We start from the raw sequence: 63,354 nt of genomic DNA on the forward strand, positions 1-63,354 counted from the left end.
AATAGCCTTTTCCTATTCGGTAATCTGTTGTACTCTCTGAAATATAGTGTTACAATTTTTTTTTATATTTTTTATCAGCAAAGTATATGTGATCTACACGAAAAATTTGCCAGCGAATTTAATATCTTAGATTTTAGATTATAGATTTAGTAATAAGAATAATGAATCCTAAATCTAAGAGTAAAACCCTAACCCTTCCTCCTTATGAATCGATGGGCTATACTGTATATATATTTTTTTCTTCATTTTTTTTTTCATATTCAAAAAAAAATAAAGAAAAAAAAGTTACTTTACATAATACGCAATATTTACTTACGCAAATTACGCAATTTACTTACGCAAAAAAAAAATAAAAAAAAAGTTTTATGTATTACTCAAAATAATCAATATTACTTTATTTACACTCAACTTATTCAAATCAACAAATCAAAAAAATTTTCTTCATTTTCTTCATATATAAAAAAATTTTAAATATATTATGCAATATTTACAACGTATTACTCAATATATACTGTAATATAATATAAAAATTTATAAATTACCGCAATATATATAAAAATTTTACACGTTACTCAAAATCAGTATATTTTACAATTTAAAATTTATTTCTTTATATAAAAAAAAAAATTTAAATCAATTTTTTTTTTTACTCATTTACTCAATCAAATTTCATGTAAAAAACCGGAAAAAAATTTTTTTTTTTCGCAACTTTTATTTGATTGTTCCAATTTCCATAAAGGTATAAATATATCATCAGATGATGTAAGTTGTTTACGATATAATATAAATTTTTTATATGTATTATCTATATAAAAAAGGACAAATTCGGGATGATGTGGCTTAAATAATTACATAAATTACTCGTGCTTCTAAAAAAAATTCCCAAAATAGGTATTTTTTCAAACTCCTTTATGAAAAAATAAATCTTTGGGAGTGCAAAAGCTTTAATTTAATAAAAAAACTTTTTACATTAATTAAAATATTTTTTTTTTATAATTTTCTCATGTCAAATTCATGTAACTTACAAATCAAAATCAATTTGTTGAATTCCTATTACACGTCTATTTTTACAGGAAACTCGGCTGATCAGACCAGTCAATTATGGTTTGTATGCCGAATGATAATCTTTTTTTTTTTACTACTTTCTTTAGACGGATATTTTCTCTTTGTTCTTTCAACTTTGATTCAACATTGCTGGTTCTTTTCACCTTTGGCTTCGGAACGTGAGGTTTTTTAGAATATTAACTTTATAGAAACATTTTACTGATGTTTCTTTTTTATTTGTAGGAATTGTCAGCTAGAACGAACCAGACTTTAAGGTAAAGCTGACCTACTTTTTTTATTTAATTTAAGAAACGAACTAACTTTACCAACACCCTACAAAAAAAAAAAATGAAAGAAACGTAAGAAATGGTGAAGGAGAAAAATTTTTTAATGTAATTTAAGAGATGAAATGACATTTCTTTTTCATTGTCTTTTTTGTAGGATGCCGCCTTGGACATAAAACTGGATTCCAAGCTAAAAAATGAAAAATGGGGAAAGGGAAGGAGGATTTTTTTTTATTTTTAATTTAAGAAATACATTAACGTTTCTTTCTCATTATTTTCGTAAGGTGCCAGCTTGAACATAAAACTGGGCTTTATAAGGTATGAAATGGGGAGGGAAGAATTTTGTTTATTTTTAATCTAAGAAACGAATTAACATTTTTTTCGTTATTTTTTTATTTAGGGTGCTGGCCTGGTCACCTGGGGATTTCTCAACGTTGGGCATTCCTTGGACTCTCTTCTTTTGTAGGTTGGTGTTTTCGAATGGATTGGTAAGTTTTGAAGCAAATTTGAAACTTTTTAAAATTTATTTTATTTTTATTACTAAAGTTTTTTAATTTTTTAGCAAGTATTGACCCTGGATGATATGATCGGTAACTTTCAAAAGTTTCATTTTTCAAAACTTTTTAAATTTTGTTTTGAAGAAACCAACCATTTCTTTATTTGTCTATTTTGTAGGTATCATTTTTCGAATTATTATTTTTAGGTCGGACTTATGTGTTTCTTTAGATATAGCGAATTGAACTTGGAATATAGGTTTCGACTAGACTTATCTTTTCTTTAAAAAACATTTCATGGATGTCTCCCTGACTTTACTTCTACGTCTCAGCATCTTTTGGAATGGATGATTATATTTTTATACTTTAAAATGAGAGACGATTTTTAACGTTAGGATACAGATCACGTGATTAAAATTGTGAATTAATATAGACCGATTTTAGCTTTTTTATTTATTTATTTATAACTAGAAAACCAGTCAATCATTAGGATCCATATTATGAGAATATCATAAAATAAAATAATTTTTTGTTTCGTTTTGAATTTTTATAATTAAATATATATGTATGAATTTTATTGGTGCTTTTTTTTTAAAACGTCGAAACATAAAATTTAAGTTATTTAGGGGTGATGTCTTCAATTTTTCTTTTTTTTTTTACAAAAATATGTTGTATTTACATGACTTTTTTTTTAATTAATAAAAATTGCCTTTTTTATTATTCTTTAAAGTAATAAAGCAGATTTAAAATCGGGAATTTTTCATACAAAATAAAAAAAAACATGAAATAATCATCTATTGTTCAAATAAAAAAAGTTAAAAAGTGTTAATCTTAATTAGAATTAAGAACCTATTTTGATTTTGTTTTTATGAAGACAAAGTCTAAAACTTCATAGACTAGCTACCACTGAATCATCATATACTGTATACAGAGTGTGAATACGAAACCAGAAATCCTGATTCTGATCTATTTCCAAATAATAAAACAATCCATAACCAGCATACTGGCGGCCTTCTCTAAACTACAAAGATTATATTATAAATTTACAAAATAATATTGGCCTTGAATAGCTTGTGTACTGTGGAAAACTTCTACTTCTTTGCCTTAATAGGATCATCTAACCGTGGATATTGGATGGAAATTTATTCGCTAGTTAACTTAAAATTTTACATTCGTAAATTAATTTTTGACACAAAAAATTTTGCTATGCCGTCTTTAAATTAAATAACTTATTGTATAATTAACTTACTGTTCAATAACGTTTTACAGTCGTTTACGACAATTAATCAAATAATATCCCTTAAACGTAAATAATTCGTGGTACCATACCGTCTAAACAGATATAACAAAACTTACAAAAAATATTTTTAGGCATTCTCTTGTTTGTATCATAATATTGTATAATTATTCATCCTACGTATTCTATGTGAAGAGAAGGACTTTTCTTTGAGCAGTTTTTGAAGCTCTGAAAGGGTAAAATTAATTTTTATATCTTTTTAAATTTTAGGTCGATCGAATATGATGATTTAATACTACTGACGCTAGTAGTAGTGTAGTACAAAAAGTTTGTGTGTCAAAATTGTTTGTTTTAAATTTTCATGATACACGACATTGACAGGAGTATTACAGGCCACAAAGATATAATTAACTTGTTCTTTTGAATTTTCCTATTTCACAAACTTCAGTTGCAGTATAACAGAAATTTAATTCGTAACACAAATGCACCACCACCCTGTAAAAAAAGTCGATCCGTTTTTTATATTACATATTTTTTCCGTAAAAGGCCTCATATTTCCGGAATTAATAACCTTATATTATCGAATTATTTAAATTTTCCGTGAATGGACCCGTGAATGGCTCATTTTTACGGAGTTTTTACAGAAATAACGGATAAAATTTTTTATAGGGCCACGTGGAAGAAAAAATTGACTACTATTTTCCATTTAATTATAAATTAACGCCGATACCTTCTCTGATAAAAAATAAAGATTATCAAAGAAGTCATCTAATCTTTATATTATTTCGAATTCCAGAATTTATTGTACTTTTATTTATCGCACAGGTGATTGTCGATCAAAATAAAATTGAACGACTGAAACGATTAGTTTATCGAGAATATCTTTACTGCTAAGATACTAAAAAAACCAATTTTGTAAAAAAAAATGAAACCAATCCCTTTTATTTTATCTAAAAATAAGGACATAAGGTTGGGTTAAATGCTTTATTCTCATATTCCGGTTTTTTTTTCGCTATTAGCAGCTATTTCTTTTTTTTTTAAGGGACGCTGGAACTTTAAAAAGAACGTGTCTACTTAAACGTTGGGTAGGTGAAATCAATTATAGCCTTTATATATTGTTTAAATCCGCTTAAAGAAGCGCTACCCTTTCCAAGCCTTCCGCCTTATTTAGAGACAAAAAATGAATCTATAGAATTAGTTGAATCTCATAAGATTTAGGCGATCGACATATTTATTTTATTTTGTGCGAGTTCAACTAAATATGTCACCAATTCGTAAAACGGCAATACTCGTACTGAATTATTATTTGGTTTTATATTAAATTTTTAAATTGAGATTCAGAATTTAACCGTTGTTCTAATGAAATTTTTTTTTATTTTTTTTATTCAATTTTATATTTTCAATAAAATAAAAAACATTTGGGGATAAATAATATATTGGAAAAAGCAAAATAATGTAGATATATTTCTAATTACATTTTTTTATGTGTAGTATACTGTAAGTAAATTTACGCACTTAATAGTTAGTTTACTATAAAGTCTCTAGGCCGCGCTGATTAAAATTTTCTTGGTTTAATCCTAACCTTTAATTCTGTACAGACATTAATAAAATCAGAATTATATTTTAATGGAGCATTCATGTCAACTAATTCAATATCATATTTTCTATAAATTAATATTAATAAACATTTTAATTCTATAATTGCCAATTTTCTTCCAGGGCAAATTCTAATTCCTCCTCCAAATATTGGAAAAGTGTTTTTCATTTTTTTCTTTTCAAGTAAATATTTATCACTTTCTTCAACTCTATAAAATCTATCGGGATCAAATTTTTCAGGTTCAGTCCAATAATCTTTATGTTTCATTAATGCGGAAACAAGCATTTGAAATGTAGTTCCTTCTGGCCATTCATATCCTCCAACTTTGTCTTTTTGAGCATTTAAACGTCCAACAAAAAAAGCTATAGGAGAATGACGATATACTTCTTTGGTAACTGCATCACAATATTCTAATTCATCAAGATCTTTATTTGTTATTGGTCTTGTTAAGTCATTTCCAAGAACTCTATCAAATTCTTGTCTCAATCGTTGTTTCACTTCTGGATAATGTCCAAGATAGTATGCAGTAAAGCAAATAAAATTCGCTGTCTATGATTTTAAAAAAAAACGAGATTTTAAAAATAAGCGATGAGAATTTTGAAGCACATATTTTTAAATAAATAAAATAATTTATTAACTTACTGTATCAGTACCTCCGAGCATTGCTTCGAGTATATTACCAAAAATTTCTTTATCAGTCATTGGTCTTAATAAATCAACGTCGGCATGCTTCACAGCGTTAATATCACGTGATGTATTCGCGGTTATATATGACGTCAACATATCATGACGAAGTGGTTGATCTAATGGTGTATTTTCAATCTCAGTCCTTCTTTCTTTAATAATGGTGTATAATTTATCAAATAAGTAATCCTTATTTTTCAATAATTTCTTAGCTTTTCCACGAATGAAAGGAACATAATTACGGGTGAAATTATTAAAAGCGAAAAAGTAAAACATTCCTGCTAAATAAGTTTCAATGGATTCAATAAAATTTTTAGATTCGTTAAGTTTTTCATTTTCTTTATCATTTAAAGAATTTTTATTATCGTTAATTAACATATTATAATAAGAAGCGATAGCATCATTTTTTGTTCCGGTAGCAATTTTAAAAATCATTTCATTTGTAAATCTACGCATCCATTTTATAAAGTCTAATTCATAATGTTCTCCAAGATTATTTAAATAAGATTCCATTTCAACCCATAACTCATTGGTCCATTCAACAGCTTGACGATTGAAACTTGGAGTCATTATTGCTTGACTAAAAAATTGACGATTATATTTCCAAGATTTAGTATCATTATTAAATGCTACTCCTACGCCATCAAATCCATATTCGATAAAACCTTCCGAATTAGGTAACCTAGTAGGATATTTAGTCTTTGTTGAAGGTACATTCATATTTTCAATTAAATCGGGTTTACATAGTACTATAAAACGTTGGCCTGATAAAATTATTTCATACATATCACCATATATTTTATGTAATGATAATAACCAATCATCAAATCCATATCCAATTTGTTGATAAGCATTACCAATAATTGGAAGTGGAAATGGACCTGGTAAAGGGTTAGGACGAGTAAAATAATTATAATAAAAACGAGTTACGTAGATAATTGAAAAAACTATTAAGAGAGAAGGGATGTCGGAAATTCCGAGAGATGAGATAATTGCGGTAATCATTGTTTTTTTAAAAAATATTTAAAAGGTGAAGGGAATGATAAAAAAAAAGTTTTGAGAAAGTACGGTCCTATATATATATGATTCAAATCAAAGAAAAATCGAATTTTAAATTTATTAAATAATTTATTTACATAAAAATCAATTCGTCCCAAAAAATTTAGTTTTGAAGCAGTAAAATTAAATGCCAATCGTACCAATCGTATATTATCCTGAGTGCATGCAATAATAAATAAGCAAAACACTTTCGATCGAATTCCGGATTGGGAAATGATGAATAAATTTATTTGTCATATCTTTATAATCTTTATGTTTTCGTAAATTAAACTAACAGAAAATTCGTTTCGAAATTCCCGAAAATGTTGTGTACATAGGACAGTATACACAATATGCATTAACCAATGCATAGTTATTATTTATCTAATTGTAGACATTTAGTTCGATTAATAGAATTATAAAAATTCACAAGATAATAGAAAACTTTGCTATCATTAAATTTCAAATTTCATGTGTATTTGTTTAATTAGATAAAATACGCCGAAAGTTAAAAAAGCTAACTAAAGTTGTATTTTCATTTGAATACAGAATCCGTCGATCACTTTATCAATTTAATTAGAATTAAGTTTTTTGATTTTTGGAAATTTTTAATGAAAGATTTTCAAAAAAAAGGTTAAATTAGTAAATTAGAAGTCGGACACATTTTTCGAAAAAAAACAAGCTTTATTTTAGCAATCTATAGATAGAAAAAGTATGATAGCCATTAATTGATATTTATTTAAAGAAATTATCCATGTGAACTTTAATTCTACGAGGTTGTTTTGACGATCTTTTTAATACTTACCTTAATTGGAAACGCAAATTTTTGAGTTACAATTAATTGCATGCAATTAATTTTTAAATTAATTATTCGTTAATATTACGTTATCACACTGCTTCGTCCAATTGAAGTTAACTAAACTTTTTAAGCTTAGCATAAATTACGTCTTTGATAGAATCAGATATTTTGAAACAATTAGTTTTACCTCCGTGGATAAACAAAAAAAAAGTGCATAAAAGTAAATGAAATCTTGAGATTTTTGCTTTTAAGCTTAAAAAAAGGGGGGGGGGAATATCTGATAAAGTTTAGATACCAATTTCAAATTTCACCACTGACTGCTAATATATAGCAGTAAAAACGTAGTAAAAACGTTGTTATGTTTATCATGTGATCAAATTTGACAGGTCGGGTTTCGGCATTTCTTGAGCCGAATGTAACCGAGATTACCAATATTATTATGATATCTACAGTATTACACATTCCCTTTCATTAATGTACAATAAAAAGTTCATCCGTTATTTATGTAAAAATGAGCCATTCACAGAAAATGTAAATAATTCGATAAACTCCGTGATATAAGGTTATTAATTTGAGCCTTTTACGGAAAAAAAGGACGGAATATAAAAAACGGATCGACTTTTTTTTAGAGATAAAATTGCCAAAATATACTAATGCTATTACAATTGAAGTTGTTAATGACCCTTGCGTAAAATTTTTCGACTAATATGGTCATTTTAAATTATCGTTCTCCTTATTTGCGAAGAATTTTATTAAAAATAATGGAATTTTGGCACACAAAAAATTACCAAATATTTTACCTGAATTTTTCAAATAATCTTAAAGTGAGAGAATTGAAGTAAAAAATTTGTGATTTTTTTTTTCTTTTTTTTTTAAAAAAAAAGAGAATCTTTTTATTTTACGGAATATTCATTTTAGATAATATCTATGAAGGAAGACTTCCTTTAGAGGAGCATGATACTTTAGATATTATTGAACTTTGGTGAACTTAATCTTCAAGAATTAATCATTGATTCACAATCATTTTTAATTGAGAACAAAATTTTATCGTGATATATTAAAATTTCCAAAATACCAGAAAAATTTTTAATTCAACGATTTTAATTCAATTCTAACAGAAAAATGTCTGATCTCACTTATTCAACAATTCAACATGACAACGAATGATATTCAAGTTTGGGAACATGCACTTTAATGGGATATTGTCCAAAATTCCGATCTTCCTTCCTTCAGACCTTCAAAATTATTCAAAAGATGATTTTAGTACTTTAAAAAAATACTTTGTAACAATTTATTCCTTTCATTAAATTTTATAATTTATGCTTAAATTATGTATGGTTGAAGTTTAATTAATAAATGTATTCTTTTATGCTTTATTACATATTGTGAATGTTTTGAATGTCTCAAGCGCTTGTCTCATTATATTAATTTTACGACCTTCTCCATATAAAAAAATCATACCTAGTAAGAAATTACGTGAAAATTTAATTAAATATTTTTTAAATCCTAGTAAAAATCTAACAAGAATTTTGTGATGATCTCATAATATAACAATTATTAAAGTGAAAGATAGCAATGAAATTCTTGGGGATATAATCCGATCGTATGGAAGTCTGGTGGCTGATATGGCATCACTGAAGATAGTTTATCATATTCACATTTAAGAACGAAAATTATATTTAGTCGAATATCAGTTGTAATAATCAAATCGGTTACGGTCCATCATACTGGTTGCGACCTTAAATTTGTGGAATAGTTTATATTATTATACCGGACGTTATAACAAATCAATTAGAGAAACTATCCTGTAAAAAAAGTCATTCAGTTTTTATATTCCATCTTTTTTTATCTTTTTTTCCGTAAAAAGCTCATGTTTCCGGAATTAATAACCTTATATCACGGAATTTATCGAATTATTTATATTTTCCGTGAATGGACCCGTGAAAAGCTCATTTTTACGGGAGAAATAACGGATAAAATTTTTTATAGGGCTAATGGACACTTTTTTGTAGAAGAATATGAAGTATTTCTAATTATGAAAAATTGATTCATATTTTTGATGCCAGTATAATATATGTATAAGTATTATTTATTAATTGTTGCGACAATAACTAAAATGATATTTTATCATTTTCAGTAATTACGAATAAGTAATTTAACATATAGTATTTATATATGTTATATATGGTATTTTATATGAGATTAGCAAGTAATAAAAATTGATAATTATTATTTATATCTTTTCTAAGACAAATCTATATTTTGTATTTTAGTAGTAAAATTATTTATAATAATATATTTTGAAGCTTGATACTAAGGTGATAATTTAAATAATAAATTTCTTTAATTATATGGTTGGTAATATTGATTTATTAGTTTTAACATGTTTAGTAAATAATTCAAATATACATTTCTAAATCCTATTATGATGATAGTGAAATCTGTTATAAAGAAAGTATATCCGGAACATTCAGATTGTTATTATCTTCAATAGATTCACCATTTCACCTCCCCGTCAGTGGTATATCAGATACCACTCAGAAACCTCAAATGATATATATATTATATAATTATATTGAGATCCTTTAGTCGTTCTGGAGGTTCTGATAACGTTTGTTCTGACGACTTACATCGCTCCGCTCAAATCTTTATAGCAACCGTCAATTCAAAATAGTAAATTTCGTATTAGTCTTAATTTGAAAATTAACAAAATTTTTTATACTCTGTATGATTATAATAAAATTAACTTTGGTAGTTACTTTCTCCAATTTTCTTACGAAAGGGCAAACCTTTGTGAGTGTAAGTAAGAAAGTTTAAGTTTATGATATTTCAATTATTTCTCCAAAATAAATAAGATATGTGCTATATAACACGTGATCATCCTGTGCTTCGGTGTTTCTCGGACCGAAATACCACCCGAACCGAACAATAAAATATAAGGTTAGGAACTTCACATTTTTTTTTTTTCATTTCTTAAAGGTACGAAATTCGATTATAATGTGCGATAATAAATTTTTGCCAAAATTATCACAAAATTTACTAGAAATTTTAGAAGATAATGAATTTTATGATATAACTATTGAAGTTGGTAATGACCCTTACGTAAAAATTTTTCGAGCTCATATGGTCATTTTAAATTATCGTTCTCCTTATTTGCGAAGAATTTTATCAACAAGCGTTAATAAAAATAAAAATGATGGAAGTTTGACACATATTAAATTACCAAATATTTCACCGGAAATTTTTCAAATGATCTTAAGGTGAGTAAAAACTTAGCGTTTTTTTTAAAAAAAAAAGAGTAATTTAAACTTTACGGAAATATTCAAATTTTTTTTTTCCGTTTTAGATATATTTATGGAGGAAGTCTTTCTTTAGAGGAATATACTAATACTTCGGACATAATTAAAATTTTGGTCGCTTCCAGTGAACTTAGTCTTCAAGAATTAATCACTCATCTAGAATTATTTTTGATAGAAAAAAAAAAAAATTGGATGGAACAAAATTTTAACTTGATATATAAAATAAGTTTTGAGAATGGCTCTTTCTTGGAATTGCAAAATTTTTGTAGAGAATTAATATCTAAAGAACCAGAAAAAATTTTTAATTCAAAAGATTTCAATTCAATTTCAGAAAAATGTCTGATTTCACTTATTCAACACGATAATATTCAAATGAATTATATCAAAGTTTGGGAACATGTACTTAAATGGGGTATTGCTCAAAATCCTGAACTTCCTTTAGATCCTTCTAGTTATTCAAAAGATAATTTTATTACCTTAAAAAATACTTCACAACGTCTTATTTCTTCTGTCAATTTTTATAATTTAAATTCTGAAGAATTTTTGAATAATGTATATCCATATAAAAAAATTATACCTAAAGAATTACGTGAAAATTTAGTTAAATATTTTTTGAATCCTAATAACCAATCAATTAATTCAAAAAGTATAGACTCAAGAATAATTACGATACAGCATACCGAATTAATATCGAAATGGATTGATAGATTAGAAATCACTGACAAGATGAAAAGTTCATATGAATTCAATTTGATTCTTCGTGGATCTCGTGATGGGTTTTCGCCTAATAAATTCCATGAGATTTGTGATAATCAATCTCATACTATAACAATTATTAAAGTGAAAGATAGCAACGAAATCCTTGGAGGATATAATCCAATCATATGGAAATCTGATGGTGGTTTTGATACCACTAAAGATAGTTTTATATTCTCTTTTAAGAATAAGGAAAATATTAAAAATTGTATTTTAAGTCGAATATCAGCATATCTTGAAGATTGTGCTATATTCAATAACATGGATTACGGTCCATCATTCGGTGCTGGTTGCGACCTTAAATTGTATGGAGACAATTGTTATGATCAGAGTGAATATCGTCATACTAGATGTTATAACAAACCAATTAGAGAAACTAATGGTCATTTTTCTGTTGAAGAATATGAAGTATTTCAAATTACGAAAAATTGATTGATATTTAATGATTAAAGATCATGTCAGTATGTATAAGTATTATTTATTTAATTGTTATGAAAATAAATAAAATGTTTTAGTAATTACAATTTAGTGATTTAGGCATATTAATTTCTCTGATTGTTTTATATATGCTATATACGGTGATTAGCGAGTTAAAAACTGATTTTTATTTTATATATTGTATCTTAGTAGTTAAAATTTTTATAAAATAAAATTAATAGTGTAAATAATAAATTTCTTTAACTAAATATTGATTTATTAAATTTAACATACTTACCGTCAATTTCATAAAATTTTTTTATGCTTTGCATGATTATAATAAAATTGACTTTGGTATAAAACCTTTGTGAGTGTCCGAATACATAAGTAAAAAGTTTAAGCATTTTATTTATTTTATTTTATTCAAGAAAGATGACATTCGTGCTAACTTTGTGTAGAAAACTGACTAGTGGTATAAGATAATAGTAAAAGTAGACTAACTAAAGCAAGTTACAAAAGTGTACCTCATACAGGTTCACCCTTCGTAAGAAAAAGAAAGCTAACACTAGTAAAACTACGCTGCTAGGTTAACCATGTCGAACAAAAGAGAATAAAATTAAAGACGAACTATCTACAAAATCTATAAATTGATACCAAGTTCCGCTATGTAAAAATTCGAAGTAAAACGTATCCATAAAGATGACATGTCAGGCGGATTTCTAAAATCATTGAAAGGGTCTGAATATAACCAATTATTTGTCGGAATGTCTTCGTTACGACTTGAGTGATCGCGGTTGCGTTTGAAAGTTTTAAACGAAGTTATCGTTATATTATTTGTCAACTTCCATAGTGTGAAATATTGGTTGCGAGTTTCCATACTCCGTTGTAAATATCTAGGTGCAAGTTATAAACAAACGGTAAAAGTAATTTTTTAATTGTTTTTTGAGAGCTGATATGGGTTTCAAAGATTCCCACGAGATCTATAGGGATAAAATTGGTTAAAAAGGGAAAAGGTGGTATTCACTAGTAATTTTGTCTATTATATATACTTCTTTAGTCCATTTGAAGAGTTGTGCTCCGTTGTGTGTTAACGAAGTATGATGCGCCAAAAGCCAGCCGTAGCCCATTTTGGTCAATTATGAGCGTCTTTCTTTAGAAAACCATCCGAATAAAAGGTAAAAAGAATCGAATTGTTGTAACTGTTTAGAAAATTAAAAAAATATCATGTAATTAAAGTAATGGGTAAAAGTAATGATTTGATAAATAGTTTATTTAACGTTGAACTTGGGGGTTATATAGGTAGTTGAAATGGTGGAGGGTGAATTATAATAAGATGCGGTAAAAGAATTTTTTCGAAAAGAAATAAAGATCGTTGAAGATAATAGTTTTGTGTGTAATATGATGTCTGTGGAGTATTTTGTGACGTGAATTGTGTTGAGGGGAATTTTTTGGACGTTGGATTTTAATGTGTCCACTAATGATACAAAGTGGTCGAAGTGTCACCTATAATATGAGTTGTGTGGGATAAAACCTTGACATGGTTGTATAATTGCTGGACGAGATTTTGGAGTGAAAAAAGAAATATATGAAGTAGTAGTAGAATTAGTATTAAAATTTAAAATCGTAATAATATTGTATCATAGGGGTACTATATGGTAAATGGAGAATTTTAATACACGACCATAAATTTAATATCTAGGTTTTGTATAATATTGGTATTGAAGTCTATAAGTAACAGAATAACGATATGATCTAATCCAAAATTGTGCCTGTGCCATATAAACACGTGATCATTTTTAGTCAGGTGCTTCGGTGTTTCTCGGACCGAGACCTCCCGAACCGAATAACAGAATATATAAGGTTAGCCATTTAGCAGAATTACCATTTTTTTTTTCATTCTTTGAACGAAATTCGATTATAATGTATGATAAAAAATTTTTACCAAAATTATCTAAAAATTTACTAGAAACTTTAGAAGATAATGAATTTTATGATACAACTATTGAAGTTGGTAATGACCCTTACGTAAAAATTTTTCGAGCTCATATGGTTATTTTAAATTATCGTTCTTCTTATTTGCGAAGAATTTTATCAACTAGAGCTAATAAAAATAAAAATGATGGAAGTTTGACGCATATTAAATTACCAAATATTTCACCGGAAATTTTTCAAATGATCTTAAGGTGAAAAATTTCAGTTAACGATTTTTCTTGTTTTCTTTTTTTTTTTAAAAAAAAATATTTAATTATTTTCATTTAGATATATATATGGAGGAAGACTTTCTTTAGAGGAATATGATACTACGGATATAATTAAAATTTTGGTCGCTTCAAGCGAACTCGATTTTCAAGAATTAATCATTCATTTACAATCATTTTTAATTGAAAACAAAGAAAGTTGGATGGAACAAAATTGTAGTTTGATATATAAGACAAGTTTTGAGAATGATTCTTTCTCAAAATTACAACATTTTTGTAGAGAATTAATATCTAAAGAACCAGAAAAAATTTTTAATTCAAACGATTTCAATTCAATTTCAGAAGAATGTCTGATTTCACTTATTCAACACGATAATATTCAAATGGATGTTATTCAAATTTGGGAACATATACTTAAATGGGGCATTGCTCAAAATCCGGAACTTCCTTCAGATCCTTCTAATTATTCAAAAGATGATTTTATTACCTTAAAAAATACTTTACAACGTCTTATTTCTTCTATCAAATTTAATAATTTAAATTCTGAAGAGTTTTTGGATAATGTATATCCATATAAAAAATTAATACCCAAGGAGTTACGTGAAGATTTGATTAAACATTTTTTGAATCCTAAAAACCAATCAATTGAAAATTTGAATAATTCAAAAAGTATTGACTCAAGAATAATTACGATACAGCATACCGAATTAATATCGAAATGGATTGATAGATTAGAAATTACTGACGAGATGAAAAGTTCATATGAATTCAATTTGATTCTTCGTGGATCTCATGATGGGTTTTCGCCTAATAAATTTCATGAGATTTGTGATAATCAATCTCATACCATAACAATTATTAAAGTGAAAGATAGCAACGAAATCCTTGGAGGATATAATCCAATCATATGGAAATCTGATAGTGGATTTGGTTCCACTAAAGATAGTTTTATATTCTCTTTTAAGAATAAGGAAAATATTAAAAATTGTATTTTAAGTCGAATATCAGAAGATCTTGAAGATTGTGCTATATTTAATTGCATGAATTACGGTCCATCATTCGGTGCTGGTTGCGATCTTAAATTGTGTGGAGACAATTGTTATGATAAGAGTGCATATTATCATACTAGATGTTATAACAAACCAATTAGAGAATCTAATTGTCAATTTTTTGTTGAAGAATATGAAGTATTTCAAATTATGAAAATTGATTGATATTTTAATATTTAAAGATGCCATTATATTATATATTTATATTTATTTATTTATAATAAATCGATCACTTTTGGTTAAAATTACACAAAGGTTGGAACTGGCTAATTAACCGATTAACGGTTAACCGGTTGAGGAATCTTCAAGATCGGTCAATTGTACCACATGTTCCCAAACTCGAAGTTTTAAGACTGAATTTTTCCTATTTATTAACAGTTACTGTAATAACAATATTAATGAAATATAGTCTTCACAACTAAATTTGCAAGTAAAATAAAAAATCGGCACAATTTGCAGCCAAAAAAAATTCTAAAGTATCTTTAATATTAACCAGTTAAGGTTCATTTCAAACTCTAACACAAAGTATAATATTGATGATTGAAATTTATATGGGAAATTATATTATTTAATAAACCATTGCAATTTCATATAAATAAAGTCTCATTCAGGAATTTTTTTATGATAAAAAAGAGAATAATTGTTCGTGCTGCAGCATTGCTAAATCTCACTGCAGGTGATTTTCATTAGCAAATATTAACGGGCAAGGTTTCATGACATTTTTAATTCCGCCAAAAATTATACCTAATTCTGCTAATTCTGGTAAGGTGACGATCATCAGCAGCAATACGTAAATTTAAATAAGAATAAAATTAAAAAAAAACAAATTCGAATAAGATTCTAAGTAATGCAAGAAGATTTAAAATTTATTTGCAATTCGGTTAAACAAAATAGAAGGAATAAAAAATCAAATCATTTTCCTTTGAAATATATTCTGTAGACATAAATTAAGAAAATTAGGTTAGAATTTTAATATTAAAAATTATTATAGTATATAATTAATTACTTACCGTTATTATATCCAATTTGATTTCTTTTGTGAAATAATCTAAAGAAAAAACATACGAAAATTTTATTATTCAATTATGAAATTGATATATTGTCAAAAAATTATTATTTTCATTTCAAATATTTTTTTTCTTTTAATACTTTGACCTAAAGAAATTTAGCTAATAAATATTGACGTCCTAAAATCTTATCATAGGTTGCAAATAAAATCATACCATTATCATTATCTTCTAACTTTCGTTTGACCTTTTCTAAGTTAATAGATTGGCTTCTTAAACTCATTAAAGACATTGCAGAATTAATCATGTCGCTTAAAGGTTTATTTCTCTATAATTGGCACCTGGATGATTTGTTGTATTTTAGTTGGACTCTTTTTATTGGAATTTACTAATCATTTATCCACATTTCTCTAATTCTATCATATAAATTAGTAGCAGCTGTTGGCCTTTTATCTGGACTAGAATGCCAGAATTCTTTCAATATATCCTCCAGGTACAATTGGAGGTCGTGACTCGTGAGCCATCGATTATATCGATATCGTGTTTTCGATCCCAAAAAGGTCTTCTACATGTCGTAAAATACCACATAATCAAAATTATATATATCTAAAGCTTTGATTCTCAATATAACAAGCTACCTTTAAGTAACATTAGTTATACGGCTTGAAGTGTCGAATAAGTGATTTATCCGGTATCACGTGATTTGAAATATTTCCTGATACACGAACCATTATCTGTAGATTCAGTTGCAGATTTATTTATTTTATGTAAGATTTTTATATATACTAAAAAAGGTGTTTCCGCTAGTGCTTCGATCCGAATTGATCCGTTGATTAGTATCACAACATTTTCTATTATTTTTGTCAAACTATAATTTTTGTTAGATTTTAAAAAATTATTCTTCTACAAGTTTTATTAATTTTGGCCAAATTTATAGCTCCAACTCAAATAAAACCGTAGTAAACCGCGGATTGATCCAGTACTAGTTTCCGCTATGTAATAAATCCCTATGAATAATATCTAAATTATGGATATTAATAAGTCCATTTGTGATATGCTTTAAATTGTTAAGCTTATTACCCTTATAATATGGCATAATAATCATAAAATCTCGTGTATTTAAGTCTTGAGTAATACCAAATATTTACCATCTTTGCGAGGTATATCATTAATTATCACGCTGCGTTTAGCATTTTATTAAAACATATTATTATTGAGAATATTGTATGTTTCCTCGCTTAACTCCTTAAACGTAATATTTTTAGAATTATTCAGTTTTTTGAGTAAAAATTAAATTGACCAGGAATATATTTACGTTTAATCGGACCGTCAATCCAAGTTGCTTTTTAAATTTTGCTAAATCTTTCTTCAGCAATGAATTCAATTTTTTTTTGAATTGATCATAGGGAACAAACTCCATTTTTCGTGTGTACTATCTGATCAATAATTTTGGTTCCGCTCGGTCTAAATTTTTTCTTCATTTTGTAACAAACGTGACGAATCAGGTGACCTTCGTCTAAAGGCTTCCTTCTTTTATTACATCATTACATTTCTTTTTTTTATACTTTTATTTGACTATGGGGTGCTTTAATTAAAATGATGATGTGTCATTTGATATCAAAAAAGTTAATTTTATGTTTTTAACTGTTTCATAATTATTTATTTGTTTATTTTTTTTGAGTATATTAAAAGAATCGGCCTACTGTACAGTATGGTATATACTTTTAATAAAAATGGATTATTCATTTAAACAATAAATTCTTTATAACTAAAAAAAATTCTACACATGATTCCCAATAGAAGTTTCTGATGTTTCAAACAAAATGGATCTTAAAATCGATTTATCTTGGCTAAAAATCATTTCCAAAAGATGTTCCATCGCAGAATTCTTAGGACTATCACAATGTGACTTGCATTGTGCAACGCAACGTTAAATTTAAGTTTCATAAACTTACACAATATTAACAATCAAATAATCAAATACGATCTTAAATAAGAATAATACCAAATAAATTCTTTCGTAAGTAAGAAAATACTTAATCCAAGGTTCTTTGAAGATCGAACAATTAATTTAGAATTTAATAAATAAACAGAGATGTTTTTATATTTTGTAAAAAAATCTCTATTAATAAGGACCATATATGGTTAATTATTTTCAAATTTAAAGAATTTTATTAGAAGTCTGGAAGAAAAAATTTAGTGATTTGTAATTTAATAAAATTAATTTATCAAATTTATCTTGCGTACCTATATCAATAATAATAAAGGTATAATGCGCCAAGATTGATAAATACCAAATTTGTTAATGATTTTTAACATAGCCACAAATTGTTTAGCAAATTGCATTATTCTTTAAATATAGTTTTTAGTATTTTTCGTAATTTAATTGATTTTAATTGTTTTAAGAGAAAATTTGATTCACAAAGCATTTGCTAATAATTAAAATTTAAAAAAAATGAAAAAAATAAAAGGCCATTTTTACTTCAAATCACCGGGATGATCATCACCGTTGGCCGGAATTATCAATTTTTACCGGCACTATATTTTTTAATACTGGTCGATCGTCATAATTTCAGTCACCGGTGAACATCACTCCCGGTGATAGTTAGAAAAATTCAATTAATAAAGGTTAAATGTGATAATTAGATATTTTTACCAACAGTTTACCTTAGTCATTGTTTATTTACTCACTTTGTTGGTAATTAATTTGTTTATATTAGATGTTTGTTACATTGGCGATTTGGCGTAAATCTATTTATAATTTAATTTTAGCGTTTCAGAACATAATTCACATGTAACAATTGCACAGTGATGTAACATCTAATAAATAATATTTCGAATTCACTATTTTTTACAATAGAGGCGCTTAATTTTTTGAGTATATGTTAATTTTCAATGTTGAGAATTATATCGATGATATTTTCCGATCTGATGGTCGTGGAAAAATAAAATTTAGTTCATAGGATTCGTCTCAATGAAATGAATCCAATGGTATAAATTTCATAATTTTTTGAATGAATATTTATTATTATCAAAAGGCGCTTATTTTAGGTTAAAGAAAATACGGTAATTCACATGCAACTCACAGTGACGACAGTGACGTATCAAAGATACATGCAACTTCTGCATATATGTATAATGACAATCACATTTAATTAGGGGAATCTTTATTTGTAAATATTTGTATTATTCTTTTATTGAATAAATTATTACGTTATTTGAATAAGATAACAAAAGCGGTTAATTAACTTTGACATTATTAACCATTCCATCTTGTTAAAAATTTACATATATCCATGTAAATACATAATTAATAAATTTTTGATTGAAATATTTTTATTTAAATGGCAAATTTGACATCAGATTTGGATTCTCTTTAAAAAAAAAAAATACCTTTTACTTTACGCTCAGTTTTTAATATAACAGATAATTTGTTACCCTACATATAGTAGTAACTATACCAAATGAGAAAGAAGGGTCCTATTTGGAACCATTTTACTATAGAAAGTAAAGATTACAATTCTCATCCTCATGTACGATGCAATTACTGTTCAAAAGATTTTCAACGAGCCGTTCCTGAACGAATGCAAGCTCATGTTGACAAGAAGTGCTCAAAAGCACCAAGTAATGTGAAACAACAAAATACTATGATATCAATAACTGACAACAATGGTTTCCATATGAGTGAAAAAGAACAAAGCTCTCTTGAATCTTTACTAACAAAAAAGCTATCTTCATCTGAAGTTCTCCTTTCTTTTGTAAATAATCCGGTAATAATCCAGTTTTTTCAACATCTTTGCCCAACCGTCAAATTGCCAAATAAAAATGTGGCAAACATGCCAATAGATGAAATAGATGATAGCGATGATGGAAGAAAATCTGAATTTTATTATCAAAATGAAATAAGAACCGAAGAAATTGAGATTCAATCGTTTAAATCATTTAAGAGAGAAGCAAAAAACAATCATATTGATTCAATCTATAATCTCGGATGTTGTTATCATTACGGAATGGGAACTGAGAAAAATGAAATTAAAGCATTTAAATTATATAAGGTATCAGCTGAGAAAAATCATGTTAACTCAATGTATAATCTTGGATATTGTTACCAATATGGAATAGGAACCGAAAAAAATGAAGTTAAAGCGTTTGAATCATATAAAAATGCAGCTGAGCGTGGCCATATCGATTCAATATATAACCTTGGAGAATGTTACTATAATGGAATAGGTACTGAAGAAAATGAAAGTAGAGCAGTTGAGCTTTATGAAAAAGCAGCTCAAAAGGGTCATATTATTTCAACCTATAATCTTGGATGTTGCTATCATCAAGGAACAGGAATTGAAAAAAATGAAATCAAAGCATTTGAATTATATAAACAGGCCGCTGAGCGTGGTCATATTGATTCAATGTACAATCTTGGAGAATGTTATTACAATGGAATAGGAACCGAGGAAAATAAGATTAAAGCATTTGAAGTATATGAAAAAACAGCTACTATTAAAGGAGATGTTGATTCAATAAATCGTCTTGGAATTTGTTATGAAAATGGAATAGGTACTGAGAAGAATGAAGTTAAAGCATTTGAATTATATAAAGAAGCAGCTGAAGAAGGTGACACTAACTCAATAATTCGACTTGGGCATTGTTATCGACATGGAATAGGTATTGAAAAAAATGAAACTAAAGCATTTGAATTGTATAAAGCCGCAGGATATATAAAGCCAGAAAAAAATGATAAAATTGATAAAGATTATCTGTCTAGCTATCATCATAACAATTGTTGTTAGTTTTATTTGTTTATTTTTTTGAAGCACTTAATGCCGATCAGGTAGATTTAATTTTACCATCCTAACTTCAAAAAAGGAAGGATCTGAGCTTTAAAAGGATCAGAAAGATAAATCGGCCCAAAAAGTCAAGCCTAGCATTACCGTAAAAATGGTAGCCAGATTTGTTGCCAGGTTACACGATCTGAGCACATGATCCGGATTAATATTATTACCTACATTACTTATGATATACTAATTTATATTGACTAAATTTATATTTTGGCTAACACAATGCAACATACTGCGCCAAGGTTATATAATTAGACCAATTTAACCTGAAAATTTTTTAAAATTTTTGGTTTGATAACTAAAAAAAATTCGTGAAATTATTTTTTGTTAATTAATTTAAATATATTTCTTTAATGCCAAAAAAATTTATAAACTTATTTATTCTAGGTACTTTTATTTTATTATTTATTGTAATAAACTATTATTTTACCCACTTTCGCTATATTTTATTGTTAACTTGATTTTCGCTGAATAATTTATAATTTATTCTTATACATTATCAATATTATTAAACTTGCTACAATACATTGTATTATGGGCGTGGATGTAATATTTTTGTGAGAATATTTAATGCTAATTCAATATTTATTGTCTTGGTATATCTCTTACGATGGATGTTTTCTAGAACTGAAAGTATATCAAAAGAAGAGAGTCCTTTTTCTGATTCTTAATATGGTAAACCCATATGTAACCATCACTTTCTGATATAACAGTAAGAGATATCATATAACGCCCAATTTTACAATTAATATTTTCAATATTTTCACTATCATTATTTTCTAAAATTACATTAACTAATTGTTGATAACTCTATTTATTATCTAAATAGGTTAAGAAATTATACATGGTTTCTGTTATATCCTGCATAGCTAATTATCGTGTCAGGTTTTATATTTTTATTTTTTATTGAATGTGATCTTCAGCCTTTGCAACTTTCTCTAGTACAATGACATCCTTTACAAACCTTATTTTGTTGTTAACAATTTAGAAAAATATTTATTTTGTAAAGCATAAAGGATCCAATCAGATTAATATAAGTTTATAATTACCGAAAATAATCGTCCGGATCATGTGCACAAATCATGTGTGCAAATCATGTGTAACCTGGCAACAAATCTGACCAAGCAAAGCATGTGACAATTGTGACATTGTGACAGTCACCGCTCTTATAAAAATTCTCATCAAAGAGCTTGTGGAAAATAGAATAAGATTTAATTATGGAAAGAATCTTCTGAGTTGTGCTTGGGTGTCATCTCTTTTAATAGTAGTTTATTATAAATTTTTCTCAGGTATAAAATTTTATTTATTTATAGGAACAGCAGAACCTTTCGTACAGATAGCTATGTATTAGGCATAAAAGGCTCATATTTCCAGAATTAATAACCTTATATTACAGAATCTATCAAATTATTTACATTTTCCGTGAATGGATCCATGAAAGGCTCATTTTTACAGAGTTTTTACAGAAATAATGAATAAAATTTTTTATAGGCTAGTCCTAGTATTGATTATAACATAATCTAGTTTAGTAATTTAAAGATTTTTACATACTGAACATATTATTATGTCATTCGCAAGTTTACTTGATTATTGGAAGGTAATCATTGCTTTTCATGAGATTATAAACCTGTCCTAATAGGGTTAATAGGGTATTAATTCTCATTGATATATTGTAGTAAATTTGTATCAATTTTTGCAAAATAATATACTAATGCTATTCTATAATTTGATTGCAACTCATAAAAAGTAATTAAACTTTTATGTTGATACTGCCATAATAAACATGTACAGTGCTGATAGTTAACCAAATAACAGCTAGATTTTTCAGTAAAAGTTACCTTAGTTGATATAATTGTAGATGTCAATGTCAATAGCTTTTCTGCCAATGAATATGCTCATTATATAAGTTGGGTGCCATTCCTACTTCCTACCATGTTACTTGAACTAGTATACTTTTTATAGTGTGAAGTAATGTAATCATCCAGTAATTTCCAGACTGAAATTCATCCCTATAAAAAATATGTATACGGTTTTTATACTGTATATACGTATTTTTGATACAGTTCGCATTTTTACATACGGCATATCAGTATAATGTATACTGTTCGCAAAATGTGTTTAGTAAAAAATACAATAAAGTATACGGTAAACATACTGTGTGATACGGTTATATTAAATTCATACGTCTATAACGTATATCATTTCTACTGTATATCAGTATTTTGTATACAGTTCACAAAAATATTGTAAATAAAGGATATGGTATATGTATTATTCTACAGTATATTAAAATTCATACGTTTATAACGTATTTTCTACAGATATACACAGGTCAAATAAATAAAAATCAGATTTTTGCCCTTTTTAATATGGCTGTCTGATTTTTTGGCAATTTTAATATAATATTTCCGATTTTAATAAATATTTCTAATTTTAATATAATATTTCTGATTTTTAACATGAAATTGCCGATTTTGGTTATTTGTAATAGGATTTTTCAATTTTAATATAAAATTTCTGATTTTAATATATAACATGTGATTATGTATTACGGTTTAATATTTATTTATTAACTTAGATTTTTTTTTTATTTCAGTTATAATTATTTTTTTGCCTCAAAAACTTTACTAAAATACTTTTTAAATACTTTATAAAATAGAATTAAAATATTTTTTTTCTTAAATATAAATACATTTAAATTAAGTAACTCATAATTTAAAATATAAACAAATATTATATTTTTTTTACATATATTTCAAAGTATGGTTTGAGCATTTCGGCTGAAGTAAATCTTATTCTTTTAATTAAAAGTAGTTTAGTAAGTTTAAAACTGTTAAGAACATAAAAGTATAGTTAATATTTTTGGAATTATTTACATTTTTTATATAATACAGTAGTATTAAGTTACAAATTTTTTTACTTTCAGAGCGTATTTTGAGATCTTTAGCCAAAGTAAATCAACTTCTTATATTAATTGTAAGTTGTTCAGCAAGTTAAAATCTACTTGGATATTAATTTTCACGAAGGTACGAAGGTACAGTTAATACTTGATGAGTTATTCACAATTTTCACAACAGTACTCATTCACGAATTTTATTTTTTTCATTTTGTCACTTCAGAGCGTATTATAAGCACTTTATCCAAAGTAAACCAACTTCTTATATTAATTGAAAGTTGTTTAGCATGTCAAAATCTACTTGAATATTAATTTTCACAAAGGTACAGTTAATTCTTGATGAGTTACTTACGATTTTCACAATGGTACTCATTTACGAATTTTATTTTTTTCCGTTTTGTCACTTCAGAGCGTATTTTGAGCACTTTAGTCAAAGTAAATCGACTTCTTTTATTAATTGAATGTTGTTTAGCATGTCAAAATCTACTTGAATATTAATTTTCACGATGGTACAGTTAATACTTAATGAATTATTCACGATTTTCACAATGGTACTCATTTACGAATTTTATTTTTTTCCGTTTTGTCACATCAGAGCGTATTTTGAGCACTTTAGTCAAAGCAAATCGACTTCTTTTATTAATTGAAAGTTGTTCAGCAGGTCACAATCTACTTGGATATTAATTTTCACGAAGGTACAGTTAATACTTGATGAGTTATTCACGATTTTCACAATGGTACTCATTTACGAATTTTATTTTTTTCCGTTTTGTCACATCAGAGCGTATTTTGAGCACTTTAGTCAAATTAAATCGACTTCTTTTATTAATTGAAAGTTGTTCAGCAGGTCGCAATCTACTTGGATATTAATTTTTATGAAGGTACAGTTATTACTTGATGAGTTATTCACGATTTTCACAACGGTACTCATTTACGAATTTTATTTTTTCTATTTTGTTACTTCAGAGCGTATTTTGAGCACTTTAGCCAAAGTAAATTGACTTCTTTTATTAATTAAAAATTGTTCAGCAGCTTAGAATCTACTTGAATATTTATTTTAATGAAGACACAGTTAATATTTGTGGAGTTATTAATTTTTTATAATTGTGCGTATTACATTGAATTACAAGTAAATTTATATTCTTAATGTATTTTGTTTAAAATTTAATTATTTAAGATTAGTTTTTTATTTAATATTGCTTAATAAAATATTTTTTAAAATTTAATTCAATATTACAATATAATTTTTTATAAAAATATATATTTCATAATATATATACAATTTTTTTGTATAGTGAAAAAACTGAAAAATGTGGTTAAGAATTAATAATACGGCTGTAAAAAGTCACAAATCGGACAAATATAGCTAAAATCAGCAGTCTGATTTGAATATGCAATTTAAAAATTGGCATATCCAATTTTTGTCAATTCATGCTAAAAAATCGGCTACAAAATGCTACAAATCAGACAAATATAGCCAAAAATTGGCTATCTGATTTTTTTGCCAATTTTTATTTATTTGATGTGTGATAGGGTAAGTTTTTCTACACTTTAAATCATTAAACAATACTAGTATCCGCTAATATGTACTACTCAAAAACTCACTGATGTAAAATCACTTATTTAAAAATTCGCAAGAATTTTTGTTAATACTGTTTAATTTTTAAGTTCAAAGTCCGATTGATAATACTAAATTCAAAAACTCAATTATAAATCATTTTTATAAATTATAATTTAAAAATTAAGCAATATCAAGGAAAATTCTCATGAATTTTTCTTAATACTACTTAATTCTAATTTAACTAATTTAGTATTAAGGTTTTATTAATTTAAAAATTAAGCAGTATCAAGGAAAATTCTTGCGAATTTTTCTTAATACTGCTTAATTCTAATTTAACTAATTTAGTATTAAGGCTTTAATTTAAAAATTAAGCATTATCAAGGAAAATTCTTGCGAATTTTTCTTAATACTGCTTAATTCTAATTTAACTAATTTAGTAGTATTAAGGCTTTAATTTAAAAATTAAGCAGTATCAAGGAAAATTCTTGCTAATACTGCTTATATCTTCCAATTCGTGAAATTAGCCAAACATAAAGATTTGCAAGAATTATGTTTCACAAGCTTAAATTGTATGTGTTACATAATCAGATGATCTAAATCTATCAAAAAATAAAAAAAAAATTTTTATCGTTTATTCAAAAATAACAATGGCAACTACTTTCTTTTTCAATCACTTTTCAATCACTTTTCAATCAGATTTTTGTTAGGTGACTTAGAAAAGTTTATAGGCATATATAGCAGGTTTTTTTTAATCAGTAAGTAAGAAAACAAATATTAATAATTTTTATTAATAAGAAAAATCTTTTTTCATTTATTTTTAACCTTAGTTCCTTCATTTTTTTTAGTAAAAATATATACAAAATAAAAATGTGAGTTATGATTTAGAGTTTTTGAGATGTTTTTTTTATTTTTTACTATACTAATTTTATTCTACTTGTTAATTACTTTTTAAAATTGATTTTATTAATTTATTCAATTTAAAACAGAAATGGCAAATAAAAACTTGTTAAGTAAAGTAAAAAGAGCCCAATAATACCTGTAAAGATCATCTTTTGGTAAGAATTATAATTTTAAAAATTTTTGTGTCAGAGTTTTATTCAATTAACAAAATCGTTAATATCTTGGCGTACATGTATGCTAAACACATATATTTATATTCATATGAAAGCCCAGAATCTACTCTACCTGAACGAAAAAAGATTATTCAAATTGAATTACTAGATGTAAAGATATTAACGATCAAAGTCAAAGGTTAAAAATAAATATATTGAACGTAATTATTTGGCAACTTGTGATCCAATATAGCTCTTGATTACCTCTTTCTGATGAATATAAATTCATTCGTCTAGCACACATACACGTTAAGTTATTCAATATTTTGTCATGACAATTATATTTAAATTTTTTAATTTTAATGATATTATTAAAAAAAATCAAAAAATAATATAATCAAATCAATTTTATTTATATCAGTGGTGTGAATCTATCATTTTCATGTAACTTGTATTTGCATTTTCTTAATAAAGTTAGTTTTTTGAATATGAAAACTTAATTCCATAAATCAGCCCATATGTTAATTCTAATTTAACTAATTTAGTAGTATTAAGACTTTAATTTAAAAATTAAGCAGTATCAAGGAAAATTCTTGCGAATTTTTCTTAATACTGCTTAATTCTAATTTAACTAATTTAATATTAAGGCTTTAATTTAAAAATTAAGCAGTATCAAAGAAAATTCTCACAAATTTTTCTTAATTCTAATTTAGCTAATTTAGTATTAAGGCTTTAATTTAAAAATTAAGCAGTATTAAGAAAAATTTTTACAAATTTTCTTATTAAAAAAAAGAACTTTTAAATTACTAATTAAACTTTAAAAACAATCTGTATAATTTAAATTTTAAAAAAAATACTTCTGCTTTTTAATTTTCGCATTTCTATATTTAACCAATTAAAATTCAGCTGATCGCTGATCACATGCATTAATAACACGTTATTGTTTATTTTTTGTTTATTTTTTCAAAAATATTCTTTTCTCTTCTTTTTTTTAGAAAAAAAAAGACAATAAAAATGAATACCAAAATTATTTTAACATATAATAATAAAAATTAAATAAAAAACTTATTTTGATAATATATAATATATATTTGTACCAAACTACTAATTATACAAAAAGTGATATGCATGTATATCAATTAACAATTACTTTCACTAATATCTCTCAGGAATTGTAATGGTGAATTTTAACAATATTAATTAAACAACTATATGTACACCGTTTTATGTTTTTATTTTTATATTAATATTATATGTTAACATATATTAATTATATTTTTTTTTTACTTTTATGTATTTTATTTAATTTTTTTTAATATATTACTAACATTATTACTACTATCGTTTTATTACTTTTTTATATCTAACTAATATATTAATAATATTACTAACTTTTTATTATTTCTTTTTTATATTTAAAATAATGATAATATTACTAATTAAATTTCTTTTTTTTTGTTTATATTTTGCTAATATTATTTTTTTTACAAATAGTATATTATTTTATACTAGTTTTTTATTTATATTATTTATAAAAAATATTTGTATATTTAATATTATTTAATAAAAATTTTATTGATTATAAATGCATTTTAAATTCTGTTTGCAAATATAAAATATACGATTTAATTGAATAATATATACTATTTATCAGTACAAAATATGCAGTTTAAACTGGAAAAAAGTACTGTTTATCAGTATAAAATATACGGTTTATCCTGGAAAAGTATACTGTTCGCAATATAAAATATAAAACAATATACTGTTTATTAGTATAAAACATACAGTTTTTCTACTGTTTACAAGTATAAAACATATGGGTGAAACTGGAAAAATATACTGTATGCAAACCGTATATATGATACGGTGTGCAGAATACCGAATATATACAGTATGTGAAAATACTGTAATTATACGGTAATAATATTATAAATATACTGTTCGCAAAATACGAAAATACAGTATACTAACCGTATATATATTTTTTATAGGGCATCAATCTGCAAAACTAAAATCAAATTGCTATGCTCATCCAACTTCTTTTCTCTGCAAATCAACACAACGACTTCTTCATATTCATAGCCTTCAGTACTATTCATCCAAGTTCTAGCTTGAATTGTAATTGTAATAATTGTGATTGTAAATCCTATCACCACCCTCATTATTCTTTGTTTTGGATCCATGATCATCACCATAATCCTCTTTTTCATCATCACCACCCTCATTTGGGCTATTCTATTTTCACAGAATTTTGTGAATTATGCAAATATTTTAAATTTCTCCTCTTTAAATTGAGGATGATATAGTATTTGAGATTGTTGTCTATCCTTCTCTTCAAAATGTGAATACCCTGGGCAATATTGTGATCAAGGTAGGTGTAGATGACCATGATAATTTATGGTGTATTTATCTACAGATTCTTCTGACTCCCATTTGCCAAAGTTTAGTACAAAACAGTCCACAAGTAGTTCATCCTTATAAGGATATTGCAATCAAAATGGTTTAGGAGTAAAGGTAATATCCATGGATTTTCTTCCTAAAGGTAATTCTCCTAAGTCAAACTTGTGAACTCCCCAACTCAATTGAGTAATCTGTTCTAGATTTTCTTAGGAGTTACCCATTTTGCAAAATAAAAAATCACCCATCACCTTTCACCAACCTAAGCAAACAAATCCAAGTAATCTCTTAAATAAACTAGGAACTCCCTGACTCAATTGAGTAATCCATTCTTGACTTTGCTTAGGCATTACTCATTTTGCAAAATAAAGTTAAACACATCACTTTTAAAGGTCTTGTCAAATAAACCATATGGAACTGTAGATCATATGATTGCATTTAGAAGTAATTGCAATTTGTCACAGATTTTTTTTTCAGAATGTGGTTTCCAGATAAGATTGGCTGTAAATGTTGTAATAACTTGATAAAATTTTATATAGAATATATTTTTCCTAAAGTAACAGAATCTATTTCAGAGAAAAAAGTATTTTTTAAGAAAGAAGTTTAAAATTTAAAGGAAATTTTTATATTAAATATATCTTTCTCAAAGTATAAGTATTGAGATACTTGAAATTATCATAATTATCATTAGCCATAAATTGTAATAATCATTTTTATAAATGTGTAACCTAAGGTTTTGCATACTTTTATAGTTTTCCATAGTATGAATCTTTGATATCAAAATAAGATGTTAAATGTCTTGTAGATCAGAAAACATGTCAAGAAATTGGCATAATCCAAACCTTTGAAAAAATAAACCTTTTTGATCAGTTTATTGGTCATATAGAAATAATTCTTGATCTCAGGCAGTGATAGAATTTAAAAGTTTCATAAGCTCTCATGGAGCATGATTTTTAATCTCTGTTACTTTATCTCTAACTGTTATAGTACTTGATAGAATAGTGTTTATACTCAACAGCTTATCAAAAATAGTAGAGAATAAAGGAGTTATATACTTGTAAAAATCAAGAGAAAATGCAAAAAATGTCATTGTAGAATTGGAAGGAACTAAAGATGTAATTTATGTTTAAAATATGAAATAGGAGAATAATATGAAAGAAAAAAAATAATATTTGAGAGGAGGTAATGTTTGAAGTAAGAGAAAAAAAAGAATGTATTAATTATAGATTTTATTAAAATAGAGAGTAGAACAAGTGTATTATTAAGAATATTTGTATTTATATGTAATAAAAAAGCAAAAAGAATGTATAGGTAAGTGATGAAAAAATATTAGAAGGTATATTTTCTCTGAAGTAATAAAATATATTTTCATGAAGTGTATTTTTTAGAGAAAGAGATACTGTATATTTTAATAAAAAAATTTTTTTTTTTTGTAAGCATATTTTTTTTTAAAAAAAGTGTATGAAAAAACTTGTGTACAAAAAAAACGTGTTTTTTTTAAAAAAAAAGAGTATGTATTTTATGAAAAAAATATTTTTTATATTTTTTTCATAAGTGTATTTTGTATTTTTTTTTAAAAAAAAAAAGAGGGTTGAGAAATTTTTGAGGGTATATATATACCTTTTTGAATACAATGAGTAATATTTATAGGAGGTATATGGATTGTGAGTCATATTTATCATATCAATCGATCCTAGATCAAAATTTAATTGCGTAATATCATTACCATATTTACTAATAGTCTGCCATCATTAAAATTTTATCTATTTTTGTACAACTGAAAATATATAAACTTTTATTTTATTATTTCTACATATTTCTACATAAATTTTTTTTTTCTACTTAAACTTTTCTTTTTCTAAAGAATATAAACCTCATTTAACGATAATTCACATCATTGAAATATTATTTCTCAAAAAATTGTGTGCGTATTTCCACTTGCTTTCATAAGTTTCGCAAGTTACTATTTACTACTCTCTTACTCTAATATTATATAGTTTAAACTGTTTGAAGTAAATTGGTGTAATGGTGCAGTGTCACGTAACGTTTTGATGATTAATTAATTACTGCACCACCGTACCACCGCGCCATTTGGTTATCTTGTAACTTGTTTCTTAAAGAAAGATGAAACTTCCAAAATATGATGGAAATATTCATCCAGATGAATGGATAATGCAAATTAGAGAATGTTACTTCATTAAACGAACTTAATATAATTTATTGAATTTAAGAATTACAGTTAAGAATTTTATTTAATCAATATTAACTATATTAATCATTAATTTAATAATCCATTTATTAAAGAATGTAATTTTATGAATGATTTTTATTGGGTTATTCAAAATGGTTAAAAATAATTCATGTATAATCTTTTCATCTTTGTGCCATTCAAAATCAAAAGCTCAATATGTCCTGGTGTTCCAAACACTTCAACAGAACCATCAGAAAAGTAGAATGTGAGAGCGTTAATAAAGTTATCAATATAATCAGATTTGTTAAAATTGATCTTGAATTCAGTGCAATCTCTATTCGTCACATTCATCAAATCTTCAAGGAATGACAAATCTGAATATCTGCTTATTTACTATGTTTTAATCATGACAATAATTGTTGATGACAAAATTCTAAATGCGACATAAGAAAAATACAAAATTTAAAGTGTTTAGTACATTTATAAACTTAATTTTCAAGCATAATAAAGTAGGTATAATGATATTTGATATTCAATTATCGATGTATTATTAAAATTTAATATAAATTAATTATAAGTTACAAATCGTGAGATATGTTTTTGTACTCTGATAATTGTGAAGTCATTTTATTACTACCTGTATCGTGGTATTAAAATAATTCTCCAAGTGATCTCTCCCCAAAACCATCGCTAACATGTAAAACATAATTATAATTAAAAAATTTGGCTAGCTTAAATTTTATTTTATAATTGGCGAATTAAAACAAATGTTCTAACTCAGATTAAGTTTTTTTTCCAAAATTTCATAAGAAATCTTTATACTGTGTATTATTTCGAAATTATACTGTCAATAGAGGCCTACGTTGGATCAGGTTCAGGTTGAATCTTTGGCAAAAACTTATAGGCCCAGACCCGGTTTTATATGTTTCGTCCAGCGCAGGCTTCTAGTTGCCAATAGTTCGATTGAAAGTCAAATGGAAACTTCATTCCTTTAAATTTAATTATAATTAATTACTAATTTTATTACAGCTATTTATAAAAAAACGGATGACCTAATTCGATCTGCGTATGAAATTTTCATACGCAGTCATACGCAGTCATACACGCATAGTAAACTGCTAGAATTATTGTGATATAACTGCGGATGACTGCAATTTAAAAAATGAGTTCACTGTAACGGTCCGGGTTCATACGCAATCAAAAAATGATTAAGTGGTCCGTTATTTTCGCAAATAGCTGTAAACCTGTAATTTAAAAAAACAGTAAATAATTTTTATCATTTACTATTTATATTTGTTATTTGTTCTTCCTCTCTTGGATATTAACCGCAGAATATTATCACATTTAATAACGAAACATTATTTAAGTATATAACATATAACAACAAATGCACCATCTTTATTATCATGAACATTATGGACACGCCAATAAATAAAAAGAAAATTTTGTAAAATTTTAAAATTACTTTAGGATTTTCAAAGTAAACTGACAAACCGAAAATATATTATTTTAATGTACGTTATATACACTTCCACGGAATGTTGAAACTATATCGTTCCTTAGTCATTTTAAATTTCACCGTAATAAACATCATGTTAAAAAAGGAACTTTAACTTTTAATAATTTTCTACTAAGAGAATATTAACAAATGAAAAATGATATAAATAATCTCAAATATCTAAATAATCTTGTTAAGTCATATGACTTAATTATGTCAAATTACTTAAGTTTTAGGCTGCAACATCTAAATTAATTAAATAAATACATACTGTATATATTTATACATTTACTGTACTGAAATAAAAACTTCTTAATTGATTTTCAGATGTCGTTATCGACGTAGATATATGATTCAAATGATGGAATTCCAAAGACAAGATTCACACATTAAAAATTTCGGGATCACTTTTTCACAAATAAATATTAAAAAAAAATGTATACGCTAACTAAAGTTGTATTATTAGTTTAACACGAATTTGTCGAATTGACATTTATAAAAGGATGATCAATGTTTAAAGAAATTTAGTTAAGCTAATTTTCCTAGTTTTTTTAAATATTCTTAAAATACTTATAATTTTTTCAAAAAGGGTTCTTTTGTAATTTTAAATTGTGTACTTTTCCTGATCAATACGCCAATTTTGATTAATTTCTGTGATGAAAGTATTAATGCATGTGATCAAAGTTTTATATACTAGGATTTATCTGATATACTGTAAAATAATAGAAAAGTATTAATATTGCTTTTAAGAATATTAAGAGGTGTCGAGTAATTTGTTAAAATGAATAAAATAAATGTAAGAAAGAATAGATTTAACGTTATTTGCTGATACTAATACTAAATTCGGAGGGTTACGGCAAAATTGCTATGTAAAAGTTAAATATAATTACTCATATAAATAAAAATGCAAGAAAAAATTACTCACACAATCCTTTAAGAATTCTTGTGTAAAGATCATTGTGAAGTACTTTATCCGCAATGGTTGCCAAATCTATTGATTTTTTAACCTCTTAGGGGTGTATCGTAATGGTGGTGCCATTATTTCGGTGAATTACATTAAATAACTTAAGAAAAGGATTTTTTACAACACCTTAGTGGTCAAAAGTCCTAATAATCCGAATAATATTTAATTGCAAGATAGTTATTACGCTTAACTTCAGTTCCAAGTGACAGAACACCTCCAATTCTCTCACGTTTTGGTGTTGTTGATGATTCAACTACATGAAAATAATAAAATTGTATCTGTTGCAAAGGCAAAAACAAGTAATTCACCAAAGGCAAGCATGGTCCAAAATTTAAAGTAATAATCTAAATCTGCCGCTGCAGTTGCAAGTGTTGAATTAGCAGCTTTCTCCTCGCCCATTATTACAAGTACGTCTCTACAATAAACTAATACATCTGGTCGGACTTTTTTCTTGTTAGTTGTAGTGAAATCATTCATTTTATTGTTGCGAGCTCATTATAATTCAGGTGTACCAATATATTTATCAGCAAGTTGATGCATTTTCCGAATGACATTGTCGACCATATAACTGGTTTCCATCTCCTGGTTATTCTTACCCTTATAGAGTTCCATAGCATTCCCAACAGCAACCATTACGTCAGGAAGAAACTCGATACCTTTTTGATCAAAAAAGTCAGGATGCTCACGACATAGAATGTGGGGGGGTGGCAACTTCCTTCGTTGCGGTGTATTAAAGTATAAATTGATATTATTACAATCGACTGGTTTATCAAAAGGAGCCAAGAGTTCTTGTAAATATTCGGTTGTCTTATCTTGTATAAGTCCCATTCCCATATCTTCATCGAAATGAAAAAAGAATATGACTATTAGCGATCAAAAATCCGAAAATCAGATTGAACTGTCCTAATTTTAAAAATTTTAAAAATCATATATAAATATTAAATTTATTATTTATTCTGTAACTAATACAAATAAATAATAATTTATATAATAAATCTTTGTTATTATCATTAGGGATAAATTCTCTAACAATAATAGTTAACAATATTTCTAATGTACTGTTTCTAAACGCACTAAAAAAAAATAGAATTCATCTGATTTTGTCGTAGTAACATAATATAAATCTTAAAAGTATTTAATAATCTTCAATATATGTTTCTCAAAAGGATATTTACAGAATGTTTGTCTGTTGGGCAATCATGATGTAACCAAATCAATAGCTCAGAATATAATTTGATAGAAAACCCTGAAAAATCGCAAAAAGGAAAAAATCTCCAAAGGTCCTTAGGAATTAAAATTAATTAGTCGCAGTATATGAATAATGACTCAAATTATATTGTTCCTCCTAATTATCGTGCTTGTTGTCCATTTATGGATTGATTTAACATTTTTTTGAATTTTCAAATCAATCGAGCGATCAACGCAATTTTATACTCATTTTAAATTATTGGCGCATCAGCCTGTGAATTTTCTTTATGAATATCGAAACTATTGTGGACTTCTACAGATAATATATCATGTGATAATTTGGCCCAATTTGGAAATCGGTAAATCGATATAAGAAATCATTTATTTTGGCTTAGGTCAATTTACGATTATCCACACCAGGAGATTTTTTTAGAAGCTTTTTTATCCTTTTGCAAACAATTTATTTATAACTTCCAACTTTTTTTTTTTTAACTTTGTTTTAAAAATATGTTTACCACTATCATCTCATCTTTCGGAATTTACGATATTTTTTCTATTTCAATAATTTCTTTGATTATTTACATAATTCGATTCTATTATCATTATTTTACTAGAGTTTTCATTTGTAAATTAAAAATATCTCAATTTATTACGTCAAAATAATCTATTAATGTTACACGAGTATAGTATTCAATTTTTCCAAAGTACTGCATCAGTGTCCGTGCAAATGACTTGAAATGACAAATGATTCAATTGATGTCAACTTCATTATTCAATGACAAATGACCGAGTCATCTGATATTAATGTTATTCAACTACATGTCATTCCTGAACACTAATAAAATTGGTTATCATTATTTTAATGCAAAAAATTCTTTCATGTCTAAAGTATCTGAAGAAAAATTAAAAGAACTTAGAGAGTCAATCCGGTCAACTATTGATTGGGGTGCTTACTCTAAGTGGATTGCAGAAGGAGAGCCGTACGAGGAACACGAAGAAGTATTATTATTTTTGAATCAAAAGAAACATGAAAGTGAAATTGCTTACTCAAAACCAGATGGTAAGTCTATTTATTTTAAGGTTTACTTGGTGTGTATTCTCGCTTATTATTAAACTAACTATAATTTTTTTTAAAGGAACCAGACGACATAACCCTGACAGAGGAAGAGGATATTATAATGGAAGAACTTCTAACAGAGGTTCCAGAAAGACCGATCAAAAGACCAGGAAAGCGAGCAATCATATCACTCCAACCAAGGGAGCCAAAACCACCACCCGTAACAATGGTCAACATTGTAGTAAAGTCCCTAGATCCAACGAAGTTTCCAATCCAACAAAGATACATAACAAAAACGCTAAATGACTTGAATAATGCTGGAATATTAAATAATGTTATAGGATTAAATGTCAAGGGTAAAATTAGAGAGTTTAACAAAGAAAAAACAAAATTGCATCCCGCAGTCAGTGTTCATGATATAGTTCCTAAAGGTTTAAATATGTACGCTTTGATTTTACCCGATGGACAATATTTAATCTTGCGACATATTCGTGGAAGGTGGTTTAGGTGTTTAGCATTCTTCACTGATCATAACCTTTATTCTGATTTCCTTAATAATTTTTTTACTAATAGCATGAATATATATAATAATAATAATGTTTCTTAATAATCTACATTTAGTGTTATTTCTCCGTTACAATAAAATTCAAACTGTTCTTTACATTATTTTCATAGTGTTACTTTTATTAAATTTTGGTCATGCTGTTATTTTATTGTCGATTTTATCAAAAATCCAGGTCTTATTGACGAAAGAAATCCAAGCATAGGTTGATCTTTATTAATGACTTGTGTAATTTCATACTAGTTTTGTTATTTTTATAGGAAAGGGGAGGACTGAAATGCTATAATGCAATTATACTTGTATTATTTATGGATGGCTGAAGAAAATTAATCTTTGGATCTTGAAATGTAGATTATATGGTAAATAGTTGTTTATGATTCATTAATATTCGAAGAACTTTTGATTCATACATGAATGCTTTAAAAACCTCTTTCACAAATTTTAAATTTTCCTCACATATGTGAAGGGTAGACTTTTATGTTTACGATCATACCTGCAGATTCCAAGTTCATAAATAACAAATCCGATATCTTTATTAAACAAGTGAAATATACGCTAAATAAAGAATGATTTGTAATTAATTTTTTTTTTAAAAAAAATAAAAAAACTTAATCATTGACGCTACAAAAATTATCTTTATCAGTTTACCTACCAATAAAGATAACTCAGAAAAATAATCAAATTAAACCAATAATTCTCTCAGCTATATAAAATTAAAGAAAAAATTTATTATCTTGTTATAAATTAAATTCTGTTTATCTTGAACGTTAATATCTATATGTTTTGAACATAAAATATTGATATCCATGAATCTATGGGCCAAAAGTTCGTAATTTACCCAGACTGTTTCTTACTCTGCGATACTCTGCGAAATACCCTCAACCCTTAAAGGAGTAAGTTAGGTTTGTCCACGTGTACAAGTTCCATTTTCTTTTTGTTATATGTGGCTGTAGTATAGTGCATTAATATGGAAATATTATAAATTTATCTCGAGAAAATTAAAACATTAACGAGAAATCAGTATATCTAAACTATTTTTATAAAATTTGTCTTTGTAATAAATTAGTTAAAAAACTAATCACAGTTTGGTAAATTTCCTCAATGTTGTTGCTAAATTTTATCTGGAATTATTATACATCTTTTGAAAAAAAATGTATTTCAAAATCCGTACCAAAATGGTTAGTTAGAATTTAGCTTAGGGAATCCTAGCAGGATAGGTCTTTAGTATTATAAGGAACATTCCTGGACATTCCTTACGCCCTTAGATAAAATCAAAAAATTTAAAACCACGTCACTATCCTTGTTTGAGAAAAAATAAATTGCTTAAATGTAATATAATATGCACAAGCAAATTTCCAATATTACATTTCAAATATTATACAAAAATAAAAAATACAATATAACCTATTTTATCGTACAATTAAATATAAGTTTTTCAAATTAAATTTTGTAAGTTATCATATTTATTTCTTTTTTGGGTATGTGCTTACCTTTGAGATTTCACAATGAATTTCTTGGTGGAGATCAGGGGATAGCCACTGGCTGCTATAAAGGCTTCCGATTTATAACACTTAATGAAAGATATAAATAATCATAATTCCAAAATTGTATTTTAATCGGAATTTATTTTCATGACATTTTATAATTTATTGCATCAAATACTCTCTTCCGCCGTGGATAGATGAAAAAATATAAACATAGCTTATTTTTATTTTATTTGTCAGAAAAAACCAGATACGACACAATCTACAAGAAATAAAATCTTAAAGTAGAACATAAGAACATAAGATCCTATGGTCGGTCGTACAGAAACAAAGCATTGTTATTTGCAATAATCACGTGGTTAACCTTTGTTTCTCGGGCCGAAAATTTTCCGAACAAGAATATAAGGCTTAGCTATTTAGCAATTTTCTTTTTTATTTCTTGAAAATACAAAATTTGATTATAATGTATGATAATAAATTTTTGCCAAAATTATCACAAAATTTACTTGAAATTTTAGAAGATAATGAATTTTATGATATAACAATTGAAGTTGGTAATGATCCTTATGTAAAAATTTTTCGAGCTCATATGATTATTTTAAATTATCGTTCTCCTTATTTACGAAGAATCTTATCAACTAGCGTTAGTAGAAATAATAATGATGGAAGTTTAACACATATTAAGTTACCAAATATTTCACCGGAAATTTTTCAAATGATCTTAAGGTGAGAGAATTGAAGTAAAAAATTTAGCGATTTTTTTTTTTTAAAAAAAAACTAATATTTTAAAATTTACGAAAATATTCAAAATTTTTCATTTAATATTTTCGTTTTAGATATATCTATGGGGGAAGGCTTTCTTTAGAGGAATATGATACTTCGGATATAATTAAAATTTTGGTCGCTTCCAGTGAACTTAGTCTTCAAGAATTAATCACTCATTTACAATTATTTTTAATCGAAAATAAAAAAAATTGGATGGAACAAAATTTTAACTTGATATATAAAACAAGTTTTGCGAATGATTCTTTCTTAAAATTACAAGATTTTTGTACAGAATTAATATCTAAAGAACCAGAAAAAATTTTTGATTCAATCAACTTTATTTCACTTTCAGAAAAATGTTTGATTTCTCTTATTCAACATGATAATATTCAAAAGAATGTTATTCAAGTTTGGGAACATGTACTTAAATGGGGTATTGCTAAAAATCCTGGACTTCCTTCAGATCCTTCTAATTATTCAAGAGATGATTTTATTACTTTAAAAAATACTTTACAACAATTTATTCCTTTTATTAATTTCTTTAATTTAACTTCTAAAGAATATTTAGATAAAGTATATCCGTACAAGAAAGTTATACCAAAAGATTTGCGTGAAAATTTAATCATACATTCTATTGATCAACCGAAAAATAATCCAGAACCAAAAATAATTACCAAAGAGACTAGTTCAAAAAGTATTGATTCAAAAATCATTACAATCAAACATGCTAAATTGATATCGAAATGGATTGATAGATTAGAAATTACTAACAAGATGAAAAATTCATATGAATTTAAGTTGATTCTTCGTGGATCTCGTGATGGATTTTCATCTCAAAAATTCCATGAGATTTGTGATTATCAATCTCATACTATAGCAATTATTAAAGTGAAAAATAGCAATGAAATCCTTGGTGGATATAATCCGATTGTATGGAAATCTAATGATACATTTGGCGCCACTAAAGATAGTTTTATATTCTCTTTTAAGAATAAGGAAAATATTGAAAATTATATTTTAAGCCGAGTAAAGAATGAAACATATGCTATAGTAAATAATCTTGGATTAGGTCCATCTTTTGGTGATGGTGACCTTAAATTACGTGGAAATAATTATAGTTGGAGCGTTTGTCGTTATACCGGATTTTATGACAAATTTATTAGAAAAGTCAGCGGTTTGTTTTCTGTAGAAGAATATGAAATATTTCAAATAATTAAAGATTGATTAATATTTCTAATGATTAAAGGCGCCAATGTAAATATTCTGTATGATATATATATATTTTGTTATTTTTTAATAATTACCATTTAGGAGTAGTAAAATTTGTTTATCGGTTTTCTGTTTAATTAAAATTCTATTGTTCGCGGAATTTAAGAATTTTTCATCCTATAGTTTATCAAAATTTTTATATGTAAAAAATTAGTTTGCGTATTTTTGGGCTAATCTTATATATATAATATATTTACTGAACGTTAACCGCATTGTAATATTTAGTATTAATTAAAAGAAATTTCTAAGGATTAAAAAGTGAAATTTTGGAAAAATATTATTGGTTTTATAAATAATATAAGAAGTCATGATAAAATAATTTAAACTTAATGCCTGCGTACTACCCATATAAAAAAGTCTCTGCGTACAGCTCATAGTAAAAAAATTTTTCGCCACCTGACCCTTATACTGTATATATATATTTCTGGGTCCTCCATGCATTGCTTCATAAATTCGACCGGAGCGGCCATCCTTAACCTGATCCGCCGGTCCAGATGCTTATTCTGGACTAGTCAACTTTTGATTGGCTAATCAGCACTTTTTATTACATAACTCCGGCATAATTTATTTTATCTTTCACTCTTCCTATCTTTCACTCTTTCTCTATTCTTTTTTGTGGTATGTTAGTACTTAGTATTTCATATTTCATTTCAGTTTGTATATTTAATTTTAATTGTATTTATTGTAGTTTTATGATAATACTAAATGTTTTTTATTTTCTTTTTGAAGAGTTTTATGATACAGTATATTGATATTATTCTGGAAATCAAGTTGTTTTTTTTAAAAAAAAAAGCTTTGGGGTTAAGCGAAGTTGTTCAAAAAAGGTTGTAAATTACACATTTATAACATTACTTATAAAGCTAATATAATATTACTTTGTACTTTTGTTTTGATATTAACGTTAAAATAATTTTAATAATAATATTACAGTAAAAAATAATGTAAAGACCTTTTTTATAAAGTTATATATGCAATTTTACTTATTTAGTATTAATAAAGTTTAATAAAATTCATACCAAAATACAAAATTTAAATGACATATTACTTTAAAACGGTAGTATTAAATGCTTTTAAAAAAAGGCATTTCGTAACTTTTTTTAAAAAAACGCGAATTGTGTTTTTTTTTTTTTAAAGACAAATGTTACACAAAACAATCTCATCCAATTAGATTTGCTGGTCTAGGATAAGCATCTGGACCGTGGCCCAGGATAAGGATGCTCGACCGGAGCAGAATACTCTTAACAATCACGTGATTTAATTTTTGAGTCAGGTGTTTCGGTATTTTTTGGAGCCGAAATTTACCAAATAAATCGATAAATCGTTCACAGTTCAACAATATTCTACTTTATTTCTTGAAAGGACTTATAATGTACGATAATAAATTTTTACCAAAATTAACACAAAATTTACTTGAAATTTTAGAAGATAATGAATTTTATGATATTACTATTGAAGTTGGAAATGACCCTTACGTAAAAATTTTTCGAGCTCATATGGTCATTTTAAATTATCGTTCCCCTTATTTGCGAAGAATCTTATCAACTAGCGTTAGTAGAAATAATAATGATGGAAGTTTGACGCATATTAAATTACCAAATATTTCACCAGAAATTTTTCAAATGATCTTAAGGTGAGAGAATTGAAGTAAAAAATTTAGCGACTTTTTTTTTTTAAAAAAAAAACGAATATTTTAAATTTTACGAAAATGTTCATATTTTTCATTTAATATTTTCGTTTTAGATATATCTATGGGGGAAGACTTTCTTTAGAGCAATATGATACTTCGGATATAATTAAAATTTTGGCCGCTTCCAGTGAACTTAGTCTTCAAGAATTAATCACTCATTTACAATTATTTTTGATCGAAAATAAAAAAAATTGGATGGAACAAAATTTTAACTTGATATATAAAACAAGTTTTGATAATGATTCTTTCTTGAAATTACAAGATTTTTGTACAGAATTAATATCTAAAGAACCAGAGAAAATTTTTAATTCAGTCGATTTTATTTCACTTTCAGAAAAATGTTTGATTTCTCTTATCCAACATAAAAATATTCAAAAGAATGTTATTCAAGTTTGGGAACATGTGCTTAAATGGGGTATCGCTCAAAATTCTGGACTTTCTTCAGATCCTTCTAGTTATTCAAAAGATGATTTTATTAATTTAAAAAATAATTTACAACAATTTATTCCTTTTATTAATTTCTTTAATTTAACTTCTAAAGAATATTTAGATAAAGTATATCCGTACAAAAAAGTCATACCAAAAGATTTGCGTGAAAATTTATTTAAATATTTTATGGATCAGCAAAGTAATAACCCAGAACCAAAGATAACAACCAAAGAGACCAGTTCAAAAAGTATTGATTCAAAAATCATTACAATCCAACATGCTGAATTAATATCGAAATGGATTGATAGATTAGAAATTACTGACAAGATTAAAAATTCATATGAATTTAAATTGATTCTTAGTGGATCTCGTGATGGGGTTTCGCCTAGTAAATTCCATGAGATTTGTGATAATCGATCTCATACTATAACAATTATTAAAGTGAAAAATAGCAACGAAATCCTTGGTGGATATAATCCGATAATATGGAAATCTGATCCTAGCTTTGGCATTACTAAGGATAGTTTTATATTCTCTTTTAAGGGTAAGGAAAATATTGAAAATTATATTTTAAGCCGAGTAAAATATGAAAATTTTGCTATATACAATGACTCTGGATTTGGTCCATGTTTTGGTGATGGTGACCTTAAATTAAGTGGAGAAAATTACGAACTGAGTTGTTCTTATATTGAATGGTATGACAAACCAATTAGAGAAACCGAAGGTTATTTTTTTGTAGAAGATTATGAAATATTTCAATTTATTAAAGATTGATTAATATTTCTAATGATTAAAGGTGCCAATGTATATATTCTGTATGATATATATATTTCTTGTTATTTATTATTTTTTAATAGTTACCATTTAGGAGTAATAAAATTTCAGTTGTTTATCGGTTTTCTGTTTAATTAAAATTCTATTGTTCACGGATTATTCAAAATATATATTATTTATTTATATTATATATATACTTTACATGAGTATAACGAGAATTATTAATTGAAGTATTAATATTATTTGTATTGGTTCCATGAAAATTGTATATTTTGTATTTTGACAGTATAATATTTATTATAAATGAAAAATAAAAAAAAAATATTTTGGTGATAATTTAAATAATAAATTTCTTTAACTGTATAGTTAGTGATGCAAACATTATGAACCGAAAATTAATTTAATAAATTGAATTATTCTAATGCTCCAAACTTAATAAAATTATTTCTTAATATCCCTCGTTATAACCTCGCTCAGTAAAATTAGAATTTCACTATACGGCCACGGAGTACATCACGAAATTTTTAGGGTAGATCGGTCACGTAATTCCTATTAGTTCCCCACTTATTTTAATCTTCGAAATTTTGTGGATCTACGCCAAAAATACTGTGTTTTGTCACAGAGTATTTGGAAAATATTGGAACTATTCAGATTTCCACATAATTCCACATGAATTTCCATGTGGATTTTACGTGGAAAACATTTCCTGATTAAAGTTACGCCTTTTACATCATCGCAATCAAAGTTCACATCTTTCCAGTGATTTTCTCTTCCACACAGGAATAACACAATGCACAAAAACGTTGTTTAAATCCTTCGCACATCCTTCTGTGATTTATAACATTCTCATACATGTCTTCATACTTTGATTACCTTCAAGATCTTTACTGAAACGTACCATCTTCGTTTGTTGAGTACGTTGATCGTGAATTGGCTTAATATTGTAAGGAAAAGCAATATACCTAAATTTTGATCATCATCCTTCATAAAAAAACGGAGTTTTTCCAATGAGTCCACCCCAAAAAAGTAAAAGAAGAACGTTAATAAACGTTCTCAAAAAAAAATAATAATAATAATAAAAATAATAAATATTTATTACCGGTACAGTTTCAAGCCGGTTCAAGACTCCAATTCCAGCTTCCAAGGAGTCCGCTCTAAAGAAAAATAAATAAATAAGCGTTCTCAATTAAAAAAAAAATAAAAAAAAATAAAAAATAAAAAATATTTACCGAATATTTTTTTAATAATAGTAAAAAACTTACTATGTAATAAGTGGAAAATTTTAGGTTCTCTTATTAATAATAAATGGACTTGAAAATTTTTTATAATTGTTACTAATTTCAACATAAATTTCGATTAAAATTTGGCGTCAATTATTAAAAATTATTAGTACTCTCATTCTACGCTACAAGATTATAAGTAAATAAATTTGGTATATGGTTTTACGATAGGGAATAGGAAATAACCACTAGGCAATAACAATAAAGGCTCCAATAAATAAATATCAATAACTCAAAAATTGTATTTTTCGATAGTAACAATAATTAATGTTAGTAGGACCTTATCCGTCTATCGCTCAATGACCGTGAAGTTCACTAAATCTATTTATTTTTTGCATAATCATATTTTATTTTTTATTATAAGACAGAGCCCACCTCCTTCCCCCTGCGTTCCTTTCATCAAAAACTTTCTCCCGTGGATAAAAGATAATAATGTGTATAATAAAAACAAAAATTTTATCCGTTATTTCTGTAAAAACTCCGCAAAAAATGAACCTTTCACGGGTCCATTCACGGAAAATGTAAATAATTCGATAAATTCTGTGATTAAGGTTATGTAGATCGACTTTTTTTATATGCATTTTTTCATAATTAATCATGTGATTAGCCTTGAGTCAGGTGTTTCGGTAATTTTGAGTACCAAATCAATAACTTGGCGTTCACAGTTCAACAATATTCTACTTTCTTAAAAAATACTAATAATGTATGATAATAAATTTTTACCAAAATTATCACAAAATTTGCTTGAAGTCTTAGAAGATAATGAATTTTATGATATTACTATTGAAGTTGGAAATGACCCTTACGTGAGAATTGGTCGAGCTCATATGGTCATTTTAAATTATCGTTCCCCTTATTTGCGAAGAGTTTTGTCGACTAACGTTTAAATTTCAAAATGTGCTGGTTTTGTGTCGGTGATTACATGAATATATGTACCGGTTTTCTCAGCAATGGGTTTTAGGTTACATCCTTCACGACCAATCAATCTTCCCAATTGAAAATATGTATAGGGATCAACGTTTTTTCTGAAAAAAAAAAGGCAGGACTTTGATGGGAACTTTTAAGTAAGTCTATGATCGTATTTAATAATGATCATCTAGAACGACATGAAAAAAGTATTATTTGTTGAAAAGATGTCGGGTATTTGTAGCAACAATAAAAACAAGATCTTTTTTTTTTGAGAGTATCTCGCATAAATTACATGTAAGATATGTAAGTCAAAATTTATTTGATTATTATCGACCCTTATTGAGTTTACACTACATCCAAAATTGCTGACGCAAGGATTAAGAGTGTGATAAATACCACCTTGTAGCGATAAACCGCAGATCTTTAACGATACAAAATCGATTGTTTGAAGTACTAACAAAGAAATTTTTCATGTTTTGAGCCTTGCTACTTAATTTATAACATAATAAACTTTATCTGTATAATTAATTATGACTCTAAAATGGCTTGCACTTCTAACAATGGCAATAAAATTATGAAAGCTTAACGCAGAACTTTATTTTAACTTTGAATAACGAGTATCTATTAATAATTCAACAATTAATAAATAAAATTTTATTTGAATGTCGCACAAAAAATTGATATGATATTATATAAAGTTTGAAATGGTACTAAAATATTTATATGTGGCGAAGTGGAATGTTTTAAAACCCGATCAAAATTATTATTATATTATATATACAGTATATACAGTATATTTTTAAATTTAGATAATTTCCCGCAAAACACTTCGGAGAATATGTAATCACTTTTGCACTGCGCAAGATATAAATTTTTTTATCGAACACTATACAAAAAACGCATGAAAGAAATTACTTGATATAACACATCGAAGAACAATCGTAATTAACAATCACAAATGTTCGTCTAATTTTTATTTCTATTTATCTAACGTTAAGACTTAAAGATTCCCTCCAGTTATGATAAACTTTTTAAAAATATGTTTAGAATTTTAGAATTTAGAGAATGATGACTATTTTCAATAAATAATATACTGATACAAAAGAATTCCATTTTTACTAAATTAAATTCATCTATATTAGCAAGGTATTAAAATATTATTTAATTTTACAGTAATTAAAATTTATTCTAGAATAATTCAAGGTTATCACTTATCACTACAAGAATGTATAATGGTAACTACAAAAACAAATAAAAATCATATTTATCGTTCTGTAAATTTTTCTCAGTAAAAAAATATATATATATATATAATATCGAACCATTATCAATTTTTCATAATTTGAAATATTTCATACTCTTCTACAGAAAAACGATTTTTGGTATCTCTAATTGGTTTTTCGTAATCAAAATTACAGCAACTACTCTCATCATAACAATTGTCTCCATACAATTTGAGGTCACCGACACCAAATGAAGGACCAGAGTAAGCACTATTATCTATAGCATATTTTTTATTTTTTACTCGACTTAAAATATATCCATTAATATTTTCCTTATTCTTAAAAGAAAATATAAAACTATCTTTAGTAACGCTATCACTATAATCAGATTTCCATATGATCGGATTATATCCTCCAAGAATTTCATTACTATCTTTTACTTTAATAATTGAAATTGTATGAAATTTATTATCACAAATCTCATGAAATTTACTAGGTGAGAATCCATCACGAGATCCACGAAGTATTAAATTGAATTCATATGGATTTTTTATCTCTTCCGTAATATCTAATTTATCAATCCATTTAGAGATTAATTCAGCATGTTGAATTGTGATTATTTCTGAATCAATACCTTTTGATCCAACTTCTTTAGTCATCATTGGTTCTGGATTATCACTTGACTGATTTACAAAATGCTTAATTAAATTTTCACGTAAGTCTTTTGGTAAAATCTTTTTATACGGATATACTTTTTCTAAAAATTCATTATGATTCAAATCGAAGAATTCAATAAAAGGAATACATTGTTGTAAAGTACCTCTTAAAGTAATAAAATCTTCTTTCGAATAACTCGAAGGATCTGAAGGAAGTCCAGGATTTTGAGCAATACCCCATTTAAGTACATGTTCCCAAACTTGAATAACATCCATTTGAAAATTATCATGTTGAATAAGAGATATCAAACATTTTTCTGAAAGTGAAATAAAATCGATTGAATTAAAAATTTTTTCCGGTTCTTTAGATATTAATTCTGTACAAAAATTTTGTAATTTCAAGAAAGAATCATTCTCAAAACTTGTTTTATATATAAAGTTAAAATTTTGTTCCATCCAATCTTTTTTGTATTCAATTAAAAATGATTGTAAATTAATAATTAATTCTTGAAGACTAAGTTCACTAGAAGCAATTAATATCTTAATAATATCTGAAGTATCATATTCCTCCAAAGAAAGTCTTCCTCCATAAATATATCTAAAATGAAATTTTCGAATATTTCCGTAAGTATCAATAAAAAAAGTCGTCATAATTTATTTCAATTCTCTTACCTCAATATCATTTGAAAAGTTTCAGGCAAAATATTTGGTAATTTAATATGTGTCAAGACTCCATCATTTTTATTTTTATTAATGTTAGTTGATAATATTCTTCGCAAATAAGGAGAACGATAATTTAAAATCACCATATGAGCACGAAAAATTTTTACGTAAGGGTCATTACCAACTTCGATAGTAATATCATAAAATTCATTATCTTCTAAAATTTCAAGAAAATTTTGAGATAATATTGGTAAAAATTTATCATCATACATTATAACAAATTTTGTTTAATTTTTTTTTTTTAAAAAATATAGAATTTATCTTGTATGAAACAATTTGGCTAAACTGTAACACTTTATTCTATCATGTTTTAGTTACCTAAAACCATATTGAGTAAAATGAGGTAGATCTGTACGATACGGACGTACGGTCGTACGGTTGATCAAATTTCCGAAATTCCAAAAATTCTGTATCGTACCATCGTACCGTAACTTGTCCTATATATACTATATATATTTTTTTTGTAACGTCCAATTATCCAAATAACCATTATATTGAACGGACATTATAACTACAATAAAGTGTCCAAATTATCACTATGGTAAAATGGACATTTGGACAATTGGTTATCCAAATAACCATGTCCAAATGTTCAAATAACCTAAAATGGATATTGGTGTACAAATAATCAATATGCTAAAATGTACCATTATTTGGACACCAATATCCTTTTAATTTAATATTTTGACACCAATGTCCAATGTCCATTTAATTTAATATTTGTCTGGATATTATTGTCCATTTAACATAATAGTTATTTGGACACCACATGAAAAAAAGAAAAAAATTTTATCAACCGTACCGTATAAGTTTTCAAAATCGTATCGTACTGAATAATATTTATAATCCTCATATTCGTTATAATTTTATAACTCTGATGTTCTTTGAGACTAATACTTTTGCGATTCTAGGTGAATGTGCTGAGAGCCTGAGACCATCGTAATTCTTTCATTTAGATATCTCCAAAGCATAAGTGAGAGACCCATATTCGTTAAAATATCCTAAGTTTCCTAACACCATATAATATAATAATATATGTAATATATTTTCATTTGACAGTTTAATTTTCTTAAAGCTTTTAATTTATATAGAAGCTTAGTATGGACTTTCACGTTCCATAGTATGGTTTTATCTCTACTGCTCATTCTATCTTAACGCTAAAATTATTTAAAATACGTTTTAACATGTGCTAAAATTGAATAAATCAGTAAATCGAATACCTCATTTTTTTTTTAAAAAAAAATTATATTTTGTTGAAAATACGAATAATGAATAATAATAAATTTTACGAAAATTATCTCAGAATTTACTTAAGATAATGAATATTATGAAGTTTAATGACCCTTACGTAAAAATTTTTCATGCTCATAGATAGTATGCCCTGTAAAAAATCTGATCCGTGTTTTTTCTTTCCATGTTTTTCCGTGAATGTATCATTTTCATGAAATTTATAGCCTTAAATCATGGAAATTTTCATCTCGCACGGATATCCGTGAATGCGGAATTTTTACGGAAGACACGGAGAAATAATGGAAATATTCGGATAAAAATTTTTATAGGGATGGTGTTAACGTTAATAAAATAAAAATGATGGAACTTTGTTATATATTAAATTACCAAATATTCAACCACTTAATATTTTTAGTATATTTACGAGGACTTTTCCTTTTTTTAAAAGAAATAGTCTTTTAAAAGAACAAAAAAAAAGCAAGAGAATCTTCTCACTATAAGAAGAGTACACATTTCTTGGATCATTAGTTTAAACTACAGTAACTTGAATATCTCAGGAATTATTTAGTATTAAAATTTTATAACGCGACATCCATCGAAGAAATCAATACAATAGATAATATATTTTCATTATATATACTCGTAATTAAATCCAGTTAAATTTCCTGTGGGCTGTGGGAAAGTATAATATGTTTCAAATCATAAAATTGTTTAAATAATGTATATATATTGATTTATATTTTCTGGCATACGAATGGTGTGAAGGTGGATATTTAGCACTTAACGTTAAACCTGTAAAGCTTTGGAAAGTATTTAATCCCTTTTTTGTACTGCGAAAGAAATGAAAGTTTTACGATTTAAAGTTACTTTTTTAATCGGACATTACATAAAAAAAATGCGGAAGAAATTATAATTAATAAGTTACACTTCAGTTAACAATTTCATAAGGTTAAACCAGCCTAATTTTCTTATTTTTATGATCAAATATAATACGTTAGTCTCGTGTATAAAGTGTACAATATAAATTAATGGTAATTATTAAAACTAATAAAACGTCATCTTTATTGTTTCATAACATATTTTTTTCAGTAATAAAAAATACATAGTTGCTTTATCAGTCTTTCATAATTTGAAATACTTCATACTCTTCTACAGAAAAATCCTTGTCTGTATTTCTAATTGGTTTGTCATAATGAATACGAAAGCAATAACTTTCATTAAAACAATTGTTTCCACACAATGTAAGATCACCTTCACCAAATAAAGGACCATAATCAGCGCAATTATTTATAGCATAATATTTATTTATTACTCTACTTAAAGTATAATTATCAATATTTTCCTTATTAAAAGAGAATATAAAACTATCTTTAGTAACGCTAACACTATAATCAGATTTCCATATATTCGGATTATATCCTCCAAGAATTTCATTACTATCTCTCACTTTAATAATTGAAATTGTATGAGATTTATTATCACAGATTTCATGGAATTTACTAGACGAAAATCCATCACGAGATCCACGAAGAATCAACTTAAATTCATATGAATTTTTCATATTATCAGTAATTTCTAATTTATCAATCCATTTAGAGATTAATTCAGCATGTTGAATTGTAATGATTTTTGATTCAATACTTTTTGATCTAACTTCTTTAGTTATCTTTGGCTTCATTGGCTGATTTATAAAATGTATGATTAAATTTTCACGTAATTCTTTTGATAAAACCTTCTTATAAGGATAAACGTTGACCAAAAATTCTTTATTGTTTAAATTGAAGAATTTAATAAAAGGAATACATTGTTGTAAAGTACTCCTTAAAGTAATAAAATCACCTTTTGAGTAGTTTGAAGGATCTGAAGGAAATCCAGGATTTTGAGCAATACCCCATTTAAGTAAATGCTTCCAAACTTGAATAACGTTCGTCTGAACGTTATCATGTTGAATAAAAGAAATTAAACATTTTTCTGAAAGTGACGTAAAATCGATGGAATTAAAAATTTTTTCTGGTTCTTTAGACATAAGTTCTATACAGAAATTTTGTAATTCTAAAAAAGATCCATTCTTAAAATTTGTCTGATATATTAAGTTAAAATTTCGTTCCATCCAATTTTTCCTATTTTTAATCAAAAATAATTGTAAATGAATGACTAATTCTTGAAGACCAAGTTCATTGGAAGCGATTAAAATCTTAATAATATCTGAAGTATCATATTCCTCTAAAGAAAGTCTCCCTCCATAAATATATCTAAAAATGATAAATATTCGAATATTTACATAGTAAGTATCAATAAAAAAAAAAAAGTCGTCATAATTTATTATTTCAATTCTCTTACCTCAAAATCATTTGAAAAGTTTCAGGTAAAATATTTGGTAATTTAATATGTGCCAAGACCCCATCATTTTGATTTTTATTAATGTTAGTTGATAAAATTCTTCGCAAATAAGGGGAACGATAACATAAAATCACCATATGAGCACGAAAAATTTTTACGTAAGGATCATTACCAACTTCAATTGTAATATCATAATATTCATTATCTCCTAAAATTTCAAGTAAATTTTGTGATAATTTTGGTAAAAATTTATTATCATACATTATAAAAAACTTTGATTGATTTTTTTTTTAAAGAAATATAGAATTTATCACAATTTGGCTAAACTGTAACACTTTATTCTATCGGAATATTTTAACCCGAAATCACTAATCACGTTACCTAAAACGGTAAAACCATATTGTAGCTGAATAATATTAGAAAGCAAAAAAGTTGTGATGAAGATTTGGGAGAGAAGACACGAGTTCTTCACACAAAATTAGTAAAGAGGATTCGAGTCAAACAAATCATGTAAGCGGCGTAACAAGAAAAAAAGAAGATCGGAGACACAAACATTCCCGAGATTCCGGTTAAATTAACAACCGACGACATCGACGTAGCTTATCTAAAAAAAAAATTTCCGCTGTTCCACGTGACTTAACGTTACTTTCCAAGGACGAGGAAAAAATGAAAATTTGAAGCAGGTAGCTTATATAGAAAGTTTACAAGTTAAACGAAGTTATAAGTATAAGACTTTCGAGCCAAACTTCGCTTTACCAAAACATGTGAAAATATACATAAGGTGAAGATTATTACTTCAGAAGGTTTAACTTGATTTTATAGTATAGAACAAGAATCTTATGTATTAATTTAGATTTATAGATACTTTATTGACGCAATGTATTTACGTTGATATGGAGATTAATTACGATTGAGTACTAATTATCTCTATACCAATTAAGTTTTAATTAAAAAAAAAGATAAAGTGCCATTTTTGTTGTACAATGTCACGTGCGAAGGAAAAAATATCATTCTTTGATATGTTTATATCATTTTTCTTAATAGAACATATATTACATATATTTATGATTATTATTGATATATCAAGAATGATACTTTATCTGGACGGTATGTATTTATTTTCCTGAAAATTTTTGGGGCAATCATATAAAAATAATCAAATTTCAAACGCTTATAACTTTTTATGTAGATATTTTTTTGAAAATCTGACCGGTAATTTAATAGTACTTGTCTTGTAGAACAAAGTTACCGGTTTATTTCTTTGAAATTCTATTTTATTAAAGTGTTGAAAGATTTATAAGTATCACAATTTTATTTTTGAGTATAGAGTTCCGGCACCATATAAAGTTAAAACTGAGATTCAAACCTCCTTATACCCTTTAATAGTAGTTAAGTAAACTTGAAAAACACTTTTTAAATCGTGATCTATGAGTCAATCGCGAAGGATCTGTAGAAAATGGGAATCTAAAAGTCGAGATGATTTATATGAGCTTTTGCTATTGGTGGATGATAATCAATACATTGGAAAAATAAAGACAAAATTGAAAGGAAAAAAAAAATAATTATTATACAGTAAAATACTACTAGTGATCAACATAAATCTGCACCGAAATTAAATTTTTTTTTTTTTTGAAAATTGCCGCGCCACAAATCTGTTGCATAAAATTTTACCCGTTTCACATGATTTGCTGTTTAAGCTGACTGCTGTGTTCTGTTTCAGATGTTTAGTACTACATATGTACTACATATGAAAAAAAAAAAAAATCTTATTTCATTTCTTGATTTCATTTCTTGAAAGTACGAAATACGAATAATGTATGATAATGAATTTTTACCAAGATTATCTCAAGATTTACTTGAAATTTTAGAAAACAATGAACTTTTTGATATTACTATTGAAGTTGGTAATGACTCGAAAACTTTTCATGCTCATATGATCATATTGATCTGCCGTTCCCCTTATTTGCGAAGACTTATATCAACTAACGTTAACGTTAATAAAAATAAAAATGAACGTATTAAATTACCAAATATTTTACCTGAAACTTTTCAAATGATATTGAGGTAAGAGAATAGAAATAATAATTATGACGACTTTTTTTTATTGATACTTACGGAATTATTCGAATATTTTCATTTTTAGATATATTTATGGAGGAAGACTTTCTTTAGAGGAATATGATACTTCGAATATTATTAAACTTTTAATTGCTTCCAATGAACTTAATCTACAAGAATTAATCACTCATTTACAATTATTTTTGATCAAAAACAAAAAAGACTGGATGGTACAAAATTTTAGCTTGATATATAATACAAGCTTTGAGAAGGATTCTTTCTTGGAACTACAAAATTTTTGTAAAGAATTTATGTTTAAAGAACCAAAAAAAATTTTTGATTCAAGAGATTTTACTTCGCTTCCAGAAAATTGTTTGATTACTCTTATTCAACATGAAAATTTTCAAAATAATGTTATTCAAGTTTGGGAACATGTACTTGAATGGGGTATTGCTAAAAATCCTGAACTTCCTTCAGATCCTTCTAATTATTCAAAAGATGATTTTAAGAACTTAAAGAATACTTTACAACAATCAATTCCCTTTATTAAATTCAATAATTTGAGTCATCAAGAATTTTTGGATAAAGTATATCCATATAAAAAAATTTTACCAAAAGATTTACGTGATGAATTAATTAGGCATTTTATAAACCAGTCAACTAATAGGCCAGAACCAAAGACTACCAAAGAAAATGATTCAAAAAATATTGATTCAAAAATCATTACAAAACAGCATGCTGAATTAATCTCTAAATGGATTGATAAATTAGATATTAAGGACGAGATAGAAAATCCTTATGAATTCGAATTAATACTTCGTGGATCTCGGGATGGATTCTCCCCTAAGAAATTCCATGAGATCTGTGATAATAAATCTCATACTATATCGATCATTAAAGTGAAAGGTAGCAATGAAATCCTTGGAGGTTATAATTCGATCATATGGAAATCTGATGATAAGTGGGGTACTACTAAAGATAGTTTTATATTCTCTTTTAAGAATAAGAATAGTATTAAAAATTATACTTTAAGTCGAGTAAAATCTGAGGTGTGTGCTATAGATAATGACCCTGCACACGGTCCATCATTTGGTTCTAGTGACCTTGAACTGTATGAAAACAATCGTGGAGGTGCGTTCGGTCCAGTACATTATGAAACATCGATTAGAAGCACCAATGGTGAATTTTCCGTAGAAGAATATGAAATATTTCAAATTACGAAAGAATGTGAGCCTGAAGAGGAATCAAATTGTAATATATCTTAAAATTTTTTAAGGACATTCTATTTTATAAGTCTATAATTTATTGAACCCTCAATCCAAGCGTATTTCATTATATTTATTACATTCCTTTTTAAATATTGAAGATTTAACGGCATGTTACTTAACATTGAAAAATAAGTTATTAGTATTATTAGTATATGATTAATTGATTGTTTCATATTTTTTTTTCTATGTAAAATCTAACAAAGAATTAATTAGAAGTTACTTATTTAAATTTTTCTAAAATCGGGAAAATAATTGTTTTGAGTCAAACAAATAAATATTTAATTTACTCTTTATTCAAAATATGATATTAAAAAGGACATGAATAATCAGCTTTAATACAATTCATTAAAACTTTTATAGAATTCGGCCCGAGATTTTAATTCCAACCAGCACTATTATTGCCTGTTAATAATGCGTAAAAGGCGAATTCTTTTTTTTTTTACAAGAATTAATAAAACCAAAATTGACACTTTAAGATTGCACAACGTATTGATACGGAAAATTTAAATTCGTTTATTTATTTAGGACCCGAAATATATATAAAAAGACAAGGTGATAGCTGTACGCAGGACGGCAGGGTTATTACATCCTTCAGAAAATCGGAAAAATACGCAAATTAATTAATCATCATGTGATTCGCGTAAAAAGCGTACATTAAAATTTCAATTACATCTTTTCGACCAATATTAGAAACAGGGTGATGACTGATGAGTTAAAAGATTAAAGATTTTACATAAATTGTTAAACCCTTTATTTAAAAAAAAAAACTTGTTATGGTTATAAAAAATACGCATTTTAATAATCTGAACATGGCTGAAAAAGCCTCAGATTGTACGCAAATCAATAACCCTGTAAGATTTCTCAATTATTTAAATCTAATTTAGATTTAAAGTAGTGAATTTGAGAAATGAAAATTATTGTCCATAATATTATTAATAAATTTTCAAGTAAAATATTTGAGTTTTGCTAACTTATCCCCTGGGTTAAATAACCTGGGTTAAATCACCCCCCTAAAAATTTATATTTTACATGATTTTTGCCAATTATTTTTTTAAAAAAAAAATTTCAGAAAAATAAAAGATTTTATTTTATTTGAACATTTTTTGACAATGTCTCTGATGTTTAAATTTGGGCAAAATTATATAATTATATAAAATTTACTAGTAAATTAAATCACCCAGGTTAAATCACCCTGGGTTAAAATTAATCTTATACTAATTAAAATTCTTGTTAAATTCTATAAAATAACCCGTAGAAATGTTCAGTATATGTTGCTCTATCATTTTATCGGTTTAGTTTTTTCTTTTTACTATTCAATTTACAATTTATAAAAATTTGAAATCACATAATATTAGTGTGGTTTATGGGTGACAGCCACCATAGCGCTAATAATATTACGTTAACAAGAAATGGACGGGATTACTTCAGAATGTTTAACTCAAGTCTAACTTTACGCGAGAGAATAGTTGGCAGGCGATCAAAAATTGCAAGAAGGAAATAAGGCACCTGATCACGAAATTATTAAGAAACAGGTCAGGAAGTATGGCGATCGTTTTGCAAAAATTATTGAATAAATATATTCTAATATATTTCAACAATGAGAACGATATGATGAAGGCCATATACGATTATGCAATAGAAGACGATTCAGGAACCGGTTTACAAGTTAAAAAGCAGGATGAACTAATAGACAAAGATGGTGGTTTTAAGAATCGGAGAACTCGTAAGACATCAACCAATAACGATAGTTCTCTATCAGAGGACGAACAATTTCTCGAAGCAATGGACAGTCTAACGGGTTTGAGGTTCCTAACACTAACACGGTAGAAGATGTTAATAAATTGAATTCGGAATTTAGTAAGACATTGATGACATAGCAACAAGTTCAAAAGGTAAAGGTAAGTAACTGAGTCAGAAAGTAGTGAATTTAATGAACAAAGAATCTTATGTATTAGTAGTTTAGATTTATAGGTAGATACTATTGACGCAATATATTTACTTTGTATTTACGTTGATATGGGATTAATTAGTACGAATTAGTACGATTGAGTAATTATCTCTATACTAATAAAGTTTTAATTAAAAAAAGAAAAAAAAGATTAAGTCCGACTGAAGTGCCATTTTTGTTGTACAATGTCACGTGCGAAGGAAAAAAGTATCTTTTATATTATTTTTCTTAATAGACATATATTACATATACTTATGAGTTATGATTATTACACTTTATCCGGGCGGATATTCAGAACGTTTGCGTAGTAATATATAGTCCTTCGTTATACTTCGGACTAATAATTCAAGATTGAAGATTTTAACCATTCTACGACCTCTTAATAATTGTTCAAATACATTCTATATTTTTGTGACTTCAAGAACGGAATAAATAGTAATTGACAGCACCTTGTTCGGCTGGGCTTGGGCTTGCAAAGATCTATTATACAGTATTACAATTATACAATATATGAATATATGAGGAAACCAACTGAATACGTTGTAATATCTACATATTTAAAAGCAAAAAATTTTATAATATTCTTATTACACATTTTGCACGTTAGCAAGAAATAATTTTTTTATAATACTAATTTGTTTTGAATTATATATGAGTTATTGGTTAGGAGTAAATATCGGTCACTAAAACTAAAGATGCCAGTGTAATCTTCATGTATTAAATATGTGTATTTATTTGCTTGAAAATTGTAATTAAACAAATAGAGCAATTTACTAGTATTTATCTGTATTACGTTCTTTTAAATGATATCTAAAAAAAATCAAAACTTTAATTCCTTAATAAAGAAATTATTACTTTAAATACAAAATATTCAATTTTTTTTTATTCTTCTACTCATAATAATATTTAATTTACAAATATTCGTTCTTATAATGATAAAATTTTATAAAATTGATTTAATGGTAAACTTAATATCTCAAATTTATAGATATTATCACGTAAAAAAAAAAATAGTATTATAAAACGAACGAAAATTTTCAAGCTTTTTTTTAATAAATGGATTTTAGAAATAATGTATTAATTATATAAATCTTTCATACATAACCGTAATAAATTTCGTGATAGTCTTGTAAGTGTTTAATGGTCTAAGCATTAAAGACGTTTTGCTGGGACGTTAAATATTTTGAAGATAAATGCGTCATCATAAACAAGTGATTCGGTGTTTCGGTGTTTCCGGGCCGAAGGATTTTCCGCACTGTATATAAGGTCAGCCATTCAACAAATTAAGGACAACATTTCCTTTCATTTCTTGAAAAAACGAAATATGACTATAATGAACAATAATGAATTTTTATCAAAACTATCACAAAATTTACTTGAAATTTTAGAAGATAATGAATTTTATGATATAACAATTGAAGTTGGTAATGATCCTTATGTAAAAATTTTTCGAGCTCATATGGTTATTTTAAATTATCGTTCTCCTTATTTGCGAAGAATCTTATCAACTAGAGTTAATAGAAATAATAATGATGGAAGTTTAACTCATATTAGATTACCAAATATTTCACCGGAAATTTTTCAAACGATCTTAAGGTGAGAGGAATGAAATAATAAATTATAACAATTCTTTTATTTAAAAAACCCTACGTACTTACAGAATTATTCAAATATTTTAATTTTAGATATATCTATGGAGGAAGCCTTCTTTTAAAAGGATATGATATTTCGGATATTATTAAAATTTTAATTGCTTCCAGTGAACTTGGTCTTCAAGAATTAATCATTCATTTACAATTATTTTTGATTGAAAATAGGAAAAATTGGATGAAACAAAATTTTAGTTTGATATATAAAACAAGTTTTGAGAATAATTCTTTTTTGAAATTACAAGATTTTTGTAAAGAATTCATATTTAATGAACCGGAAAAATTTTTTAATTCAAACGATTTTACTTCGCTTCCGGAAAGTTGTGTGATTTCTCTTATTCAACATAAAAATTTTCAAAAGAATGTTATTCAAGTTTGGGAACATGTACTAAAATGGGGTATCGCTCAAAATCCAGAACTTCCTTCAGATCCTTCAAACTACTCAAAAAATGATCTTAACACTTTAAGGGATACTTTACAACAATGTACTCGTTTTATTAAATTCTTTGATTTAAACCATAAAGAATTTTTGGATAACGTTTATCCGTATAAGAAGGTTTTACCAAAAGACTTACGTGAGAATTTAATCAAACATTTTATAAATCAACCAGATAATAAGCCAGAACCAAAGATAACTAAAGAAATTAGTTCAAAAAATACTATGGATTCAAAAATCATCACAATTCAACATGCTGAATTAATCTCTAAATGGATTGATAAATTAGAAATTACGGACGAGATAAAAAATCCATATGAATTCAAATTAATACTTCGTGGATCTCGTGATGGATTCTCACCTAGGAAATTCCATGAAATTTGTGATAATCAATCTCATACTATATCAATTATTAAAGTGGAAGATAGTAATGAAATTCTTGGAGGATATAATCCGATCATATGGAAATCTGATTATAGTTATGGCAATACTATGGATAGTTTTATATTTTCGTTTAGGAATAAGGAAAATATTGAAGATTATATTTTAAGCCGAGTAAAGGATGAAACTCTTGCTATATTTAATTCCGCTTGTCGCGGTCCAGCATTTGATTTTGATCTTGTTTTGAATGGAAACAAACGTGGAAGTACGTTGCTTAGTCCACCATGTTATGAAAAACCGATTAGAAAAATTAATGGTAGTTTTAACGTAGAAGAATATGAAATATTTCAAATTACCGAAGGAAGTGAAGAATATGAAATGTTTCAAATTACGAAGGGAAGTGAGCCTAAGGGGGACTCAAATTGTAATATATCTTGAAATTTTTTAGTACATTCTATTTATTTTTTATACTGATTTAAAATACCGTATCTCATCAATTAGCAGCTCTTTATAACAATTTCATTATCATAACTATTGTTTTTTTTTGTTTTCATCATTCTCATAAATTATTGGCATGGTGATTATTATTATTATTATTATTAAACAATTAAAATTGATATTACGGCAAAATGAAATATCATATTAGTAACATAAAAGTTATACAATATGGTGATAGTACTTAGAATAATCATATAGGTCTTTCCTTTTTTGCCTATGCAAAATATTCATCCTACTCGCGCAATACATATCTAGTCATGATATTATTGGAAAATATTTCATATACATGAATTCTAAGTTTCTACGGTCTAAATTAACAAATGATTCTGCTGAATAAAATAAAATGGGAATCATTGAGACATGCGATGACAGAAATAAATTAACCATAATAAGTTATGCTTGTCTGTTCGTGACGTTAATTAATTTCTCGAAAATTCTATAAAAAAAAACAAAAGTTGCTTCACATTGCAAAAGTACAACCACAGACGAAGTAATCGTCTCTTCGTCTCTTCCATAATAATTTCTCGCTAGCTTTCTCGGTGTGCTTTCTTTAAACTAGTCCATAATGATTTTGTTTAGATTCGTTATGATTATGTCGCAAATATAGTCCAAAAACTACAGTCGTACAGACAGACGTATACAAATTTGATTTTCGTACTTTTTTTCGCAATAAATGATGTCACATTTTTTTTATTGATTAATTGTGTACTCTTTTTTAAAATTTTTAAGTATGTATCAACGATTAGTGAATTGAGGCATCATGATTGAATTGATTAATCATTGATTGTTCAAATGTATCAAAATCGATAATATAATTCTTACTCGGTCAAATCACATTTTTGTAATCGGCATCATTATAAAATTTCCAATTTGAAAAGTTTCATGTCAAATGTTAAATTACTTCTTTTAATATGCTAAAATAACAATTATTTCTTGCTACATAGAGAATTGACTATGAACTTGTAAATTAAAATTATCTGAGACATATCACATTATCGCAATGAGTTCTTCATAATTTGAATTTTTCCTAATGGTAGGTGATTTTTATATTTAGGGAGAGAGTTAGCATACGCGTTAAAGGGTTCACGGCGGTTATCATTCCTGTTGTATAGGACTAGTAGACTGTCAACGACCTATGGAGCAACGAATTTTGATTCAAGGTATTATAATGATATTTTAAATATTTTAGTATTTTATTTTTTTCAGTTTAAAAAAATAAAAAGTTTTTAAACCGAAATTTTTTCTTTATTTTATTTACTTTTTTGATCTTTTGAACAGAAATATTTTTTTATTTTATTTTCTTAGTTTTTTGAACCAAAAATTTTTTAAATTTTTTTTTTTTTGGTATATTTCTTATTAAACCGAATTTTTTATTTTATTAAAGACAAAGTAAAATTTATAAGATATTTGGAAAGGAAAGAAAGAAGAAAATCAAAAAAAAAAGACGAAAATAGATTACAAGACTATGTTTAATTACTATTAATAAATCTTTATAATAATTATAGTAATTGAAACATATTGAACATATTATTCAGTTGATTTTTTATAAATAAAAAATTAATTTTTTAACGCAATACGAACATTTATTAATTATCAATGATTGAAATAATTTATGCCGCAAACCCCGATGATCTGGAGCAAAACTTCAAATAGACAATCCCGTTTCAAACCAAAACTAGTCAGCCAACCACAAAGAAATAGATAATCGTAATTATTAACACGAAATACCAAAACGATTTGAAGAATGAAAGAAAATGGGTTAAACATGCCGTATACGACTTAAAAGTGACAAGAACATATTTCAAAAATAGACGAATTTTTAACTTCATCTTTTATGATAAATATTTAATCACGAAATAAGGAAAATTCTGAGAGGAATCACATGAATTACAGTTAATACTTTTTATTTTTTTACATACATTTATTTAGATTTTTTTTTTTTTTAAAAATACATTTATTTAGATTTAATTATCATTTTTTTATGTATAGGAAATAATTTTCTTATGTAAACGAAATTTTATTTTTTAAAAAAAAAATTCTAATAGTATTGTAAAAATCAAAAATTAAGCTCTCTTCTAATAATTACCACTGTAGAAAAATTTTTTAACATAAATTTATATCAAATAACCCTTTCTGACATATAAATAATTGAATTTTATTTTGTAAAGATTTAACAAAAAAATGGAGATGTATTTAGTAATTATTTTTTAATTACTTGAAATACTTCATATTTTTCCACCTTAAAACTTTCTGGAATTCCTATTTTAGGATAAGCAAAATTAGCATCACTAATATCAGAATGATAAAATGTCCAGTTGTCGGTACCGTTACAATAGAAATTGCCCATGTGTGGTCCTTGATTACTCTCGCAATAAATAGCACAACTTGCATTGTTGTCATTAACATAACTTAGTTTTGCAGTAGAAATACTTTTTCCATCTATAATATTATTAAACAGAAAACTATCTGTAGTGTTTTTCCAAACACCATTTCCATCCCAATCAAGTGGATTATATCCTCCAATTAATTGTGTTGTACCTTGAATTTTTGCTATCCAAATTGTAGCTCCTTTATTGTCACAATTTCTATGAAATGATGCAGCATCAAATCCATCTCTACTTGAACAATATATTAACTTAAATCCATAAGGAATATCATTTTTTTTATAAAAATCTTTTCTATCAATCCATGAAGCAAACAGTGGGATATGATTTGATTCAATTAAGGTTGAATCAAGTTTAAATTTTAAGTTTGGCTTTCTTGAAGGTGCTACATTAGTTTTAGGTTTTATATTAGGGACTATATGAAATTCTAAAAGATTATGAATTAAATCTTGAGGCAATATTTCTTTATAACAATAAACTTTATAAAAGAAATCTGCAGGGTTAATATCATAGAATCTAATTAAAGGAATAAATCTGTGTAATGATCTCTCAATTTTTATAGCATCATCTTTACTCCATTTGGTAGGATCATTTAACATATTTTGCTGAGCAAAACACCATTTCAATAAACCTTCCCAAATCTCAATTTCCTCCATATTTAAATTATCTCGTTTAATCAACATTTCCAATAATGGAGCCTTTAAATCAGTAAATTTATCTGAATTAAATAAAATTTTAGGTTCTTCACAAATTTTTTCAAGACAAAAATTCCATAAATCCGTAAATGTTTCATATTGATAAATAGTTTCAAGAATACCAGTTGGATTTTGATGCAAAAATTCGGTTTGATGTTCAATTAAATATTCTTGAATATAAGAAATCAATCGTTGAATATTAAGTTCATCCACTGCTATCAAAAGTTTCAATACTTCAGGACCTTGTAAATTTTTCAATTCAATATTTCCACAATAAATAAATCTAATAAATTATTATTAACAAAATATATAGTGTTAATTGAATACAAATAAAATTTTCATTGTTAATATTTTCTATACATTACCTGAGAATGATATTAAATAAGCAAGGAGAAATATTTGGTTTCCTTAAAATAAATTTTCCATCTTTTTTCTCAGCCCATTCATTAGAAAATGCAGAACGAAAATATTGAGACCTGATACACAAAATATTTGAATGAGCATGAATTTCTTTAACGTTTGACTCCTCTCCAGCATAAATGATAACATCATATCCTAATTCTGTTTCAAAAAGTTTTTCATAATCACTTGATAATTCTGCCAAAAATTTTGAAGACGTCATTTTAAAATGTTTTAAGAAAAAAAAAAAATATGAATTTATACTAGCTAGTTATGCATATTGTCGATCCATAATCAAAACCAATTCCCTTAAAAATTCTCATTTATTGAATTTTTGAAAATTTTCTTTATTGGAATTTTTAAATTTCTGTTCAAAATATTCAGATTAACTAAATCACACCTACTTATTAGATCAAATCAACTAATACATGTTTCTTCATTAGATATTTATAAAAATATAAAATATAATTATAACAATCACTATCCATTGACCTATGCGGACATCAATTTTGGATTTTACAGTTTCTAAAATTTTCTATATTTATATCCTAACTATTTATAAAAAAAAAAGATCTCAAATCCATAATTATGTATGTATGTATTGTATTTGTAAGATAAAAGTGAACAAGCGTATGAAATAATAAAAATAAAGAATTTTTATAAATAAAGATTCAAATTGTTATTGTTTGAATGTAAGCTAATGTATTATGTATATATTAATCTAAAAACTGCTAATACTCTTAATACATTTGATCTTTTTAT

The 63,354-nt window shown here is 26.2% G+C and overlaps 15 protein-coding genes across 15 annotated transcripts; 10 read left to right on the forward strand and 5 right to left on the reverse strand.

The window, feature by feature from the left end:
• Positions 1-1,392: 1,392 nt before the first annotated feature.
• OCT59_001199 (uncharacterized protein) lies at positions 1,393-2,377 on the forward strand (the record flags this gene model as incomplete). Its single annotated transcript, XM_066139384.1, has 5 exons — positions 1,393-1,403; positions 1,620-1,646; positions 1,729-1,816; positions 1,891-1,918; positions 2,004-2,377. The coding sequence occupies 5 exons, from the start codon at positions 1,393-1,395 to the stop codon at positions 2,066-2,068; spliced, it is 219 nt and encodes a 72-aa protein (XP_065988792.1). The 3' UTR covers positions 2,069-2,377.
• Positions 2,378-4,703: 2,326 nt separating this feature from the next.
• Positions 4,704-6,021, reverse strand: OCT59_001200 (uncharacterized protein; the record flags this gene model as incomplete). The annotated part of the gene is made up of 3 exons (XM_066139385.1): positions 5,299-6,021; positions 4,854-5,205; positions 4,704-4,723 (listed from the first exon to the last, which is right to left on the reverse strand). Exons 1-3 carry the CDS (start codon positions 5,908-5,910, stop codon positions 4,704-4,706), a joined length of 984 nt encoding a protein of 327 aa, XP_065988793.1. The 5' UTR covers positions 5,911-6,021.
• Positions 6,022-10,174: 4,153 nt separating this feature from the next.
• OCT59_001201 (uncharacterized protein) lies at positions 10,175-11,930 on the forward strand (the record flags this gene model as incomplete). Its single annotated transcript, XM_066139386.1, has 2 exons — positions 10,175-10,437; positions 10,524-11,930. 2 exons carry the CDS (start codon positions 10,175-10,177, stop codon positions 11,662-11,664), a joined length of 1,404 nt encoding a protein of 467 aa, XP_065988794.1. The 3' UTR covers positions 11,665-11,930.
• Positions 11,931-13,569: 1,639 nt separating this feature from the next.
• OCT59_001202 (uncharacterized protein) lies at positions 13,570-15,061 on the forward strand (the record flags this gene model as incomplete). The annotated part of the gene is made up of 2 exons (XM_066139387.1): positions 13,570-13,832; positions 13,909-15,061. The coding sequence occupies 2 exons, from the start codon at positions 13,570-13,572 to the stop codon at positions 15,059-15,061; spliced, it is 1,416 nt and encodes a 471-aa protein (XP_065988795.1).
• A 4,306-nt stretch (positions 15,062-19,367) lies between these two features.
• OCT59_001203 (uncharacterized protein) lies at positions 19,368-20,693 on the forward strand (the record flags this gene model as incomplete). The annotated part of the gene is made up of 1 exon (XM_066139388.1): positions 19,368-20,693. One exon carries the CDS (start codon positions 19,368-19,370, stop codon positions 20,691-20,693), a length of 1,326 nt encoding a protein of 441 aa, XP_065988796.1.
• A 12,750-nt stretch (positions 20,694-33,443) lies between these two features.
• On the reverse strand, positions 33,444-33,699 carry OCT59_001204 (uncharacterized protein; the record flags this gene model as incomplete). Its single annotated transcript, XM_025326237.2, has 2 exons — positions 33,444-33,553; positions 33,609-33,699. The coding sequence occupies 2 exons, from the start codon at positions 33,697-33,699 to the stop codon at positions 33,444-33,446; spliced, it is 201 nt and encodes a 66-aa protein (XP_025177069.2).
• A 96-nt stretch (positions 33,700-33,795) lies between these two features.
• On the reverse strand, positions 33,796-34,134 carry OCT59_001205 (uncharacterized protein; the record flags this gene model as incomplete). The annotated part of the gene is made up of 1 exon (XM_066139389.1): positions 33,796-34,134. One exon carries the CDS (start codon positions 34,132-34,134, stop codon positions 33,796-33,798), a length of 339 nt encoding a protein of 112 aa, XP_065988797.1.
• A 1,233-nt stretch (positions 34,135-35,367) lies between these two features.
• On the forward strand, positions 35,368-36,152 carry OCT59_001206 (uncharacterized protein; the record flags this gene model as incomplete). The annotated part of the gene is made up of 3 exons (XM_066139390.1): positions 35,368-35,568; positions 35,625-36,043; positions 36,119-36,152. 3 exons carry the CDS (start codon positions 35,368-35,370, stop codon positions 36,150-36,152), a joined length of 654 nt encoding a protein of 217 aa, XP_065988798.1.
• Positions 36,153-38,054: 1,902 nt separating this feature from the next.
• OCT59_001207 (uncharacterized protein) lies at positions 38,055-39,580 on the forward strand (the record flags this gene model as incomplete). Its single annotated transcript, XM_066139391.1, has 2 exons — positions 38,055-38,317; positions 38,428-39,580. The coding sequence occupies 2 exons, from the start codon at positions 38,055-38,057 to the stop codon at positions 39,578-39,580; spliced, it is 1,416 nt and encodes a 471-aa protein (XP_065988799.1).
• Positions 39,581-40,992: 1,412 nt separating this feature from the next.
• OCT59_001208 (uncharacterized protein) lies at positions 40,993-42,515 on the forward strand (the record flags this gene model as incomplete). Its single annotated transcript, XM_066139393.1, has 2 exons — positions 40,993-41,255; positions 41,366-42,515. 2 exons carry the CDS (start codon positions 40,993-40,995, stop codon positions 42,513-42,515), a joined length of 1,413 nt encoding a protein of 470 aa, XP_065988800.1.
• A 3,516-nt stretch (positions 42,516-46,031) lies between these two features.
• OCT59_001209 (uncharacterized protein) lies at positions 46,032-47,518 on the reverse strand (the record flags this gene model as incomplete). The annotated part of the gene is made up of 2 exons (XM_066139394.1): positions 46,032-47,181; positions 47,256-47,518. The coding sequence occupies 2 exons, from the start codon at positions 47,516-47,518 to the stop codon at positions 46,032-46,034; spliced, it is 1,413 nt and encodes a 470-aa protein (XP_065988801.1).
• A 2,055-nt stretch (positions 47,519-49,573) lies between these two features.
• Positions 49,574-51,139, reverse strand: OCT59_001210 (uncharacterized protein; the record flags this gene model as incomplete). Its single annotated transcript, XM_066139395.1, has 2 exons — positions 49,574-50,788; positions 50,877-51,139. The coding sequence occupies 2 exons, from the start codon at positions 51,137-51,139 to the stop codon at positions 49,651-49,653; spliced, it is 1,401 nt and encodes a 466-aa protein (XP_065988802.1). The 3' UTR covers positions 49,574-49,650.
• A 1,550-nt stretch (positions 51,140-52,689) lies between these two features.
• On the forward strand, positions 52,690-54,199 carry OCT59_001211 (uncharacterized protein; the record flags this gene model as incomplete). The annotated part of the gene is made up of 2 exons (XM_066139396.1): positions 52,690-52,940; positions 53,020-54,199. 2 exons carry the CDS (start codon positions 52,690-52,692, stop codon positions 54,197-54,199), a joined length of 1,431 nt encoding a protein of 476 aa, XP_065988803.1.
• Positions 54,200-55,810: 1,611 nt separating this feature from the next.
• Positions 55,811-56,029, forward strand: OCT59_001212 (uncharacterized protein; the record flags this gene model as incomplete). Its single annotated transcript, XM_066139397.1, has 1 exon — positions 55,811-56,029. The coding sequence occupies one exon, from the start codon at positions 55,811-55,813 to the stop codon at positions 56,027-56,029; it is 219 nt and encodes a 72-aa protein (XP_065988804.1).
• Positions 56,030-57,474: 1,445 nt separating this feature from the next.
• OCT59_001213 (uncharacterized protein) lies at positions 57,475-59,054 on the forward strand (the record flags this gene model as incomplete). The annotated part of the gene is made up of 2 exons (XM_025326236.2): positions 57,475-57,746; positions 57,836-59,054. The coding sequence occupies 2 exons, from the start codon at positions 57,475-57,477 to the stop codon at positions 59,052-59,054; spliced, it is 1,491 nt and encodes a 496-aa protein (XP_025177066.2).
• Between the last annotated feature and the right edge of the window lie 4,300 nt (positions 59,055-63,354).

This window comes from Rhizophagus irregularis, chromosome 1 (assembly GCF_026210795.1).
Source record: "Rhizophagus irregularis chromosome 1, complete sequence".
In the NCBI taxonomy this organism is placed as follows: domain Eukaryota; kingdom Fungi; phylum Glomeromycota; class Glomeromycetes; order Glomerales; family Glomeraceae; genus Rhizophagus; species Rhizophagus irregularis.